This window comes from Schistocerca serialis, unplaced genomic scaffold (genome assembly GCF_023864345.2).
Source record: "Schistocerca serialis cubense isolate TAMUIC-IGC-003099 unplaced genomic scaffold, iqSchSeri2.2 HiC_scaffold_1370, whole genome shotgun sequence".
In the NCBI taxonomy this organism is placed as follows: domain Eukaryota; kingdom Metazoa; phylum Arthropoda; class Insecta; order Orthoptera; family Acrididae; genus Schistocerca; species Schistocerca serialis.
In genome coordinates, this window is record NW_026047592.1 from 4,896,127 (window position 1) to 4,968,215 (window position 72,089).

Below are 72,089 nucleotides of genomic sequence, written 5' to 3' on the forward strand. Positions count from 1 at the left end.
GTTTACTGTATGCCTTGGATCTTCTTATTGACGATGAAACACAGAAATTGCATCGGAATTAAATACAAAAGGCACAATGCCGACTTAAGAACAAGAAGACTGACACTTCGTACTGACTATGTTTTGAACCATTCCTGTGACACTAGTTACAGATTCCGATGCTTCATTTCAGGTTTACTGTATCCCTCTGACTTACTTAGTGACGATGAAACACAGAAATTGCATCGGAATTAAATAGAAAAGCCACAATGCCGACATAAGTACAAGAAGACTGACTCTTCTTACTGTTTATGATTTGAACCAATCCTGTGACACTAGTTGTAGATTCCGATGCTTCACTTCAGGTTTACTGTATCACTTGGACCTTCTTATTGACGATGAAACACAGAAATTGCATCGGAATTAAATACAAAATACAAAATGTCGACTTAAGTACAAGTACACTGACTCTTCCTACTGGCTATGTTTTGTACCATTCCTGTGATACTAGTTATAGATTCCGATGCTTCACTTCAGGTTTACTGTATCCCTTGGACATTCTTATTGACGATGAAACACAGAAATTGCATCGGAATTAAATACAAAAGAAACAATGCCGACTTAAGTACAAGAAGACTGAATCTTCTTACTGACTATAGTTTGAACCATTCCTGTGACACCAGTTATAGATTCCGATGCTTTACGTCAGGTTTACTGTATACCTTGGACCTTCTTATTGACGATGAAACACAGAAATTGCATCGGAATTAAATACAAAAGGCACAATGCCGACTGAAGTACAAGAAGACTGCCTCTTCCTACTTTCTATGTTTTGAACCGTTCCTGTTACTCTAGTTGTGGATTCCGATGCTTCACTTCAGGTTTACTGTATCCCTTGGACCTTCTTATTGACGATGAAACACAGAAATTGCAACGGAATTAAATACAAAAGGCAAAATGCCGACTTAAGTACACGAAGACTGACGATTCCTACTGTCTATGTTTTGAACCATTCCTGTGACACTAGTTATAGATTCCGATGCTTCACTTCAGGTTTACTGTATCCCTTCGACCTTATTGCCGATGAAACTCAGAAATTGCATCGGAATTAAATACAAAAGGCACAATACCGACTTAAGGACAAGAAGACTGACTCTTTTTACTGATTATGTTTGAACCATTCCTGTGACACTAGTTATACATTCCGATGCTTCACTTCAGGTTTACTGTATCCCTTTGACCTTCTTATTGACGATGAAACACAGAAATTGCATCGGAATTAAATACAAAAGCCACAATGCCGACTTAAGTACAAGAAGACTGACTCTTCGAACTGTCTATGTGTGAGACCATTCCTGTGACACTAGTTATAGATTCCGATGCTTCACTTCAGGTTTACTGTTTCCCTTGGACCTTCTTATTGAGGATGAAACACAGAAATTGAATCGGAATTAAATACAAAAGGCACAATGCCGACTTAAGTATGATATGACTGACTCTTCGTACTGTCTATGTTCTGAACCATTTCTGTGACCCTAGTTATAGAGTCCGATGCTTCACTTCAGGTTTACTGTATCCCTTGGACCTTCTTATTGACGATGAATCACAGAAATTGCATCGGAATTTAATACAAAAGGCACAATGCCGACTTACGTACAAGAAAACTGACTCTTCTTACTGTCTATGTTTTGAACCATTCTTGTGACACTAGTTTTGGATTCCGATGCTTCACTTCAGGTTTACTGTATCCCTCTGACCTTATTGCCGATGAAACACAGAAATTGCATCGGAATTAAATACAAACGGCACAATGCCGACTTAAGGACAAGAAGACTGACTCTTTTTACTGATTATGTTTGAACCATTCCTGTGACACTAGTTATACATTCCGATGCTTCACTTGAGGTTTACTGTATCCCTTTGACCTTCTTATTGACGATGAAACACAGAAATTGCATCGGAATTAAATACAAAAGCCACAATGCCGACTTAAGTACAAGAAGACTGACTCTTCGTACTGTCTACGTGTGGGACCATTCCTGTGACACTAGTTATAGATTCCGATGCTTCACTTCAGGTTTACTGTTTCCCTTGGACCTTCGTATTGACGATGAAACACAGAAATTGAATCGGAATTAAATACAAAAGGCACAATACCGACTTAAGAATGAGATGACTGATTCTTCGTACTGTCTATGTTTTGAACCATTTCTGTGACACTAGTTATAGAGTCCGATGCTTCACTTCAGGTTTACTGTATCCCTTGGACCTTCTTATTGACGATGAAACACAGAAATAGCATCGGAATTAAATACAAAAGCCACAATGGCGACTTAAGTAACAGAGAACTGACTCTTCGTACTGTCTATGATTTGAACCATTCCTGTGACACTAGTTATAGATTCCGATGCTTCACATCAGATTTACTGTTTCCCTTGGACCTTCTTATTGACGATGAATCACAGAAATTGCATGGGAATTAAATACAAAAGGCAAAATGCCGACTTAAGTACAAGAAGACCGACCCTTCTTACTGTCTATATTTTGAACCATTACTGTGACTCTAGTTATAGATTCCGGTGCTTCACTCCAGGTTTACTGTATCCCTTGGACCTACTTATTGACGATGAAACACAGAAATTGCATCGGAATAAAATACAAAAGGCTCAAAGCCGACTTAAGGACAAGAAGACTGAATCTTCTTACTGACTATGTTTTGAACCATTCCTGTGACACTAGTTATAGGTTCCGATGCTTCACTTCATTTTTACTGTAACCCTCTGAACCTCTTATTGACGATGAAACACAGAAATTGCATCGGAATGAAATACAAAAGGCACAATGCCGACTTAAGTACAAGAAGACTGACTCTTCTTACTGTATATGTTTGAACCATTCCTGTGACACTAGTTATAAATTCCGATGTTTCACTTCAGGTTTACTGTATCCCTCTGACTTTTTTATTGACGGTGAAACACAGAAATTGCATCGGAATTAAATACGAAAGGCACAACGCCGACTTAAGTACAAGAAGATGGTTTCTTCTTACTGACTATGTTTTGATTCATTCCTGTGACACTAGTTATAGATTCCGATGCTTCACTTCAGGTTTACTGTATCCCTCTGACCGTCTTATTGATGATGAAACACAGTAATTGCATCGGAATAAAATAGAAAAGGCACAATGCCGAATTAAGTACAAGAAGACTGACTCTTCTTACTGTCTATGTTTGAAACAATCCTGTGACACTAGTTGTAGATTCCAATGCTTCACTTCAGGTTTACTGTATCCCTTGGAACTTCTTATTGACGATGAAACACAGATATTGCATCGGAATTAAATAGAAAATGCACAATGCCGACTTAAGTACAAGACGACTGACTCTTCTTGCTGACTATGTTATGAACCATTCCTGTGACACTAGTTATAGATTCCGATGCTTCACTTCAGGTTTACTGTATACTTTGGACCTTCTTATTGACGATGAGACACAGAAATTGCATCGGAATTAAATACAAAAGGCACAATGCCGACTTACGTACAAGAAAACTGACTCTTCTTACTGTCTATGTTTTGAACCATTCCTGTGACACTAGTTTTGGATTCCGATGCTTCACTTCAGGTTTACTGTATCCCTCTGACCTTATTGCCGATGAAACACAGAAATTGCATCGGAATTAAATACAAAAGGCACAATGCCGACTTAAGGACAAGAAGACTGACTCTTCTTACTGACTATGTTTTGAACCATTCCTGTGACACTAGTTATACATTCCGATGCTTCTCTTCAGCTTTACTGTATCCCATTGACCCTCTTATTGACGATGAAACACAGAAATAGCATCGGAATTAAATACAAAAGCCACAATGGCGACTTAAGTACCAGAAAACTGACTCTTCGTACTGTCTGTGTTTTGAACCATTCCTGTGACACTAGTTATAGATTCCGATGCTTCACATCAGGTTTACTGTTTCCCTTGGACCTTCTTATTGACGATTAAACACAGAAATTGCATCAGAATTAAATACAAAAGGCACAATGCCGACTTAAGTACATGAAGACTGACTCTTCTTACTGTCTATGCTTTGAACCATTACTGTGACTCTAGTTATTGATTCCGATGCTTCACTCCAGGTTTACTGTATCCCTCTGACCGTCTAATTGACGATGAAACACAGAAATTGCATCGCATTTAAATACAAAAGTCACAATGCCGAGTTAAGTACAAGGAGACTGACTCTTCTTACTGTCTATGTTTGAACCATTACTGTGACACTAGTTATCGATTCCGATGCTTCAATTCAGATTTACTGTTTCCCTTGGACCTTCTTATTGACGATGAAACACAGAAATTGAATCGGAATTAAATACAAAAGGCACAATGCCGACTTAAGTATGATTTGACTGACTCTTCGTACTGCCTATGTTTTGAACCATTTCTGTGACACTAGTTATAGAGTCCGATGCTTCACTTCAGGTTTACTGTATCCCTTGGACCATCTTATTGACGATGACACACAGAAATTGCATCGGAATTAAATACAAAAGGCACAATGCCGACTTACGTACAAGAAAACTGACTCTTCTTACTGTCTATGTTTTGAACCATTCCTGTGACACTAGTTTTGGATTCCGATGCTTCACTTCAGGTTTACTGTATCCCTCTGACCTTATTGCCGATGAAACACAGAAATTGCATCGGAATTAAATACAAAAGGCACAATGCCGACTTAAGGACAAGAAGACTGACTCTTTTTACTGATTATGTTTGAATATTCCTGTGACACTAGTTATACATTCCGATGCTTCACTTGAGGTTTACTGTATCCCTTTGACCTTCTTATTGACGATGAAACACAGAAATTGCATCGGAATTAAATACAAAAGCCACAATGCCGACTTAAGTACAAGAAGACTGACTCTTCGTACTGTCTATGTGTGGGACCATTCCTGTGACACTAGTTATAGATTCCGATGCTTCACTTCAGGTTTACTGTTTCCCTTGGACCTTCTTATTGACGATGAAACACAGAAATTGAATCGGAATTAAATACAAAAGGCACAATGCCGACTTAAGAATGAGATGACTTCCTCTTCGTACTGTCTATGTTTTGAACCACTTCTGTGACACTAGTTATAGAGTCCGATGTTTCACTTCAGGTTTACTGTATCCCTTGGACCTTCTTATTGACGATGAAACACAGAAATAGCAACGGAATCAAATACAAAAGCCACAATGGCGACTTAAGTAACAGAAAACTGACTCTTCGTACTGTCTATGATTTGAACCATTCCTGTGACACTAGTTATAGATTCCGATGCTTCACATCAGGTTTACTGTTTCCCTTGGACCTTCATATTGACGATGAAACACAGAAAGTGCATCGGAATTAAATACAAAAGGCACAATGCCGACTTAAGTACAAGAAGACTGACTCTTCTTACTGACTATGTTTTGAACCATTCCTGTGACACTAGTTATAGATTCCGATGCTTCACTTCAGGTTTACTGTATCCCTTGGACCTTCTTATTGACGATGAAACAATGAAATTGCATCGGAATTAAATACAAAAGGCAAAATGACGATTTAAGAACACGAAGACTGACTCTTCTTACTGTCTATGTTTTGAACCATTCCTGTGACACTAGTTATAGATTCCGATGCTACACTCCAGGTTTACTGTATCCCTTGGACCTTCTTATTGACGATGAAACACAGAAATTGCATCGGAATTAAATACAAAAGACACAATGCCAGCTTAAGGACAAGAAGACTGACTCTTCTTAGTGACTTTGTTTTGAACCATTAGTGTGACACTAGTTATAGATTCCGATGCTTCACTCCAGGTTTACTGTATCCCTTGGACCTTGTTATTGATGATGAAACACAGAAATTGCATCGGAATTAAATAGAAAAGGCACAATGTCGACTTAAGTACAAGAAGACTGACTCTTCTTACTGTCTATGTTTTGAACCATTCCTGTGACACTAGTGATGGATTCCGATGTTTCACTCCAGGTTTACTGTATCCCTCGGACCTTCTTATTGACGATGAAACACAGAAATTGCATCGGAATTAAATAGAAAAGGCTTAATGCCGACTTAAGTACAAGAAGACTGACTCTTCTTACTGACTATGCTTTGAACCATTCCTGTGACACTAGTTATAGATTCCGATGCTTCACTTCAGGTTTTCCGTGTACCTTGGACCTTCTTATTGACGATGAAACATAGAAACTGCATGGGCATTAAATACAAAAGGCACAATGCCGACTTAAGTAAAAGAAGACTGACCCTTCGTACTGACTATGTTTTGAACCATTCCTGTGACACTAGTTTTGGATTCCGATGCTTCACTTCAGGTTTACTGTATCCCTCTGACCTTCTTATTGACGATGAAACACAGAAATTGCATCGGAATTAAATACAAAAGGCACAATGCCGACTTAAGTACAAGAAGATTGACTCTTCCTACTGTCTATGTTTTGAACCATTCCTGTGACACTAGTTATAGATTCCGATGCTTCACTTCAGGTTTACTGTATCCCTTGGACATTCTTATTGACGATGAAACACAGAAATTGCATCGGAATTAAATACAAGAGGCACAATGCCGACTTAAGTACAAGAAGACTGAATCTTCGTACTGTCTATGTGTGGGACCATTCCTGTGACAGTAGTTATAGATTCCGATGCTTCGCTTCAGGTTTACTGATTCCCTTGACCTTCTTATTGACGATGAAACACAGAAATTGCATCGGAATTAAATACAAAAGGCAAAATGCCGACTTAAGTACACGAAGACTGACTCTTCCTACTGTCTATGTTTAGAACCATTCCTGTGACACTAGTTATAGATTCCGATGCTTCACTTCAGGTTTACTGTATCCCTTCGACCTTATTGCCGATGAAACTCAGAAATTGCATCGGAATTAAATACAAAAGGCTCAATGCCGACTTAAGGACAAGAAGACTGACTCTTTTTACTGATTACGTTTGAACCATTCCTGTGACACTAGTTATACATTCCGATGCTTCACTTCAGGTTTACTGTATCCCTTTGACCTTCTTATTGACGATGAAACACAGAAATTGCATCGGAATTAAATACAAAAGCCACAATGCCGACTTAAGTACAAGAAGACTGACTCTTCGTACTGTCTATGTGTGGGACCATTCCTGTGACACTAGTTATAGATTCCGATGCTTCCCTTCAGGTTTACTGATTCCCTTGGACCTTCTTATTGACGATGAAACACAGAATTTGAATCGGAATTAAATACAAAAGGCACAATGCCGAGTTAAGTACAAGGAGACTGACTCTTCGTACTGTCTATGTTTTGAACCATTTCTGTGACACTAGTTATAGAGTCCGATGCTTCACTTCAGGTTTACTGTATCCCTTGGACCTTCTTATTGACGATGAATCACAGAAATTGCATCGGAATTAAATGCAAAAGGCACAATGCCGACTTAAGTACAAGAAGACTGACTCTTCTAACTGTCTATATTTTGAACCATTCCAGTGACACTAGTAATTTATTCCGATGCTTCACTTCAGGATTACTGTATCCCTTGGACCTTCTTATTGACGATGAAACACAGAAATTGCATCGGAATTAAATACAAAAGGCACAATGCCGACTTAAGTACATGAAGACTGACTCTTCTTACTGTCTATGCTTTGTACCATTACTGTGACTCTAGTTATAGATTCCTATGCTTCACTCCAGGTTTACTGTATCCCTCTGACCGTCTAATTGACGATGAAACACAGAAATTGCATCGGATTTAAATACAAAAGTCACAATGCCGAGTTAAGTACAAGGAGACTGACTCTTCTTACTGTCTATGTTTGAACCATTACTGTGACACTAGTTATCGATTCCGATGCTACAATTCAGATTTACTGTATCCCTCCGACCTTATTGCCGATGAAACACAGAAATTGCATCGGAATTAAATACAAAAGGCACAATGCCGACTTAAGGACAAGAAGACTGATTCTTTTTACTGATTATGTTTGAATCATTCCTGTGACACTAATTATACATTCCGATGCTTCACTTGAGGTTTACTGTATCCCTTTGACCTTCTTATTGACGATGAAACACAGAAATTGCATCGGAATTAAATACAAAAGCCACAATGCGGACTTAAGTACAAGAAGACTGACTCTTCGTACTGTCTATGTGTGGGACCATTCCTGTGACACTAGTTATAGATTCCGATGCTTCACTTCAGGTTTACTGTTTCCCTTGGACCTTCTTATTGACGATGAAACACAGAAATTGATTCGGAATTAAATACAAAAGGCACAATGCCGACTTAAGTATGATATGACTGACTCTTCGTACTGCCTATGTTTTGAACCATTTCTGTGACATTAGTTATAGAGTCCGATGCTTCACTTCAGGTTTACTGTATCCCTTGGACCTTCTTATTGACGATGACACACAGAAATTGCATCGGAATTAAATACAAAAGGCACAATGCCGACTTACGTACAAGAAAACTGACTCTTCTTACTGTCTATGTTTTGAACCATTCCTGTGACACTAGTTTTGGATTCCGATGCTTCACTTCAGGTTTACTGTATCCCTCTGACCTTATTGCCGATGAAACACAGAAATTGCATCGGAATTAAATACAAAAGGCACAATGCCGACTTAAGGACAAGAAGACTGACTCTTTTTACTGATTATGTTTGAATCATTCCTGTGACACTAGTTATACATTCCGATGCTTCACTTGAGGTTTACTGTATCCCTTTGACCTTCTTATTGACGATGAAACACAGAAATTGCATCGGAATTAAATACAAAAGCCACAATGCCGACTTATGTACAAGAAGACTGACTCTTCGTACTGTCTATGTGTGGGACCATTCCTGTGACACTAGTTATAGATTCCGATGCTTCACTTCAGGTTTCCTGTTTCCCTTGGACCTTCTTATTGACGATGAAACACAGAAATTGAATCGGAATTTAATACAAAAGGCACAATGCCGACTTAAGAATGAGATGACTTCCTCTTCGTACTGTCTATGTTTTGAACCATTTCTGTGACACTAGTTATAGAGTCCGATGTTTCACTTCAGGTTTACTGTATCCCTTGGACCTTCTTATTGACGATGAAACTCAGAAATAGCAACGGAATTAAATACAAAAGCCACAATGGCGACTTAAGTAACAGAAAACTGACTCTTCGTACTGTCTATGATTTGAACCATTCCTGTGACACTAGTTATAGATTCCGATGGTTCACATCAGGTTTACTGTTTCCCTTGGACCGTCTTATTGACGATTAAACACAGAAATTGCATCGGAATTAAATACAAAAGGCACAATGCCGACTTAAGTACATGAAGACTGACTCTTCTTACTGTCTATGTTTGAACCATTACTGTGACTCTAGTTATAGATTCCGATGCTTCACTCCAGGTTTACTGTATCCCTCTGACCGTCAAATTGACGATGAAACACAGAAAATGCATCGGATTTAAATACAAAAGCCACAATGCCGAGTTAAGTACAAGGAGACTGACTCTCCTCACTGTCTATGTTTGAACCATTACTGTGACACTAGTTATAGATTCCGATGCTTCACTTCAGGTTTACTATATCCCTCTGACCTTTTTATTGACGGTGAAACACAGAAATTGCATCGGAATTAAATACGAAAGGCAGAATGCAGACTTAAGTACAGGAAGACTGACACTTCGTACTGACTATGTTTTCAACCATTCCTGTGACACTAGTTATAGATTCCGATGCTTCACTTTAGGTTTACTGTATCCCTTGGACATTCTTATTGACGATGAAACACAGAAATTGCATCGGAATTAAATACAAAAGGCAAAATGACGACTTAAGAAAACGAAGACTGACTCTTCTTACTGTCTATGTTTTGAACAATTCCTGTGACACTAGTTATAGATTCCGATGCTACACTCCAGGTTTACTGTATCCCTTGGACCTTCTTATTGACGATGAAACACAGAAATTGCATCGGAATTAAATACAAAAGACACAATGCCGGCTTAAGGACAAGAAGACAGACTCTTCTTAGTGACTTTGTTTTGAACCATTAGTGTGACACTAGTTATAGATTCCGATGCTTCACTCCAGGTTTACTGTATCCCTTGGACCTTGTTATTGATGATGAAAGACAGAAATTGCATCGGAATTAAATAGAAAAGGCAAAATGTCGACTTAAGTACAAGAAGACTGACTCTTCTTACTGTCTATGTTTTGAACCATTCCTGTGACACTAGTGATGGATTCCGATGCTTCACTCCAGGTTTACTGTATCCCTTGGACCTTCTTATTGACGATGAAACACAGAAATTGCATCGGAATTAAATAGAAAAGGCTTAATGCCGACTTAAGTACAAGAAGACTGACTCTTCTTACTGACTATGCTTTGAACCATTCCTGTGACACTAGTTATAGATTCCGATGCTTCACTTCAGGTTTTCTGTATACCTTGGACCTTCTTATTGACGATGAAACATAGAAACTGCATGGGCATTAAATACAAAAGGCACAATGCCGACTTAAGTAAAAGAAGACTGACACTTCGTACTGACTATGTTTTGAACCATTCCTGTGACACTAGTTTTGGATTCCGATGCTTCACTTCAGGTTTACTGTATCCCTCTGACCTTCTTATTGACGATGAAACACAGAAATTGCATCGGAATTAAATACAAAAGGCACAATGCCGACTTAAGTACAAGAAGATTGACTCTTCCTACTGTCTATGTTTTGAACCATTCCTGTGACACTAGTTATAGATTCCGATGCTTCACTTCAGGTTTACTGTATCCCTTGGACCTTCTTATTGACAATGAAACACAGAAATTGCATCGGAATTAAATACAAAAGGCACAATGCCGACTTATGTACAAGAAGACTGAATCTTCTTACTGACTATAGTTTGAATCATTCCTGTGGCACTAGTTATAGATTCCGATGCTTTACGTCAGGTTTACTGTATACCTTGGACCTTCTTATTGACGATGAAACACAAAAATTGCATCGGAATTAAATACAAAAGGCACAATGCCGACTGAAGTACAAGAAGACTGCCTCTTCCTACTTTCTATATTTTGAACCGTTCCTGTGACTCTAGTTGTGGATTCCGATGCTTCACTTCAGGTTTACTGTATCCCTTGAACCTTCTTATTGACAATGAAACACAGAAATTGCATCGGAATTAAATACAAAAGGCAAAATGCCGACTTAAGTACACGAAGACTGACTCTTCCTACTGTCTATGTTTAGAACCATTCCTGTGACACTAGTTATAGATTCCGATGCTTCACTTCAGGTTTACTGTATCCCTTCGACCTTATTGCCGATGAAACTCAGAAATTGCATCGGAATTAAATACAAAAGGCACAATGCCGACTTAAGGACAAGAAGACTGACTCTTTTTACTGATTACGTTTGAACCATTCCTGTGACACTAGTTATACATTCCGATGCTTCACTTCAGGTTTACTGTATCCCTTTGACCTTCTTATTGACGATGAAACACAGAAATTGCATCGGAATTAAATACAAAAGCCACAATGCCGACTTAAGTACAAGAAGACTGACTCTTCGTACTGTCTATGTGTGGGACCATTCCTGTGACACTAGTTATAGATTCCGATGCTTCACTTCAGGTTTACTGTTTCCCTTGGACCTTCTTATTGACGATGAAACACAGAAATTGAATCGGAATTAAATACAAAAGGCACAATGCCGACTTAAGTATGAGATGACTGACTCTTCGTACTGTCTATGTTTTGAACCATTTCTGTGACACTAGTTATAGAGTCTGATGCTTCACTTCAGGTTTACTGTATCCCTTGGACCTTCTTATTGACGATGAATCACAGAAATTGCATCGGAATTAAATGCAAAAGGCACAATGCCGACTTAAGTACAAGAAGACTGACTCTTCTAACTGTCTATATTTTGAACCATTCCAGTGACACTAGTTATATATTCCGATGCTTCACTTCAGGATTACTGTATCCCTTGGACCTTCTTATTGACGATGAAACACAGAAATTCCATCGGAATTAAATATAAAAATCACAATGCCGACTTAAGTACAAGAGGACTGACTCTTCTTTCTGTATATGTTTGAACCATTAGTGTGACACTTGTTATAGGTTCCGATGCTTCACTTCAGGTTTACTGTATCCCTCTGACCTTCTTATTGACGGTGAAACACAGTAATTGCATCGGAATTAAATACAAAAGGCACAATGCCGACTTACGTACAAGAAGACTGACTCTTCGTACTGTCTATGTTTTGAACCATTCCTGTGACACTAGTTATAGCTTCCGATGCTTCACATCAGGTTTACTGTTTCCCTTGGACCTTCTTATTGACGATTAAACACAGAAATTGCATCGGAAATAAATACAAAAGGCACAATGCCGACTTAAGTACAAGAAGACTGACTCTTCTTACTGTCTATGTTTTGAACCATTACTGTGACTCTAGTTATAGATTCCGATGCTTCACTCCAGGTTTACTGTATCCCTCTGACCGTCTTATTGACGATGAATCACAGAAATTGAATCGGATTTAAATACAAAAGTCACAATGCCGAGTTAAGTTCAAGGAGACTGACTCTTCTAACTGTCTATGTTTGAACCATTACTGTGACACTAGTTATAGATTCCGATGCTTCACTTCAGGTTTACTGTATCCCTTGGACCTTCTTATTGACGACGAAACACAGAAATTGCATCGGAATTATATACAAAAGGCAAAATGACGACTTAAGTACACGAAGACAGACTCTTCTTACTGTCTATATTTTGAACCAATCCTGTGACACTAGTTATAGTTTCCGATGCTACACTCCAGGTTTACTGTATACCTTGGACGTTCTTATTGACGATGAAACACAGAAATTGCATCGGAATTAAATACAAAAGGCACAATGCCGACTTAAGGACAAGAAGACTGACTCTTCTTATTGACTTTGTTTTGAACCATTAGTGTGACACTAGTTATAGATTCCGATGCTTCACTCCAGGTTTACTGTATCCCTTGGACCTTGTTATTGATGATGAAACACAGAAATTGCATCGGAATGAAATAGAAAAGGCACAATGTCGACTTAAGTACAACAAGACTGACTCTTCTTACTGTCTATGATTTGAACCATTCCTGTGACACTAGTGATGGATTCCGATGCTTCACTCCAGGTTTACTGTATCCCTTGGACCTTCTTATTGACGATGAAACACAGAAATTGCATCGGAATTAAATAGAAAAGGCACAATGCCGACTTAAGTACAAGAAGACTGACTCTTCTTACTGACTATGCTTTGAACCATTCCTGTGTCACTAGTTATAGATTCCGATGCTTCATTTCAGGTTTTCTGTATACCTTGGACCTTCTTATTGACGATGAAAGATAGAAACCTCATGGGCATTAAATACAAAAGGCACAATGCCGACTTAAGTACAAGAAGACTGACACTTCGTACTGACTATGTTTTGAACCATTCCTGTGACACTAGTTATAGATTCCGATGCTTCACTTCAGGTTTACTGTATCCCTCTGACCTTCTTAGTGACGATGAAACACAGAAATTGCATCGGAATTAAATACAAAGAGCACAATGCCGACTTAAGTACAAGAAGACTGACTCTTCCTACTACATATGTTTTGAACCATTCCTGTGACACTAGTTGTGGATTCCGATGCTTCACTTCCGGTTTACTGTATCCCTCTGAACTTCATATTGACGAAGAAACACATAAATTGCATCGGAATTAAATACAAAAGGCACAATGCCAACTTAAGGACAAGAAGACTGACTCTTCTTACTGACTATGATTTGAACCATTCCTGTGACACTAGTTATAGATTCCGATGATTCACTTCAGGTTTACTGTATCCCTTGGACCCTCGTAATTACGATGAAACACAGAAATTGCATCGGAATTAAATACAAAGGCACAATGCCGACTTAAGTACACGAAGACTGACTCTTCTTACTGTCTATGTTTTGAACCATTCCTGTGACTCTAGTGATAGATTCCGATGCTTCACTCCAGGTTTACTGTATCCCTTGGAGCTTCTTATTGACGATGAAACACAGAAATTGCATCGGAATTAAATAGAAAAGGCACAATGCCGGCTTAAGTACAAAAAGACTGACTCTTCTGACTGATTATAGTTTGAACCAATCCTGTGAGACTAGTTATAGATTTCGATGCTTTACGTCAGGTTTACTGTATACCTTGGACCTTCTAATTGACGATGAAACACCGAAATTGCATCGGAATTAAATACAAAAGGCACAATGCCAACTTAAGGATAAGAAGACTGACTCTTCTTACTGACTATGCTTTGATCCATTCCTGTGACACTAGTTATAGATTCCGATGCTTCACTTCAGGTTTACTGTATCCCTTGGACGTTCGTATTGACGATGAAACACAGAAATTGCATCGGATTTAAATACAAAAGGCAAAATGCCGACTTAAGTACACGAAGACTGACTCCTCTTACTGTCTATGTTTTGAACCATTCCTGTGACACTAGTTATAGATTCCGATGCTTCACTTCAGGTTTATTGTATCCCTCTGACCTTCTTATTGACGATGAAACACAGAAATTGCATCGGAAATAAATAGAAAAGGCACAATGTCGACTTAAGTTCATGAAGACCGACATTTCCTACAAAAGGCAAAATGCCGACTTAAGTACACGAAGACTGACTCTTCTTACTGTCTATGTTTTGAACCATTCCTGTGACACTAGTTATAGATTCCGATGCTTCACTTCAGGTTTGCTGTATACCTTGGACCTTCTTATTGACGATGAAACACAGAAATTGCATCGGAATTAAACACAAAAGCACAATGCCGACTTACGTACAAGAAGACTGACACTTCCTACTGTCTATGTTTTGAACCATTCCTGTGATACTAGTGATGGATTCCGATGCTTCACTCCAGGTTTACTGTATCCCTTGGACGTTCTTATTGACGATGAAACACAGAAATTGCATCGGAATTAAATACAAAAGGCACAATGCCAACTTAAGGACAAGAAGACTGACTCTTCTTAGTGACTTTGTTTTGAACCATTAGTGTGACACTAGTTATAGATTACGATGCTTCACTGCAGGTTTACTGTATCCCTTTGGACCTTGTTATTGATGATGAAACACAGAAATTGCATCGGAATTAAATAGAAAAGGCACAATGTCGACTTAAGTACAACAAGACTGACTCTTCTTACTGTCTATGTTTTGAACCATTCCTGTGACACTAGTGATGGATTCCGATGCTTCACTCCAGGTTTACTGTATCCCTAGGACCTTCTTATTGACGATGAAACACAGAAATTGCATCGGAATTAAATAGAAAAGGCACAATGCCGACTTAAGTACAAGAAGACTGACTCTTCTTACTGACTATGCTTTGAACCATTCCTGTGTCACTAGTTATAGATTCCGATGCTTCACTTCAGGTTTTCTGAATACCTTGGACCTTCTTATTGACGATGAAACATAGAAACTGCATGGGCATTAAATACAAAAGGCACAATGGCGACTTAAGTACAAGAAGACTGACACTTCGTACTGACTATGCTTTGAACCATTCCTGTGACACTAGTTTTGGATTCCGATGCTTCACTTCAGGTTTACTGTATCCCTCTGACCTTCTTATTGACGATGAAACACAGAAATTGCATCGGAAATAAATACAAAATGCACAATGCCGACTTAAGTACAAGAAGATTGACTCTTCCTACTGTCTATGTTTTGAACCATTCCTGTGACACTAGTTATAGATTCCGATGCTTCACTTCAGGTTTACTGTATCCCTCTGACCTTCTTAGTGACGATGAAACACAGAAATTGCATCGGAATTAAATAGAAAAGGCACAATGCCGACATAAGTACAAGATGACTGACTCTTCTTACTGTCTATGTTTTGAATCAATCCTGTGACACTAGTTGGAGATTCCGATGCTTCACTTCAGGTTTACTGTATCCCTTGGACCTTCTTATTGACGATGAAACACAGAAATTGCATCGGAATAAATACAACGGGCACAATGCCGACTTAAGTACAAGAAGACTGACTCTTCTTCCTGACTGTGTTTTGAACCATTCCTGTGACACTAGTTATGGATTCCGATGCTTCACCTTAGGTTTACTGTATCCCTCTGACCTTCTTATTGACGATGAAACACAGATATTGCATCGGAATTAAATACAAAAGGCACAATGCCGACTTAAGTACACGAAGACTGACTCCTCTTACTGTCTATGTTTTGAACCATTCCTGTGACACTAGTTATAGATTCCGATGCTTCACTTCAGGTTTATTGTATCCCTCTGACCTTCTTATTGACGATGAAACACAGAAATTGCATCGGAAATAAATAGAAAAAGCACAATGTCGACTTAAGTACAAGAGGACTGACTCTCCTTACTGTCTATGTTTTGAACCATTCCTGTGACTCTACTGATAGATTCCGATGCTTCACTCCAGGTTTACTGTATCCCTTGGAGCTTCTTATTGACGATGAAACACAGAAATTGCATCGGAATTAAATAGAAAAAGCACAATGCCAGCTTAACTACAAGAAGACTGACTCTTCTTACTGACTATGATTTGAACCATTCCTGTGACACTAGTTATGGATTCCGATGCATCACTTCAGGTTTGCTTTATACCTTGGACTTTCTTATTGACGATGATACACAGAAATTGCATCGGAATTAAATACAAAAGGCACAATGCCGACTTACGTACAAGAAGACTGACTCTTCTTACTGACTATGTTTTGAGCCATTCCTGTGACACTAGTTATAGATTCCGATGCTTCACCTCAGGTTTACTGTATCCCTCTGACCTTCTTATTGACGATGAAACACAGAAATTGCATCGGAATTAAATAGAAAAGGCACAATGCCGACATAAGTACAAGAAAACTGACTCTTCTTAACTGTCTATGTTTTGAACGTTTCCTGTGACACTTGTTATAGATTCCGATGCTTCACTCCAGGTTTACTGTATCCCTTGGACCTTCTTATTGACGATGAAACACAGAAATTGCATCGGAATTAAATACAAAAGGCACAATGCTGACTTAAGTACAAAAAGACTGACTCTTCTGACTGATTATAGTTTGAACCAATCCTGTGACACTAGGTATAGATTCCGATGCTTTTCGTCAGGTTTACTGTATACCTTGGACCTTCTAATTGACGATGAAACACCGAAATTGCATCGGAATTAAATACAAAAGGCACAATGCCAACTAAAGGATAAGAAGACTGACTCTTCTTACTGACTATGTTTTGAACCATTCCTGTGACACTAGTTATAGATACCGATGCTTCACTTCAGGTTCACTGTATCCTTGGACCTTCGTATTGACGATGAAACACAGAAATTGCATCGGATTTAAATACAAAAGGCAAAATGCCGACTTAAGTACACGAAGACTGACTCCTCTTACTGTCTATGTTTTGAACCATTCCTGTGAAACTAGTTATAGATTCCGATGCTTCACTTCAGGTTTATTGTATCCCTCTGACCTTCTTATTGACGATGAAACACAGAAATTGCATCGGAAATAAATAGAAAAGGCACAATGTCGACTTAAGTTCATGAAGACCGACACTTCCTACAAAAGGCAAAATGCCAACTTAAGTACACGAAGACTGACTCTTCTTTCTGTCTATGTTTTGAACCATTCCTGTGACACTAGTTATAGATTCCGATGATTCACTTCAGGTTTGCTGTTTACCTTGGACCTTCTTATTGACGATGAAACACAGAAATTGCATCGGAATTAAACACAAAAGGCACAATGCCGGCTTACGTACATGAAGACTGACACTTACTACTGTCTATGTTTGAACCATTCCTGTGACACTAGTTTTGGATTACGATGCTTCACTTCAGGTTTACTGTATCCCTTGGACATTCTTATTGACGATGAAACACAGAAAATGCATCGGAATTAAATACAAAAGGCACAATGCCGTCTTAAGTAAAAGAAGACTGACTTTTCTTACTGTCTATGTTTGAACCATTCCTGTGACACTAGTTATAGATTGCGATGTTTCACTCCAGGTTTACTGTATCCCGTGGACCTTCTTATTGTTGATGAAACACAGAAATTGCATCGGAATTAAATACAAAAGGCACAATGCCGACTTAAGGACAAGAACACTGACTCTTCTTACTGACTATGTTTGAACCATTCCTGTGACACTAGTTATAGAATCCGATGCTGCACTTCAGGTTTACTGTATCCCTCTGACTTTCGTATTGACGATGAAACTCAGAAATTGCATCGGAATTAAATACAAAAGGCAAATTGCCGACTTAAGTATACGGAGACTGACTCTTCTTACTGTCTATGTTTTGAACCATTCCTGTGACACTTGTTATAGATTCCTATGCTACACTCCAGGTTTGCTGTATCCCTTGGACCGTCTTATTGACGATGAAACACAGAAATTGCATCGGAATTAAGTACAAAGGGCACAATGCCGACTTAAGTACAAGAAGACTGACTCTACTTCCAGACTGAGTTTTGAACCAATCCTGTGATACTAGTTATAAATTCCGATGCTTCACCTCAGGTTTACTGTATCCCTCTGACCTTCTTATTGACGATGAAAGACAGAAATTGCATCGGAATTAAATAGAAAAGGCACAATGCCGACTTAAGTACAAAAAGACTGACTCTTCTTACTGATTATAGTTTGAACCAATCCTGTGACACTAGTTATAGAATCCGATGCTTCACTTCAAGTTTACTGTATCCCTCTGACCTTCGTATTGACGATGAAACTCAAAAATAGCATCGGAATTAAACACAAAAGGCACAATGCCGACATACGTACAAGAAGACTGACACTTCCTACTGTCTATGTTTTGAACCATTCCTGTGACACTAGTGATGGATTCCGATGCTTCACTCCAGGTTTACTGTATCCCTTGGACGTTCTTATTGACGATGAAACACAGAAATTGCATCGGAATTAAATACAAAAGGCACAATGCCGACTTAAGGACAAGAAGACTGACTCTTCTTAGTGACTTTGTTTTGAACCATTAGTGTGACACTAGTTATAGATTACGATGCTTCACTGCAGGTTTACTGTATCCCTTTGGACCTTGTTATTGATGATGAAACACAGAAATTGCATCGGAATTAAATAGAAAAGGCACAATGTCGACTTAAGTACAACAAGACTGACTCTTCTTACTGTCTATGTTTTGAACCATTCCTGTGACACTAGTGATGGATTCCGATGCTTCACTCCAGGTTTACTGTATCCCTAGGACCTTCTTATTGACGATGAAACACAGAAATTGCATCGGAATTAAATAGAAAAGGCACAATGCCGACTTAAGTACAAGAAGACTGACTCTTCTTACTGACTATGCTTTGAACCATTCCTGTGTCACTAGTTATAGATTCCGATGCTTCACTTCAGGTTTTCTGTATACCTTGGACCTTCTTATTGACGATGAAACATAGAAACTGCATGGGCATTAAATACAAAAGGCACAATGGCGACTTAAGTACAAGAAGACTGACACTTCGTACTGACTATGTTTTGAACCATTCCTGTGACACTAGTTTTGGATTCCGATGCTTCACTTCAGGTTTACTGTATCCCTCTGACCTTCTTATTGACGATGAAACACAGAAATTGCATCGGAATTAAATACAAAAGGCACAATGCCGACTTAAGTACAAGAAGATTGACTCTTCCTACTGTCTATGTTTTCAACCATTCCTGTGACACTAGTTATAGATTCCGATGCTTCTCTTCAGGTTTACTGTATCCCTCTGACCTTCTTAGTGACGATGAAACACAGAAATTGCATCGGAATTAAATAGAAAAGGCACAATGCCGACTTAAGTACAAAAAGACTGACTCTTCTGACTGATTATAGTTTGAACCAATCCTGTGACACTAGGTATAGATTCCGATGCTTTACGTCAGGTTTACTGTATACCTTGGACCTTCTAATTGACGATGAAACACCGAAATTGCATCGGAATTAAATACAAAAGGCACAATGCCAACTAAAGGATAAGAAGACTGACTCTTCCTACTGTCTATGTTTTCAACCATTCCTGTGACACTAGTTATAGATTCCGATGCTTCACTTCAGGTTTACTGTATCCCTCTGACCTTCTTAGTGACGATGAAACACAGAAATTGCATCGGCTTTAAATACAAAAGGCAAAATGCCGACTTAATTACACGAAGACTGACTCCTCTTACTGTCTATGTTTTGAACCATTCCTGTGAAACTAGTTATAGATTCCGATGCATCACTTCAGGTTTATTGTATCCCTCTGACCTTCTTATTGACGATGAAACACAGAAATTGCATCGGAATTAAACACAAAAGGCACAATGACGGCTTACGTACAAGAAGACTGACACTTACTACTGTCTATGTTTGAACCATTCCTGTGACACTAGTTTTGGATTACGATGCTTCACTTCAGGTTTACTGTATCCCTTGGACATTCTTATTGACGATGAAACACAGAAAATGCATCGGAATTAAATACAAAAGGCACAATGCCGTCTTAAGTAAAAGAAGACTGACTTTTCTTACTGTCTATGTTTGAACCATTCCTGTGACACTAGTTATAGATTGCGATGTTTCACTCCAGGTTTACTGTATCCCGTGGACCTTCTTATTGTTGATGAAACACAGAAATTGCATCGGAATTAAATACAAAAGGCACAATGCCGACTTAAGGACAAGAACACTGACTCTTCTTACTGACTATGTTTGAACCATTCCTGTGACACTAGTTATAGAATCCGATGCTGCACTTCAGGTTTACTGTATCCCTCTGACTTTCGTATTGACGATGAAACTCAGAAATTGCATCGGAATTAAATACAAAAGGCAAAATGCCGACTTAAGTATACGGAGACTGACTCTTCGTACTGTCTATGTTTTGAACCATTCCTGTGACACTTGTTATAGATTCCTATGCTACACTCCAGGTTTGCTGTATCCCTTGGACCGTCTTATTGACGATGAAACACAGAAATTGCATCGGAATTAAGTACAAAGGGCACAATGCCGACTTAAGTACAAGAAGACTGACTCTACTTCCTGACTGAGTTTTGAACCAATCCTGTGACACTAGTTATAAATTCCGATGCTTCACCTCAGGTCTACTGTATCCCTCTGACCTTCTTATTGACGATGAAAGACAGAAATTGCATCGGAATTAAATAGAAAAGGCACAATGCCGACTTAAGTACAAAAAGACTGACTCTTCTTACTGATTATAGTTTGAACCAATCCTGTGACACTAGTTATAGAATCCGATGCTTCACTTCAAGTTTACTGTATCCCTCTGACCTTCGTATTGACGATGAAACTCAAAAATAGCATCGGAATTAAATACAAAAGGCACAATGCCAACTAAAGGATAAGAAGACTGACTCTTCCTACTGTCTATGTTTTCAACCATTCCTGTGACACTAGTTATAGATTCCGATGCTTCACTTCAGGTTTACTGTATCCCTCTGACCTTCTTAGTGACGATGAAACACAGAAATTGCATCGGCTTTAAATACAAAAGGCAAAATGCCGACTTAAGTACACGAAGACTGACTCCTCTTACTGTCTATGTTTTGAACCATTCCTGTGAAACTAGTTATAGATTCCGATGCTTCACTTCAGGTTTATTGTATCCCTCTGACCTTCTTATTGACGATGAAACACAGAAATTGCATCGGAATTAAACACAAAAGGCACAATGACGGCTTACGTACAAGAAGACTGACACTTACTACTGTCTATGTTTGAACCATTCCTGTGACACTAGTTTTGGATTACGATGCTTCACTTCAGGTTTACTGTATCCCTTGGACATTCTTATTGACGATGAAACACAGAAAATGCATCGGAATTAAATACAAAAGGCACAATGCCGTCTTAAGTAAAAGAAGACTGACTTTTCTTACTGTCTATGTTTGAACCATTCCTGTGACACTAGTTATAGATTGCGATGTTTCACTCCAGGTTTACTGTATCCCGTGGACCTTCTTATTGTTGATGAAACACAGAAATTGCATCGGAATTAAATACAAAAGGCACAATGCCGACTTAAGGACAAGAACACTGACTCTTCTTACTGACTATGTTTGAACCATTCCTGTGACACTAGTTATAGAATCCGATGCTGCACTTCAGGTTTACTGTATCCCTCTGACTTTCGTATTGACGATGAAACTCAGAAATTGCATCGGAATTAAATACAAAAGGCAAAATGCCGACTTAAGTATACGGAGACTGACTCTTCGTACTGTCTATGTTTTGAACCATTCCTGTGACACTTGTTATAGATTCCTATGCTACACTCCAGGTTTGCTGTATCCCTTGGACCGTCTTATTGACGATGAAACACAGAAATTGCATCGGAATTAAGTACAAAGGGCACAATGCCGACTTAAGTACAAGAAGACTGACTCTACTTCCTGACTGAGTTTTGAACCAATCCTGTGACACTAGTTATAAATTCCGATGCTTCACCTCAGGTCTACTGTATCCCTCTGACCTTCTTATTGACGATGAAAGACAGAAATTGCATCGGAATTAAATAGAAAAGGCACAATGCCGACTTAAGTACAAAAAGACTGACTCTTCTTACTGATTATAGTTTGAACCAATCCTGTGACACTAGTTATAGAATCCGATGCTTCACTTCAAGTTTACTGTATCCCTCTGACCTTCGTATTGACGATGAAACTCAAAAATAGCATCGGAATTAAATACAAAAGGCAGAATGCCGACTTAAGTACAAGAAGACCGACTCTTCTTGCTGTCTATGTTTTGAACCATTCCATTGACACTAGTTACAGATTCCGATGCTTCACTCCAGGTTTACTGTATCCCTTGGACCTTCTTGTTGACGATGAAACTCAGAAATAGCATCGGAATTAAATACCAAAGGCACAATGCCGACTTAAGTACAAGAAGACTGACTCTTCTTGCTGTCTATGTTTTGAACCATTCCATTGACACTAGTTACAGATTCCGATGCTTCACTCCAGGTTTACAGTATCCCTTGGACCTTCTTGTTGACGATGAAACACAGAAATTGCATCGGAATTGAATAGAAAAGGCACAATGCCGACGTAAGTAAAAGAAGACTGACTCTTCTTACTGATTATAGTTTGAACCAATCCTGTGACACTAGTTATAGATTCCGATGTTTTACGTCAGGTTTACTGTATACCTTGGACCTTCTTATTGACGATGAATCACAGAAATTGCATCGGAATTAGATACAAAAGGCACAATAACAACTTAAGAATAAGAAGACTGACCTTTCTTACTGACTATATTTTGAACCATTCCTGTGACACTAGTTATAGATACCGATGCTTCACTTCAGGTTTACTGTATCCCTTGGACCTTCGTATTGACGATGAAACACAGAAATTGCATCGGATTAAAATACAAAAGGCAAAATGCCGACTTAAGTACACGAAGACTGACTCTTCTTACTGTCTATGTTTTGAACCATTCCTGTGAGACTAGTTATAGATTCCGATGCTTCACTTCAGGGTTATTGTATCCCTCTGACCTTATTATTGACGATGAAACACAGAAATTGCATCGGAAATAAATAGAAAAGGCACAATGTCGACTTCAGTACATGAAGACCGACTCTTCCTACATAAGGCAAAATGCCGACTTAAGTACACGAAGAATGACTCTTCTTACTGTCTATGTTTTGAACCATTCCTGTGACCCTAGTGATAGATTCCGATGCTTCACTCCAGGTTTACTGTATCCCTTGGACCTTCTTATTGACGATGAAACACAGAAATTGCATCGGAATTAAATACAAAAGGCACAATGCTGACTTAAGTACAAGGAGACGGACTCTTCTTACTGACTATGTTTTGAACCATTGCTGTGACACTAGTTATAGAATCCGATGCTTCACTTCAGGTTTACTGTATCCCTCTGACCTTCTTATTGACGATGAAACTCAGAAATAGCATCGGAATTAAATACAAAAGGCACAATGCCGACTTAAGTACAAGAAGACTGACTCTTCTTGCTGTCTATGTTTTGAACCATTCCATTGACACTAGTTACAGATTCCGATGCTTCACTCCAGGTTTACTGTATCCCTTGGACCTTCTTGTTGACGATGAAACACAGAAATTGCATCGGAATTAAATAGAAAAGGCACAATGCCGACGTAAGTACAAGAAGACTGACTCTTCTTACTGACTATGTTTTGAACCATTCCTGTCACACTAGTTATAGATTCCTATGCTCACTCCAGGTTTACTGTATCCCTTGGACCTTCTTATTGACGATGAAACACAGAAATTGCATCGGAATTAAATACAAAGGGCACAATGCCGACTTAAGTACAAGAAGACTGACTCTTCTTTATGACTGTGTTTTCAAACATTCCTGTGACACTAGTTATAGATTCCGATGCTTCACCTCAGGTTTACTGTATCCCTCTGACCTTCTTTTTGACGATGAAACACAGAAATTGCTTCGGAATTAAATAGAAAAGGCACAATGCAGACTAAAGTACAAGAAGACTGACTCTTCTTACTGTCTATGTTGTGAACCATTCCTGTGACACTAGTTATAGATTCCGATGCTTCACTCCAGGTTTACTGTATCCCTTGGACCTTCTTATTGACGATGAATCACAGAAATTGCATCGGAATTAAATACAAAGGGCACAATGCCGACTTAAGTACAAGAAGACTGACACTTCTTCCTGACTGTGTTTTCAAACATTCCTGTGACACTAGTTATAGATTCCGATGCTTCACCTCAGGTTTACTGTATCCCTCTGACCTTCTTTTTGACGATGAAACACAGAAATTGCTTCGGAATTAAATAGAAAAGGCACAATGCAGACTTAAGTACAAGAAGACTGACTCTTCTTACTGTCTATTGTTTGAACCTTTCCTGTGACACTTGTTATAGATTCCAATGCTTCACTCCAGGTTTACTGTATCCCTTGGACCTTCTTATTGACGATGAAACACAGAAATTGCATCGGAATTAAATAGAAAAGGCACAATGCCGACTTAAGTACAAAAAGACTGACTCATCTTACTGATTATAGTTTGAACAATTCCTGTGACACTAGTTATAGATACCGAAGCTTTACGTCAGGTTTACTGTATACCTTGGACCTTCTTATTGACGATGAAACACAGAAATTGCATCGGAATTAAATACAAAGGGCACAATGCCGACTTAAGTACAAGATGACTGACTCTTCTTCCTGACTGTGATTTGAACCATTCCTGTGACACTAGTTATAGATTCCGATGCTTCACCTCAGGTTTACTGTATCCCTCTGACCTTCTTATTGACGATGAAACACAGAAATTACATCCGAATTCAATACAAATGGCACAATGCCGACTTAAGTACAAGAAGACTGACTCGTCCTACTGCATATGTTTTGAACCATTCCTGTGACACTAGTTGTGGATTCCGATGTTCACTTCCGGTTTACTGTATCCCTCTGAACTTCATATTGACGAAGAAACACAGAAATTGCATCGGAATTAAATACAAAAGGCACAATGCCAACTTAAGGACAAGAAGACTGACTCTTCTTACTGACTATGATTTGAACCATTCCTGTGACACTAGTTATAGATTCCGATGCTTCACTTCAGGTTTACTGTATCCCTTGGACCTTCGTATTGACGATGAAACACAGAAATTGCATCGGAATTAAATGCAATAGGCACAATGCCGACTTCAGTACACGAAGACTGACTCTTCTTAATGTCTATATTTTTAACCATTCCTGTAACACTAGTTATAGATTCCGATGCTTCACTTCAGGTTTATTGTATCCCTCTGACCTTCTTATTGACGATGAAACACAGAAATTGCATCGGAAATAAATAGAAAAGGCACAATGTCGACCTAAGTACAAGAGGACTGACTCTTCTTACTGTCTATGTTTTTAACCATTCCTGTGACTCTAGTTATAGATTCCGATGCTTCACTTCAGGTTTACTGTATCCGTTGGACCTTCTTATTGACGATGAAACACAGAAATTGCATCGGAATTAAATAGAAAAGGCACAATGCCGACTTAACTACAAGAAGACTGACTCTTCTTACTGACTATGTTTGAACCATTCCTGTGACACTAGTTATAGATTCCGATGCTTCACCTCAGGTTTACTGTATCCCTCTGACGTTCTTATTGACGATGAAACACAGAAATTGCATCGGAATTAATTACAAAAGCCACAATGCCGAGTTAAGTACAAGAAGACTGACTCTTCGTACTGTGTATGTGTGGAACCATTCCTGTGACACTAGTTTCAGATTCCGATGCTTCACTCCAGGTTTACCGTATCCCTTGGACCTTCTTAATGACGATGAAACACAGAAATTGCATCGGAATTAAATAGAAAAGGCACAATGCCGACGTAAGCACAAGATGATGACTCTTCTTGCTGACTATGTTTTAACCATTCCTGTGACACTAGTTATAGATTCCGATGCATCACTTCAGGTTTGCTGAATACCTTGGACCTTCTTATTGACGATGAAACACAGAAATTGCATCGGAATTAAATACAAAATGCACAATGCAGACTTACTTACAAGAAGACTGACACTTCCTTCTGTCTATGTTTTGTACCATTCCTGTGACACTAGTTTTGGATTACGATGCTTCACTTCAGGTTTACTCTATCCCTTTGACCTTCTTATTGACGATGAAACACAGAAATTGCCTCGGAATTAAATAGAAAAGACACAATGCCGACTTAAGGACAAGAAGACTGAATCTTCTTACTGACTATGTTTTGAACCATTCCTGTGACACTAGTTATAGATTCCGATGTTTCACCTCAGGTTTACTGTATCCCTCTGCCGTTCTTATTGACGATGAACACAGAAGTTGCATCGGAATTACATACAAAAGCCACAATGCCGACTTAAGTACATGAAGACTGACTCTTCGTACTGTCTATGTGTGGAACCATTCCTGTGACACTAGTTACAGATTCCGATGCTTCACTCCAGGTTTACTGTATCCCTTGGACCTTCTTGATGACGATGAAACACAGAAATTGCATCGGAATTAAATACAAAAGGTACAATGAGGACTTAAGTATGAGATGACTGACTCTTCCTACTGTCTATGATTTGAACCATTCCTATGACACTAGTCATAGATTCCTATGCTACACTCCAGGTTTTCTGTATCCCTTGGACCGTCTTATTGACAATGAAACACAGAAATTGCTTCGGAATTAAATACAAAGGGCACAATGCCGACTTAAGTACAAGAAGACTGATTCTTCTTCCTGACTGTGTTTTGAACCATTCCTGTGACACTAGTTATAGATGCCGATGCTTCACTTCAGGTTTACTGTATCCCTCTGACCTTCTTATTGACGATGAAACACAGAAATTGCATCGGAATTAAATAGAAAAGGCACAATGCCGACTCAAGTACCAAAAGACTGACTCTTCTTACTGTCTATGTTTTGTACCTTTCCTGTGACACTTGTTATAGATTCCGATGCTTCACTCCAGGTTTACTGTATCCCTTGGACCTTCTTATTGACGATGAAACACAGAAATTGCATCGGAATTAAATAGAAAAGGTACAATGCCGACTTAAGTACAAAAAGACTGACTCTTCTTACTGATTATAGTTTGAACCAATCCTGTGACACTAGTTATAGATTCCGATGCTTTACGTCAGGTTTACTGTATACCTTGGACCTTCTTATTTACGATGAAACATAGATAATGCATCGGAATTTAATACAAAAGTCCCAATGCCAACTTAAGGACAAGAAGTCTGACTCTTCTTACTGACTAAGTTTTGAACCATTCCTGTGACACTAGTTATAGATTCCGATGCTTCACTTCAGGTTTACTGTGTCCCTTGGACCTTCGTATTGACGATGAAACACAGAAATTGCATCGGATTTAAATACAAAAGGCAAAATGCCGACTTAAGTACACGAAGACTGACTCCTCTTACTGTCTATGTTTTGAACCTTTCCTGTGACACTTGTTATAGATTCCGATGCTTCACTTCAGGTTTACTGTATACCTCTGACGTTCTTATTGACGATGAAACACAGAAATTTCATCGGAATTAAATACAAAAGCCACAATGCCGACTTAAGTACAGGTAGACTGACTCTTCGTACTGTCTATGTGTGGAACCTTTCCTGTGACACTAGTTATGGATTCCGATGCTTCACTTCAGGTTTACTGTTTCCCTTGGATCTTCTTGTTGACGATGAAACACAGAAATTGCATCGGAATTAAATAGAAAAGGCACAATGTCGATTTAAGTACAAGACGACTGACTCTTCTTACTGTCTATGTTTTGAACCATTCCTGTGACTCTAGTGATAGATTCCGATGCTTCACTCCAGGTTTACTATATCCCTTGGACCTTCTTATTGACGATGAAACACAGAAATTGCATCGGAATTAAATAGAAAAGGCACAATGCCGACTTAAGTTCAAGATGACTGACTCTTCTTACTGACTATGTTTTGAACCATTCCTGTGACACTAGTTATAGATTCCGATGCTTCACTTCAGGTTTGCTGTATACTTTGGACCTTCTTATTGACGATGAGACACAGAAATTGCATCAGACTTAAATACAAAAGGCACAATGGCGACATACGTACAAGAAGACTGACTCTTCCTACTGTCTATGTTTTGAACCATTCCTGTGACACTAGTTTTGGATTCCGATGCTTCACTTCAGGTTTACTGTATCCCTCTGACCTTCTTATTAACGATGAAACACAGAAATTGCATCGGAATTAAATACAGAAGGCACAATGGCGACTTAAGTACAAGAAAACTGACTCTTCCTACTGTCTATATTTGAACCATTCCTGTGACACTAGTTATGGATTCCGATGCTTCACTTCAGGTTTACTGTATCCCTCTGACCTTATTGCCGATGAAACACAGAAATTGCATCGGAATTAAATACAAAAGGCACAATGCCGACTTAAGGACAAGAAGACCGACTCTTCTTACTGTCTATGTTTTGAACCATTCCTGTGACACTAGTTATAGATTCCGATGCGTCACTTCAGGTTTACTGTTTCCCTTGGACCTTCTTATTGACGATGAATCACAGAAATTGCATCGGAATTAAATAGAAAAGGCACAATGCCGACTTAAGTACAAGAAGACTGACTCTTCATACTGTCTATATTTTGAACCATTCCAGTGACACTAGTTATAGATTCCGATGCTTCACTTCAGATTTACTGTATCCCTTGGACCTTCTTATTGACGATGAAACACTGATATTGCATCGGAATTAAATACAAAAGGCACAATGCCGACTTCAGTACAAGAAGACCGACACTTCTTACTGTCTATGATTTGAACCATTACTGTGACTCTAGTTATAGATTCCGGTGCTTCACTCCAGGTTTACTGTATCCCTTAAACCTACTTATTGACGATGAAACACAGAAATTGCAACGGAATTAAATACAAAAGGCACAATGCCGACTTAAGGACAAGAAGACTGATTCTTCTTACTGACTATGTTATGAACCATTCCTGTGACACTAGTTATAGACTCCGATGCTTGACTTCGAGTTTACTGTATCCCTATGACCCTCTTATTGACGATGAAACACAGAAATTGCATCGGAATTAAATACAAAAGGCACAATGCCGACTTTAGTACAAGAAGACTGCCTCTCCTTACTGTATAAGTTTGAACCATTCCTGCTACACTGGTTATAGATTCCGATGCTTCACTTCAGGTTTACTGTATCCCTCGGACTTTCTTATTGACGGTGAAACACAGAAATTGCATCGGAATTAAATACGAAAGGCACAATGCCGACTTAAGTACAAGAAGACTCACTCTTCTTACTTACTATGTTTTGAACCATTCCTGTGACACTAGTTATAGATTCCGATGCTTCACTTCAGGTTTACTGTATCCCTCTGACCTTCTTAGTGACGATGAAACACAGAAATTGCATCGGAATTAAATAGAAAAGGCACGATGCCGACTTAAGTACAAGAAGACTGACTCTTCTTACTGTCTATGTTTTGAACCAATCCTGTGACACTAGTTGTAGATTCCGATGCTTCACTTCAGGTTTACTGTATCCCTTGGACCTTCTTATTGACGATGAAATACAGAAATTGCATCCGAATTAAATACAAAAGGCACAATGCCGACTTAAGTACAAGAAACCTGACTCTTCCTACTGGCTATGTTTTGAACCATTCCTGTGACACTAGTTATAGATTCCGACGCTTCACTTCAGGTTTACTGTATCCCTTGTACCTTCTTATTGACGATGAAACACAGCAATTGCATCGGAATTAAATACAAAAGGCAAAATGCCGATTTAAGTATACGAAGACTGACTCTTCTTACTATCTATGTTTTGAACCATTCTTGTGACACTAGTTATAGATTCCTATGCTACACTCCAGGTTTACTGTATCCCTTGGACCTTCTTATTGACGATGAAACTCAGAAATTGCATGGGAATTAAATACGAAGGGCACTATGCCGACTTAAGTACAAGAAGACTGACTCTTCTTCCTGACTATGTTTTGAACCATTCCTGTGACACTAGTTATAGATTCCGATGCTTCTCGTCAGGTTTACTGTATCCCTCTGACCTTCTTATTGACGATGAAACACAGAAATTGCATCGGAATTAAATAGAAAAGGCACAATGCCGACTTAAGTACAAGAAGACTGACTCTTCTTACTGTCTATGTATTGAACCTTTCCTGTGACACTTGTTATAGATTCCGAGGCTTCACTCCAGATTTACAGTTTCCCATGGATCTTGTTATTGACGATGAAACACAGAAATTGCGTCGGAATTAAATAGAAAATGCACAAAGCCGACTTAAGTACAAAAAGACTGACTCTTCTTACTGACTATGCTTTGAACCATTCCTGTGACACCAGTTATAGATTCCGATGCTTCACTTCAGGTTTGCTGTATACCTTGGACCTTCTTATTGACGATGAAACACAGAAATTGCATCGGAATTATATACAAAAGGCACAATGCCGACTTATGTACAAGAAGACTGACTCATCCTACTGTCTATGTTTTGAACCATTCCTGTGACACTACTTTTGGATTCCGATGCTTCACTTCAGGTTTACTGTATCCATCTGACCTTCATATTGACGATGAATCACAGAAATTGTATCGGAATTAAATACAGAATGCACAATGCCGACTTAAGTACAAGAAGACTGTCTCTTGCTACTGTCTATGTTTTGACCCATTCCTGTGTCACTAGTTATGGATTCCGATGCTTCACTTCAGGTTTACTGTATCCCTCTGACCTAATTGCCGATGAAACACATAAATTGCATCGGAATTAAATACAAAAGGCACAATGCCGACTTAAGGACAAGAAGACTGACTCTTCTTACTGACTATGTTTTAAAACTTTCCTGTGACACTAGTTATAGATTCCGATGCTTCACCTCAGGTTTACTGTATCCCTCTGACGTTCTTAATGACGATGAAACACAGAAATTGCATCGGAATTAAATACAAAAGATACAATGCCGACTTAAGTACAAGAAGACTGACTCTTCGTACTGTCTATGAGTGGAACCATTCCTGTGACACTAGTTATAGATTCCGATGCTTCACTTTCGGTTTACTGCTTCCCTTGGACCTTCTTAATGACGATGAAACACAGAAATGGCATCGGAATTAAATACAAAAGGCACAATGCCGACTTAAGTATGAGATGACTGACTCTTTCTACTTGCTATGTTTTGAACCATTTCTGTGACACTAGTTATAGCGTCCGATGCTTCACTTCAGGTTTACTGTATCCCTTGGACCTTCTTATTGACGATGAATCACAGAAATTGCATCGGAATTAAATACAAATGGACAATGCCGACTTAAGAAGACTGACTCTTCTTACTGCCAATGTTTTGAACCATACCTGTGACACTAGTTATAGAATCCGATGCTTCACTTCGGGTTTACTGTATACCTCTGACCTTCTTATTGACGATGAAACACCGAAATTGCATCGGAATTAAATACAAAAGCCACAATGCCGACGTAAGTAGAAGAAGACTGACTCTTCGTACTGTCTATGTTTGGAACCATTCCTGTGACACTAGTTATAGATTCCGATGCGTCACTTCAGGTTTACTGTTTCCCTTGGACCTACTTATTGACGATGAAACACAGAAATTGCATAGGAAATAAATAGAAAAGGCACAATGTCGACTTAAGTTCAAGAGGACTGACTCTTCTTACTGTCTATGTTTGAACCATTCCTGTGACTCTAGTGATAGAATCCGATACTTCACTCCAGGTTTACTGTATCCCTTGGACCTTCTTATTGACGATGAAACACAGAAATTGCATTGGAATTAAATAGAAAAGGCACAATGCCGACTTAAGTACAAGAAGACTGACTCTTCTTACTGACTATGTTTTTAACCATTCCTGTGACACTAGTTATAGATTCCGATGCTTCAGTTCAGGTTTGCTGTATACCTTGGACCTTCTTATTGACGATGAAACACAGAAGTTGCATCGGAATTAAATACAAAAGGCACAATGCCGACTTACGTACAAGAAGACTGACTCTACGTACTGTCTATGTTTTGAACCATTCCTGTGACACTAGTTGTGGATTCCGATGCTTCACTTCAGGTTTAATTTATCCTTTGGACCTTCTTATTGACGATGAAACACTGATATTGCTTTGGAATTAAATACAAAAGGCACAATGCCGACTTAAGTACAAGAAGACCTACTCTTCTTACTCTCTGTGTTTGAACCATTACTGTGACTCTAGTTATAGATTCCGGAGCTTCACTCGAGGTTTACTGTATCCCTTGAACCTACTTATTGACGATGAAACACAGAAATTGCATCGGAATTAAATACAATTGGCACAATGCCGACTTAAGGACAAGGATACTGATTCTTCTTACTGACTATGTTTTGAACCATTCCTGTGACACTAGTTATAGACTCCGATGCTTGACTTCATGTTTACTGTATCCCTATGACCCTCTTATTGACGATGAAACACAGAAATTGCATCGGAATTAAATACAAAAGGCACAATGCCGACTTTAGTACAAGAAGACTGACTCTTCTTACTGTATATGTTTGAACCTTTCCTGCTACACTGGTTATAGATTCCGATGCTTCACTTCAGGTTTACTGTATCCCTCTGACCTTCTTATTGACGGTGAAACACAGAAATTGCATCGGAATTAAATACGAATGGCACAATGCCGACTTAAGTACAAGAAGACTGACTCTTATTATTGACTATGTTTTGAACCATTCCTGTGACACTAGTTACAGTTTCCGATGCTTCACTTCAGGTTTTCTGTATCCCTCTGACCTTCATAGTGACGATGAAACACAGAAATTGTATCGGAATTAAATAGAAAAGGCACAATGCCGACTTAAGTACAAGAAGACTGACTCTTCTTGCTGTCTATGTTTTGAACCAATCCTGTGACACTAGTTGTAGATTCCGATGCTTCACTTCAGGTTTACTGTATCCCTTGGACCTTCTTATTGACGATGAAACACAGAAATTGCATCGGAATTAAATACAAAATGCACAATGCCGACTTAAGTACAAGAACACTGACTCCTCCTACTGGCATTGCTTTGAACCATTCCTGTGACACTAGTTATAGATTCCGACGCTTCACTTCAGGTTTACTGTATCCCTTGTACCTTCTTATTGACGACGAAACACTGAAATTGCATCGAAATTAAATACAAAAGGCTAAATGCCGACTTAAGTATACGAAGACAGACTCTTCTTACTGTCTATGTTTTGAACCATTCCTGTGACACTAGTTACAGATTCCTATGCTACACTCCAGGTTTACTGTATCCCTTGGACCTTCTTATTGACGATGAAACACAGAAATTGCATCGGAATTAAATACGAAGGGCACTATGCCGCCTTAAGTACAAGAAGACTGACTCTTCTTCCTGACTATGTTTGAACCATTCCTGTGACACTAGTTATAGATTCCGATGCTTCACTTCAGGTTTACTGTATCCCTCTGACCTTCTATTGACGATGAATCGCAGAAATTGCATCGGAATTAAATACAAAAGGCACAATGCCGACTTAAGGACAAGAAGACTGACTCTTCTTATTAACTATGTTTTGAACCATTCCTGTGACACTAGTTATAGATTCCGATGCTTCACTTCAGGTTTACTGTATACCTCTGACCTTCTTATTGACGATGAAACACAGAAATTGCATTGGAATTAAATACAAAAGCCACAATGCCGACTTAAGTACAAGAAGACTGACTCTTCGTACTGTCTATGTTTGGAACCGTTCCTGTGACACTAGTTATAGATTCCGATGCGTCACTTCAGGTTTACTGTTTCCCTTGGACCTTCTTATTCACGATGAATCACAGAAATTGCATTGGAATTAAATACAAAAGCCACAATGCCGAATTAAGTACAAGAAGACTGACTATTCGTACTGTCTATGTTTGGAAACATTCCTGTGACACTAGTTATAGATTCCGATGCTTCACTTCAGGTTTACTGTTTCCCTTGGACCTTCTTATTGACGATGAATCACAGAAATTGCATCGGAATTAAATACAAAAGGCACAATGCCGACATAAGTACAAGAAGACTGTCGCTTCCTACTGTCTATGTTTTGAACCAATCCTGTGACACTAGTTGTAGATTCCGATGCTTCACTTCAGGTTCACTGTATCCCTTGCACCTTCTTATTGACGATGAAACACAGAAACTGCATCGGAATTAAATACAAAAGCCACAATGCCGACTTAAGTACAAGAAGACTGACTCTTCGTACTGTCTATGTTTGGAACCATTCCTGTGACACTAGTTATAGATTCCGATGCGTCACTTCAAGTTTACTGTTTCCCTTGGACCTTCTTATTGACGATGAAACACAGAAATTGCGTCGGAATTAAATAGAAAAGGCACAAAGCCGACTTAAGTACAAAAAGACTGACTCTTCTTACTGATTATAGTTTGAACCATTCCTGTGACACTAGTTATAGATTCCGATGCTTTACGTCAAGTTTACTGTATACCTTGGACCTTCTTATTGACGATGAAACACAGAAATTGCATCGGAATTAATTACAAAAGAACAATGCCGACATAAGTACAAGAAGACTGACTCTTCCTACTGCCTATGTTTTGAACCATTCCTGTGACACTAGTTGTGGATTCCGATGCTTCACTTTAGGTTTACTGTATCCCTTGGACCTTCTTACTGACGATGAAACACAGAAGTTGCATCGGAATTAAATACATTAGGCACAATGCCAACTTAAGAACAAGAAGACTGACTCTTCTTACTGACTATGCTTTGAACCATTCCTGTGACACTAGTTATAGATTCCGATGCTTCACTTCAGGTTTAATGTATCCCTTGGGCCTTCGCATTGACGATGAAACACAGAAATTGCATCGGATTTAAATACAAATGGCAAAATGCCGACTTAAGTACACGAAGACTGTCTCTTCTTACTGTCTATGTTTTGAACCATTCCTGTGACACTAGTTATAGATTCCGATGCTTCACTTCAGGTTTATTGTATCCCTCTGACCTTCTTATTGACGATGAAACACAGAAATTGCATGGGATATAAATAGAAAAGGCACAATGCCGACTTAAGAACAAGAAGACTGACTCTTCTTACTGACTATGTTATGAACCATTCCTGTGACACTAGTTATAGATTCCGATGCTTCACCTCAGGTTTACTGTATCCCTCTGACGTTCTTATTGCCGATGAAACACAGAAATTGCATCGGAATTAAATACAAAAGGCACAATGCCGACTTAAGGACAAGAAGACTGACTCTTCTTACTGACTATGTTTTGAACCATTCCTGTGAGACTAGTTATAGATTCCGATGCTTCACCTTAGGTTTACTGTATCCCTCTGACGTTCTTATTGACGATGAAACACAGAAATTGCATCGGAATTAAATACAAATGCCACAATGCCGACTTAAGTACAAGAAGACTGACTCTTCGTACTGTCTATGTGTGGAACCATTCCTGTGACACTAGTTATAGATTCCGATGCTTCACTTCAGGTTTACTGTTTCCCTTGGACCTTCTTATTGCCGATGAAACACAGAAATTGCATCGGAATTAAATACAAAAGGCACAATGCCGACTTAAGTATGAGATGACTGACTCTTTCTACTGTCTATCTTTTGAACCATTTCTGTGACACTAGTTATAGAGTCCGATGCTTCACTTCAGGTTTACTGTATCCCCTGGACCTTCTTATTGACGATGAATCACAGAAATTGCATCGGAATTAAATACAAAAGACACAATGCCGACTTAAGGACAAGAAGACTGACTCTTCTTACTGACTATGTTTTGAACCATTCCTGTGACACTAGTTATAGATTCCGATGCTTCACTTCAGGTTTACTGTATACCTCTGACCTTCTTATTGACGATGAAACACAGAAATTGCATTGGAATTAAATACAAAAGCCACAATGCCGACTTAAGTACAAGAAGACAGACTCTTCGTACTGTCTATGTTTGGAACCATTCCTGTGACACTAGTTATAGACTCCGATGCGTCACTTCAGGTTTACTGATTCCCTTGGACCTTCTTATTGACGATGAATCACAGAAATTGCATTGGAATTAAATACAAAAGCCACAATGCCGACTTAACTACAAGAGGACTGACTCTTCGTACTGTCTATGTTTGGAACCATTCCTGTGACACTAGTTATAGATTCCGATGCTTCACTTCAGGTTTACTGTTTCCCTTGGACCTTCTCATTGACGATGAATCACAGAAATTGCATCGGAATTAAATACAAAAGGCACAATGCCGACTTAAGTACAAGAAGACTGTCTCTTCTTACTGTCTATGTTTTGAACCAATCCTGTGACACTAGTTGTAGATTCCGATGCTTCACTTCAGGTTCACTGTATCCCTTGGACCTTCTTATTGACGATGAAACACAGAAATTTCATCGGAATTAAATACACAAGGCACAATGCCCACTTAAGGACAAGAAGACTGACTCTTCTTACTGACTATGTTTTGAACCATTCGTGTGACACTAGTTATAGACTCAGATGCTTGACTTCATGTTTACTGTATCCCTATGACCCTCTTATTGACCATGAAACACAGAAATTGCATCGGAATTAAATACAAAAGGCACAATGCCGACTTTAGTACAAGAAGACTGACTCTTCTTACTGTATAAGTTTGAACCATTCCTGCTACACTGGTTATAGATTCCGATGCTTCACTTCAGGTTTACTGTATCCCTCTGACCTTCTTATTGACGGTGAAACACAGAAATTGCATCGGAATTAAATACGAAAGGCACAATGCCGACTTAAGTACAAGAACACTGACTCTTCTTACTGACTATGTTTGGAACCATTCCTGTGACACTAGTTATAGATTCCGATGCTTCACTTCAGGTTTACTGTATCCCTCTGACCTTCTTAGTGACGATGAAACACTGAAATGGCATCGGAATTAAATAGAAAAGGCACAATGCCGACTTAAGTACAAGAAGACTGACTCTTCTTACTGTCTATGTTTTGAACCAATCCTGTGACACTAGTTGTAGATTCCGATGCTTCACTTCAGGTTTACTGTAGCCCTTGGACATTCTTATTGACGATGAAACACAGAAATTGCATCGGAATTAAATACGAAGGGCACTATGCCGACTTAAGTACAAGATGACTGACGCTTCTTCCTGACTATGTTTTAAACCATTCCTATGACACTACTTATAGATTCCGATTGTTCACCTCAGGTTTACTGTATCCCTCTGACCTTCTTATTGACGATGAAACACAGAAATTGCATCGGAATTAAATAGAAAAGGCACAATGCCGACTTAAGTACAAGAAGAGTTACTCTTCTTACTGTCTATGTTTTGAACCTTTCCAGTGACACTTGTTATAAATTCCGATGCTTCACTCCAGGTTTACTGTATCCCTTGGAACTTCTTATTGACGATGAAACACAGAAATTGCGTCGGAATTAAATAGAAAAGGTCGACTTAAGGACAAGAAGACTGACTCTTCTTACTGACTATGTTTTGAACCATTCCTGTGACACTAGTTATAGACTCCGATGCTTGACTTCATGTTTACTGATTCCCTATGACCCTCATATTGACGATGAAACACGGAAATTGCATCGGAATTAAATACAAAAGCCACAATGCCGACTTAAGTACAAGAGGACTGACTCTTCTTACTGTCTATGTTTTGAACCATTCCTGTGACTCTAGTGATAGATTCCGATGCTTCACTCCAGGTTTACTGTATCCCTTGGACCTTCTTATTGACGATGAAACACAGAAATTGAATCGGAATTAAATGGAAAAGGCACAATGCCGATTTAAGGACAAGAAGACTGACTCTTCTTACTGACTTTGTTATGAACCATTCCTGTGACACTAGTTATAGATTCCGATGCTTCACCTCAGGTTTACTGTACCCCTAGGACCTACTTAATGACGATGAAACACAGAAATTAATCGGAAATAAATAGAAAAGGCACATGTCGACTTAAGTACAAGAGGACTGAATCTTCTTACTGTCTATGTTTTGAACCATACCTGTGACTCTAGTGATAGATTCCGATGCTTCACTCCAGGTTTACTGTATCCCTTGGACCTACTTATTGACGATGAAACACAGATATTGCAACGGAATTAAATACAAAAGGCACAATGCCGACTTAAGGACAAGAAGACTGACTCTTCTTACTGACTATGTTTTGAACCATTCCTGTGACACTAGTTATAGACTCCGATGCTTGACTTCATGTTTACTGAATCCCTATGAACCTCTTATTGACGATGAAACACAGAAATTGCATCGGAATTAAATACAAAAGGCACAATGCCGACTTTAGTACAAGAAGACTGACTCTTCTTACTGTATATGTTTGAACCATTCCTGCTACACTAGTTACAGATTCCGATGCTTCACTTCAGGTTTACTGTAACCGTCTGACCGTCTTATTGACGGTGAAACACAGAAATTGCATCGGAATTAAATACGAAAGGCACAATGCCGACTTTGTACAAGAAGACTGACTCTTCTTACTGTCTATGTTTTGAACCAATCCTGTGACACTAGTTGTAGATTCCGATGCTTCACTTCAGGTTTACTGTATCCCTTGGACCTTCTTATTGACGATGAAACACAGAAATTGCGTCGGAATTAAATAGAAAGGGCACAAAGCCGGGTTAAGTACAAAAAGGTTGACTCTTCTTACTGATTATAGTTTGAACCATTCCTGTGACACTAGTTATATATTCCGATTCTTTACGTCAGGTTTACTGTATACCTTGGACCTTCTTATTGACGATGAAACACAGAAATTGCATCGGAATTAAATACAAAAGGCACAATGCCGACTTTAGTACAAGAAGACTGACTCTTCTTACTGTATATGTTTGAACCATTCCTGCTACACTAGTCATAGATTCCGATGCTTCACTTCAGGTTTACTGTATCCCTCTGACCGTCTTATTGACGGTGAAACACAGAAATTGCATCGGAATTAAATACGAAAGGCACAATGCCGACTTAAGTACAAGAAGACTGACTCTTCTTACTGACTATGTTTTGAACCATTCCTGTGACACTAGTTATAGATTCCGATGCTTCACTTCAGGTTTACTGTATCCCTCTGACCTTCTTAGTGACGATGAAACACAGAAATTGCATCGGAATTAAATAGAAAAGGCACAATGCCGACTTAAGTACAAGAAGACTGTCTCTCCTTACTGTCTATGTTTGAACGAATCCTGTGACACTAGTTGAAGATTCCGATGCTCCACTTCAGGTTTACTGTATCCCTTGGACCTTCTTATTGACGATGAAACACAGAAATTGCATCGGAATTAAATACAAAAGGCACAATGCCGACTTAAGTACAAGAACACTGACTCTTCCTACTGGCTATGTTTTGAACCATTCCTGTGACACTAGTTATAGATTCCGACACTTCACTTCAGGTTTACTGTATCCCTTGTACCTTCTTATTGACGATGAAACACAGAAATTGCATCGGAATTAAATACAAAGGGCAAAATCCCGACTTCAGTATGAAGACTGACTCTTCTTACTGTCTATGTTTTGAACCATTCCTGTGACACTAGTAATAGATTCCTATGCTACACTTCAGGTTTACTGTATCCCTTGGACCTTCTTATTGACGATGAAACACAGAAATTGCATCGGAATTAAATACGAAGGGCACTATGCCGACTTAAGTACAAGAAGACTGACTCTTCTTCCTGACTATGTTTTGAACCATTCCTGTGACACTAGTTATAGATTCCGATGCTTCACCTCAGGTTTACTGTATCCCTCTGACCTTCTTATTGACGATGAAACGCAGAAGTTAATCGAAATTAAGTAGAAAAGGCACAATGCCGACTTAAGTACAAGAAGACTGACTCTTCTTACTGTCTACGTTTTGAACCATTCCTGTGACACTTGTTATGGATTCTGATGCTTCACTCCAGGTTTACTGTATCCCTTGGATCTTTTTATTGACGATGAAACACAGAAATTGCGTCGGAATTAAATAGAAAAGGCACAAAGCCGACTTAAGTACAAAAAGACTGACTCTTCTTACTGATTATAGTTTGAACCATTCCTGTGACACTAGTTATAGATTCCGATGCTTTACGTCAGGTTTACTGTATACCTTGGACCTTCTTATTGACGAAGAAACACAGAAATTGCATCGGAATTAAACACAAAAGGCACAATGCCGACATAAGTACAAGAAGACTGACTCTTCCTACTGCCTATGTTTATAACCATTCCTGTGACACTAGTTGTGGATTCCGATGCTTCACTTCAGGTTTACTGTATCCCACTGACCTTCTTATTGACGATGAAACACAGAAATTGCATCGGAATTAAATACGAAGGGCACTATGACGACTTAAGTACAAGAAGACTGACTCTTCTTCCTGACTATGATTTGAACCATTCCTGTGACACTAGTTATAGATTCCGATGCTTCACCTCAGGTTTACTGTATCCCTCTGACCTTCTTATTGACGATGAAACGCAGAAGTTAATCGAAATTAAGTAGAAAAGGCACAATGCCGACTTAAGTACAAGAAGACTGACTCTTCTTACTGTCTACGTTTTGAACCATTCCTGTGACACTAGTTATAGATTCCGATGCTTCACTTCTGGTTTAATGTATCCCTTGGGCCTTCGTATTGACGAAGAAACACAGAAGTTGCATCGGATTTAAATACAAAAGGCAAAATGACGACTTAAGTACACGAAGACTGACTCTTCTTACTGTCTATGTTTTGAACCATTCCTGTGACACTAGTTATAGATTCCGATGCTTCACTTCAGGTTTATTGTATCCCTCTGACCTTCTTATTGACGATGAAACACAGAAAATGCATCGGAAATAAATAGAAAAGGCACAATGTCGCCTTAAGTACAAGAGGACTGACTCTTCTTACTGTCTATGTTTTGAACAATTCCGGTGACTCTAGTAATAGATTCCGAAGCTTCACTCCAGGTTTACTGTATCCCTTGGACCTTCTTATTGACGATGAAACACATAAATTGAATCGGAATTAAATGGAAAAGGCACAATGCCGACTTAAGTACAAGAAGACTGACTCTTCCTACTGTCAATGTTTTGACCCATTCCTGTGTCACTAGTTATGGATTCCGATGCTTCACTTCAGGTTTGCTGTATCCCTCTGACCTTATTGCCGATGAAACACCGAAATTGCACCGGAATTAAATACAAAAGGCATAATGCCGATTTAAGTACAAGAACACTAACTCTTCTTACTGTATATGTTTGGAACCATTCGTGTAACACTAGTTATAGATTCCGATGCGTCACTTCAGGTTTACTGTTTCCCTTGGACCTTCTTATTGACGATGAATCACAGAAATTGCATCAGAATTAAATACAAATGCACAATGCCGACTTAAGGACAAGAATACTGACTCTTCTTACTGACTATGTTTTGAACCATTCCTGTGACACTCGTTATAGGTTCTGATGCTTCACTTCAGGTTTACTGTATACCTCTGACCTTCTTATTGCCGATGGAACACAGAAATTGCATCGGAATTAAATACAAAAGCCTCAATGCCGACTTAAGTTCAAGAAGACTGACTCTTCGCACTGTCTATGTTTGGAACCATTCGTGTAACACTAGTTATAGATTCCGAGGCGTCACTTCAGGTTTACTGTTTCCCTTGGACCTTCTTACTGACGATGAATCACAGAAATTGCATCGGAATTAAATAGAAAAGGCACAATGCCGACTTAAGCACAAGAAGACTGACTCTTCTTACTGTCTATATTTTGAGCCATTCCAGTGACACTAGTTATAGATTCCGATGCTTCACTTCAGGTTTACTGTATCCCTTGGACCTTCTTATTGACGATGAAACACTGATATTGCATGGGAATTAAATACAAAAGGCACAATGCCGACGTAAGTACAAGAAGACCGACTCTTCTTACTGTCTCTGTTGTGAACCATTACTGTGACTCTAGTTATAGATTCCGGTGCTTCACTCCAGGTTTACTGTATCCCTTGGACCTACTTATTGACGAAGAAACAAAGAAATTGCATCGCAATTAAATACAAAAGGCACAATGGCGACTTAAGGACAAGAAGATTGAGTCTTCTTACTGACTATGTCTTGAACCATTTCTGTGACACTAGTTATAGACTCCGATGCTTGACTTCATGTTTACTGTATCCCTCTGACCCTCTTATTGACGATGAAACACAGAAATTGCATCGGAATTAAATACAAAAGGCACTATGCCGACTTAAGTACAAGAAGACTGACTCTTCCTACTGTCTATGTTTTGAACCAATCCTGTGACACTAGTTGTAGATTCCGATTTTTCACTTCAGGTTCACTGTATCCCTAGGAGCTTCTTATTGACGATGAAACACAGATATTGCACCGGAATTAAATACAAAAGGCACAATGCCGATTTAAGTACAAGAACACTAACTCTTCTTACTGTATAAGTTTGAACCATTCCTCTGACACTGGTTATAGATTCCGATGCTTCACTTCAGGTTTACTGTATCCCTCTGACCTTCTTATTGACGGTGAAACACAGAAATTGCATCGGAATTAAATACGAAAGGCACAATGCCAACTTAAGTACAAAAAGACTGACTCTTCTTACTGACTATGTTTTGAACCATTCCTGTGACACTAGTTATAGATTCCGACGCATCACTTCAGGTTTACTGTATCCCTTGTACCTTCTTATTGACGATGAAACACAGAAATTGCATCGGAATTAAATACAAAAGGCACTATGCCGACTTAAGTACAAGAAGACTGACTCTTCTTACTGTCAATGTTTTGAACCAATCCTGTGACACTAGTTGTAGGTTCCGATGCTTCACTTCAGGTTTACTGTATCCCTTGGACCTTCTACTTGACGATGAAACACTGAAATTGCATCGGAATTAAATATAAAAGGCAAAATGCCGACTTAAGTACAAGAAGACGGACTCTTCTTACTGTCTATGTTTTGAACCATTCCGGTGACACTAGTTATAGATTCCGACGCATCACTTCAGGTTTACTGTATCGCTTGTACCTTCTTATTGACGATGAAACACAGAAATTGCATCGGAATTAAATACAAAAGGCAAAATGCCGACTTAAGTATACGAAGACTGACTCTTCTTACTGTCTATGTTTTGAAACATTCCTGTGACACTAGTTATAGATTCCTACGCTACACTCCAGGTTTATTGTATGCCTTGGACCTTCTTATTGACGGCGAAATACAGAAATTGCACCGGAATTAAATACGAAGGGCACTATGCCGACTTAAGTACAAGAAGACTGACTCTTCTTCCTGACTATGTTTCGAACCTTTCCTGTGACACTAGTTATAGATTCCGATGCTTCACCTCAGGGTTACTGTATCCCTCTGACCTTCTTATTGACGAAGAAACACAGAAATTGCATCTGAATTAAATAAAAAAGGCACAATGCCGACTTAAGTACAAGAAGACTGACTCTTCTTACTGTCTATGTTTTGAACTAATCCTGTGACACTAGTTGTAGATTCCGATGCTTCACTTCATGTTCACTGTATCCCTTGGACCTTCTTATTGACGATGAAACACAGAAATTGCATCGGAATTAAATACAAAAGCCACAATGCCGACTTAAGTACAAGAAGACTGACTCTTCGTACTGTCTATGTTTGGAACCATTCCTGTGACACTAGTTATAGATTCCGATGCGTCACTTCAGGTTTACTGTTTCCCTTGGACCTTCTTATTGACGATGAATCACAGAAATAGCATCGGAATTAAATAGAAAAGGCTCAATGCCGACTTAAGTACAAGAAGACTGACTCTTCTTACTGTCTATATTTTGAACCATTCCAGTGACACTAGTTATAGATTCCGATGCTTCACTTCAGGTTTACTGTATCCCTCTGACGTTATTGCCGGTGAAACACAGAAATAGCATCGGAATTAAATACAAAAGGCACAATGCAGACTTAAGGACAAGAAGACTGACTCTTCTTACAGACTATGTTTTGAACCATTCCTGTGACACTAGTTATAGATTCCGATGCTTCACTTCAGGTTTACTGTATCCCTCTGCCGTTCTTATTGACGATGAAAAACAGAAATTGCATCGGAATTAAATACAAAAGCCACAATGCCGACTTAAGTACAAGAAGACTGACTCTTCGTAATGTCTATGTGTGGAACCATTCCTGTGACACTAGTTATAGATTCCGATGCTTCACTTCGGGTTTACTGTTTCCCTTTCACCTTCTTATTGACGATGAAACACAGAAATTGCATCGGAATTAAATACAAAAGGCACAATGCCGGTTTAAGTATGAGATGACTGACTCTTCCTACTGTCTATGTTTTGAACCATTTCTGTGACACTAGTTATAGAGTCCGATGCTTCACTTCAGGTTTACTGTATCCCTTGGACCTTCTTATTGACGATGAATCACAGAAATTGCATCGGAATTAAATAGAAAAGGCACAATGCCGACTTAAGTACAAGAAGACTGACTCTTCTTACTGTCTATATTTTGAACTATTCCAGTGACACTAGTTATAGATTCCGATGCTTCACTACATGTTTACTGTATCCCTTGGACCTTCTTATTGACGATGAAACACAGAATTTGCATCGGAATTAAATACAAAAGGCACAATGCCAACTTAAGTTGATCGGAGGAAATCCTCTCTGGCTTGCGGCGGCTATCTGATTTGGTGAAGACTGCCAGTCTCGCTAGCGGGATGAAAGCAGAGCTCACCATCTGCAGCATCGTCGACAGGACTGACTGCGGACCTTTGGTACAGAGCCGAGTGGAGGGTCTGAATCAGAGGCTGAGACGGTTCTGCGACCGTGTGGGCTGCAGATTCCTCGACTTGCGCCATAGGGTGGTGGGGTTTAGGGTTCCGCTGGATAGGTCAGGAGTCCACTACACGCAACAAGCGGCTACACGGGTAGCAGGGGTTGTGTGGCTTGGGCTGCGCGGTTTTTTAGGTTAGATGGCCTTGGGCAAGTACAGAAAGGGCAACAGCCTCAACGGGTGCGGGGCAAAGTCAGGACATGCGGGGACCAAGCAGCAATCGGTATTGTAATTGTCAACTGTCGAAGCTGCGTTGGTAAAGTACCGGAACTTCAAGCGCTGATAGAAAGCACCGAAGCTGAAATCGTTATAGGTACAGAAAGCTGGCTTAAGCCAGAGATAAATTCTGCCGAAATTTTTACAAAGGTACAGACGGTGTTTAGAAAGGATAGATTGCATGCAACCGGTGGTGGAGTGTTCATCGCTGTTAGTAGTAGTTTATCCTGTAGTGAAGTAGAAGTGGATAGTTCCTGTGAATTATTATGGGTGGAGGTTACACTAAACAACCGAACTAGGTTGATAATTGGCTCCTTTTACCGACCTCCCGACTCAGCACCATTAGTGGCAGAACAACTGAGAGAAAATTTGGAATACATTTCACATAAATCTTCTCAGCATGTTATAGTCTTAGGTGGATATTTCAATTTACCAGATATAGACTGGGACACTCAGATGTTTTGGACGGGTGGTAGGGACAGAGCATCGAGTGACATTATACTGAGTGCACTATCCGAAAATTACCTCGAGCAATTAAACAGAGAACCGATTCGTGGAGATAACATATTGGACCTACTGATAACAAACAGACCCGAACTTTTCGACTCTGTATGTACAGAATAGGGAATCAGTGATCATAAGGCCGTTGCAGCATCCCTGAATATGGAAGTTAATAGGAATATAAAAAAAGAGAGGAAGGTTTATCTGTTTAGCAAGAGTAATAGAAGGCAGATTTCAGACTACCTAACAGATCAAAACGAAAATTTCTGTCCCGACACTGACAATGTTGAGTGTTTATGGAAAAAGTTCAAGGCAATCGTAAAATGCGTTTTAGACAGGTACGTGCCGAGTAAAACTGTGAGGGAGGGAAAAACCCACCGTGGTACAACAACAAAGTTAGGAAACTACTGCGAAAGCAAAGAGAGCTCCACTCCAAGTTTAAACGCAGCCAAAACCTCTCAGACAAACAGAAGCTAAACGATGTCAAAGTTAGCATAAGGAGGGCTATGCGTGAAGCGTTCATTGAATTCGAAAGTAAAATTCTATGTACCGACTTGACAGAAAATCCTAGGAAGTTCTGGTCTTGCGTTAAATCAGTAAGTGGCTCGAAACAGCATATCCAGACACTACGGGATGATGATGGCATTGAAACAGAGGATGACACGCGTAAAGCTGAAATACTAAACACCTTTTTCCAAAGCTGTTTCACAGAGGAAGACCGCACTGCAGTTCCTTCTCTAAATCCTCGCACAAACGAAAAAATGGCTGACATCGAAATAAGTGTCCAAGGAATAGAAAAGCAACTGGAATCACTCAATAGAGGAAAGTCCACTGGACCTGACGGGATACCAATTCGATTCTACACAAAGTACGCGAAAGAACTTGCCCCCCTTCTAACAGCCGTGTACCGCAAGTCTCTAGAGGAAAGGAGGGTTCCAAATGATTGGAAAAGAGCACAGATAGTCCCAGTCTTCAAGAAGGGTCGTCGAGCAGATGCGCAAAACTATAGACCTATATCTCTTACGTCGATCTCTTGTAGAATTTTAGAACATGTTTTTTGCTCGCGTATCATGTTATTTCTGGAAACCCAGAATCTACTATGTAGGAATCAACATGGATTCCGGAAACAGCGATCGTGTGAGACCCAACTCGCCTTATTTGTTCATGAGACCCAGAAAATATTAGATACAGGCTCCCAGGTAGATGCTATTTTTCTTGACTTCCGGAAGGCGTTCGATACAGTTCCGCACTGTCGCCTGATAAACAAAGTAAGAGCCTACGGAATATCAGACCAGCTGTATGGCTGGATTGAAGAGTTTTTAGCAAACAGAACACAGCATGTTGTTATCAATGGAGAGACGTCTACAGACGTTAAAGTAACCTCTGGCGTGCCACAGGGGAGTGTAATGGGACCATTGCTTTTCACAATATATATAAATGACTTAGTAGATAGTGTCGGAAGTTCCATGCGGCTTTTCGCGGATGATGCTGTAGTATACAGAGAAGTTGCTGCATTAGAAAATTGTAGCGAAATACAGGAAGATCTGCAGCGGATAGGCACTTGGTGCAGGGAGTGGCAACTGACCCTTAACATAGACAAATGAAATGTATTGCGAATACATAGAAAGAAGGATCCTTTATTGTATGATTATATGATAGCGGAACAAACACTGGTAGCAGTTACTTCTGTAAAATATCTGGGAGTATGCGTACGGAACGATTTGAAGTGGAATGATCATATAAAATTAATTGTTGGTAAGGCGGGTACCAGGTTGAGATTCATTGGGAGAGTGCTTAGAAAATGTAGTCCATCAACAAACGAGGTGGCTTACAAAACACTCGTTCGACCTATACTTGAGTATTGCTCATCAGTGTGGGATCCGTACCAGGTCGGGTTGACAGAGGAGATAGAGAAGATCCAAAGAAGAGCGGCGCGTTTCGTCACCGGGTTATTTGGTAACCGTGATAGCATTACGGAGATGTTTAATAAACTCAAGTGGCAGACTCTGCAAGAGAGGCGCTCTGCATCGCGGTGCAGCTTGCTCGCCAGGTTTCGAGAGGGTGCGTTTCTGGATCAGGTGTCGAATATATTGCTTCCCCCTACTTATACTTCCCGAGGAGATCACGAATGTAAAATTAGAGAGATTAGAGCGCGCACGGAGGCTTTCAGACAGTCGTTCTTCCCGCGAACCATATGCGACTTGAACAGGAAAGGGAGGTAATGACAGTGGCACGTAAAGTGCCCTCCGCCACACTCCGTTGGGTGGCTTGCGGAGTATCAATGTAGATGTAGATGTAGATGTAACTACAAGAAGACCTACTCTTCTTACTGTCTATGTTTTGATCCATTACTGTGACTCTAGTTATAGATTCCCGTGCTTCACTCCAGGTTTACTGTATCCCTTGGACCTACTTATTGACGATGAAACACAGAAATTGCATCGGAATTAAATACAAAGGGCACAATGGCGACATAAGGACAAGAAGACTGAATCTTCTTACTGACTATGTTTTGAACCATTCCTGTGACACTAGTTATAGATTCCGATGCTTCACTTCAGGTTTACTGTCTACCTCTGACCTTCTTATTGACGATGAAACACAGAAATTGCATCGGAATTAAATAGAAAAGGCACAATGCCGACTTAAGTACAAGAAGATTGACTCTTCTTACTATTTATGTTTTGAACCAATCCTGTGACACTAGTTGTAGCTTCCGATGCTTCACTTCAGGTTTACTGTATCCCTTGGACCTACTTATTGACGATGAAACACAGAAATTGCATCGGAATTAAATACAAAAGGCACAATGCCGACTTAAGTACAAGAACACTGACTCTCCCTACTGTCTATGTTTTGAACCATTCCTGTGGCACTAGTTATAGATTCCGACGCTTCACTTCAGGTTAACTGTATCCCATGTACCTTCTTATTGACGATGAAACACAGAAATTGCATTGGAATTAAATACAAAAAGCACAATGCCGACTTAAGTACAAGAAGACTGACTCTTCATACTGTCTATACTTTGAACCATTCCAGTGACACTAGTTATAGATTCCGATGCTTCACTTCTGGTTTACTGTATCTCTTGGACCTTCTTATTGACGATGAAACACAGAATTTGCATCGGAATTAAATACAAAAGGCACAATGCCAACTTAAGTACAAGAAGACATACTCTTCTTACTGTCTATGTTTTGATCCATTTCTGTGACTCTAGTTATAGATTCCCGTGCTTCACTCCAGGTTTACTGTATCCCTTGGACCTACTTATTGACGATGAAACACAGAAATTGCATCGGAATTAAATACAAAAGGCACAATGCCGACTTAAGTACAAGAAGACTGTCTCTTCTTACTGACTATGTTTTGAACCATTCCTGTGACACTAGTTACAGATTCCGATGCTTCACTTCAGGTTTACTGTATCCCTCTGACCTTCTTATTGACGATGAAACTCAGAAATAGCATCGGAATTAAATAAAAAAGGCTCAATGCCGACTTAAGTACAAGAAGACTGACTCTTCTTAATGACTATGTTTTTAACCATTCCATTGACACTAGTTACAGATTCCGATGCTTCACTCCAGGTTTACTGTATCCCTCTGACCTTCTTATTGACGGTGAAACACAGAAATTGCATCGGAATTAAATACGAAAGGCACAACGCCGACTTAAGTACAAGAAGACTGACACTTCTTACTGACTATGTTTTGAACCATTCCTGTGATACTAGTTATAGATTCCGATGCATCACTTGAGGTTTACTGTATCCCTCTGTCCCTCTTATTGTCGATGAAACACAGAAATTGCATCGGAATTAAATACGAAAGGCACAATGCCGACTTAAGTACAAGAAGACTGACTCTTCTTACTGTCTATGTTTTGAACCAATCCTGTGACACTAGTTGTAGATTCCGATGCTTCACTTCTGGTTTACTGTATCCCTTGGACCTTCTTATTGACGATGAAACACAGAATTTGCATCGGAATTAAATACAAAAGGCACAATGCCAACTTAAGTACAAGAAGACCTACTCTTCTTACTGTCTATGTTTTGATCCATTTCTGTGACTCTAGTTATAGATTCCCGTGCTTCACTCCAGGTTTACTGTATCCCTTGGACCTACTTATTGACGATGAAACACAGAAATTGCATCGGAATTAAATACAAAAGGCACAATGGCGACTTAAGGACAAGAAGACTGAATCTTCTTACTGACTATGTTTTGAACCATTCCTGTGACACTAGTCATAGATTCCGATGCCTCACTTCATGTTTACTGTGTCCGTCTGACCCTCTTATTGACGATGAAACACAGAAATTGCATCGGAATTAAATACAAAAGGCACAATGCCGACTTAAGTACAAGAAGACTGTCTCTTCTTACTGACTATGTTTTGAACCATTCCTGTGACACTAGTTACAGATTCCGATGCTTTACTTCAGGTTTACTGTATCCCTCTGACCTTCTTATTGACGATGAAACTCAGAAATAGCATCGGAATTAAATACAAAAGGCTCAATGCTGACTTAAGTACAAGAAGACTGACTCTTCTTAATGACTATGTTTTGAACCATTCCATTGACACTAGTTACAGATTCCGATGCTTCACTCCAGGTTTACTGTATCCCTCTGACCTTCTTGTTGACGGTGTAACACAGAAATTGCATCGGAATTAAATACGAAAGGCACAACGCCGACTTAAGTACAAGAAGACTGACTCTTCTTACTGACTATGTTTTGAACCATTCCTGTGATACTAGTTATAGATTCCGACGCTTCACTTGAGGTTTACTGCATCCCTCTGTCCCTCTTATTGTCGATGAAACACAGAAATTGCATCGGAATTAAATAGAAAAGGCACAATGACGACTTAAGTACAAGAAGACTGACTCTTCTTACTGTCTATGCTTTGAACCAATCCTGTGACACTAGTTGTAGATTCCGATGCTTCACTTCAGGCTTACTGTATCCCTTGGACCTTCTTATTGACGATGAAACACAGAAATTGCATCGAAATTAAATACAAAAGGCACTATGCCGACTTAAGGTCACGAAGACCGACCCTTCTTACTGTCTATGCTTTGAACCATTACTGTGACTCTAGTTATAGATTCCGATGCTTCACTCCAGGTTAACAGTATCCCTTAGACCTACTTATTGACGATGAAACACAGAAATTGCATCGCAATTAAATACAAAAGGCCCAAACCCGACTTTACGACCAGAAGACTGACTCTTCTTACCGACTATGTTTTGAACCATTCCTGTGACACTAGTTATAGATTCCGATGCTTCACTTCATGTTTACTGTATCCCTCTGACCCTCTTATCGACGATGAAACACAGACATTGCATCGGAATTAAATACAAAAGGCACAATGCCGACTTAAGTACAAGAAGACTGACTCTTCTTACTGTATATGTTTGAACCATTCCTGTGACACTAGTTATAGATTCCGATGCTTCACTTCAGGTTTACTGTATCCCTCTGACCTTCTTATTGACGGTGAAACACAGAAATTGCATCGGAATTAAATACGAAAGGCACAATGCCGACTTAAGTACAAGAAGACTGACTCTTCTTACTGACTATGGTTTGAACCATTCCTGTGATACTAGTTATAGATTCCGATGCTTCACTTGAGGTTTACTGTATCCCTCTGACCCTCTTATTGATGATGAAACACACAAATTGCATCGGAATTAAATAGAAAAGGCACAATGACAACTTAAGTACAAGAAGACTGGCTCTTCTTACTGTCTATGGTTTGAACCAATCCTGTGACACTAGTTGTAGATTCCGATGGATCACTTCAGGCTTACTGTATCCCTTGGACCTTCTTATTGACGATGAAACACAGAAATTGCATCGGAATTAAATACAAAAGGCACAATGCCGACTTAAGTACAAGAACACTGACTCTTGCTACTGTCTATGTTGTGAACCATTCCTGTGGCACTAGTTATAGATTCCGACGCTTCACTTCAGGTTAACTGTATCCCATGTACCTTCTTATTGACGATGGAACACAGAAATTGCATCGGAATTAAATACAAAAGGCACAATGCCGACTGAAGTACATGAAGACCGACTCTTCTTATTGACAATGATTTGAACCATTCCTGTGATACTAGTTATAGATTCCGATGCTTCACTTCAAGTTTACTGTATCCCTTGGACCTTCTTATTGACGATGAAACACAGAAATTGCATCGGAATTAAATACAAAAGGCACAATGCCGACTTAAGTACAAGAAGACTGACTCTTCTTACTGTCTATGATTTGAACCATTCCTGTGACACTAGTTATAGATTCCGATCCTTCACTCCAGGTTTACTATATCCCTTGGACCTCCTTATTGACGATGAAACATAGAAATTGCATCGGAATCAAATACAAAAGGCACAATGCCGACTTAAGGACAAGACGACTGTCTCTTCTTACTGACTATGTTTTGAACCATTCCTCTGACACTAGTTACAGATTCCGATGCTTCACTTCAGGTTTACTGTATCCCTCTGACCTTCTTATTGACGATGAAACCTAGAAATAGCATCGGAATTAAATAGAAAAGGCCGAATGCCGACTTAAGTACAAGAAGACTGACTCTTCTTACTGACTATGTTTTGAACCATTCCTGTGACACTAGTTATAGATTCCGATGCTTCACTTCAGGTTTACTGTATCCCTTGGACCTTCTTATTGACGATGAAACACAGAAATTGCATCGGAATTAAATACAAAAGGCAAAATGCCGACTTAAGTACACGAAGACTGACTCTTCTTATTGTCTATTCTTTTAACCATTCCTGTGACACTAGTTATAGATTCCGATGCTACACTCCAGGTTTACTGTATCCCTCTGACCTTCTTATTGACGATGAAACACAGAAATTGCATCGGAATTAAATAGAAAAGGCACAATGCCGACTTAAGTACAAGAAGGCTGACTCTTCTTACTGTCTATGATTTGAACCTTTCCTGTGACACTAGTTATAGATTCCGAAGCTTCACTCCAGGTTTACTGTATCTCCTGGACCTTCTTATTGACGATGAAACACAGAAACTGCATCGGAATTAAATAGAAAAGGCACACTGCCGACTTAAGTACAAGAAGAAAGAAACTTCTTACTGTCTATGTTTTGAACCATTATTGTGACTCTAGTTATAGATTCCGATGCTTCACTCCAGGTGTACTGTATCCCTGAGACCTACTTATTGACGATGAAACACAGAAATTGCATCGGAATTAAATACAAAAGGCACAAAGCCGACTTTACGACCAGAAGACTGACTCTTCTTACTGACTATGTTTGGAACCATTCCTGTGACACTAGTTATAGATTCCGATGCTTCACTTCATGTTTACTGTATCTCTCTGACCCTCTTATCGACGATGAAACACAGACATTGCATCGGAATTAAATACAAAAGGCACAATGCCGACTTAAGTACAAGAAGACTGACTCTTCTTACTGTCTATGATTTGAACCATTCCTGTGACACTAGTTATAGATTCCGATCCTTCAGTCCAGGTTTACTATATCCCTTGGACCTCCTTATTGACGATGAAACATAGAAATTGCATCGGAATCAAATACAAAAGGCACAATGCCGACTTAAGGACAAGACGACTGTCTCTTCTTACTGACTATGTTTTGAACCATTCCTGTGACACTAGTTATAGATTCCGATGCTTCACTTCAGGTTTACTGTATCCCTTGGACCTTCTTATTGACGATGAAACACCGAAATTGCATCGGAATTAAATACAAAAGGCAAAATGCCGACTTAAGTACACGAAGACTGACTCTTCTTATTGTCTATTCTTTTAACCATTCCTGTGACACTAGTTATAGATTCCGATGCTACACTCCAGGTTTACTGTATCCCTCTGACCTTCTTATTGACGATGAAACACAGAAATTGCATCGGAATTAAATAGAAAAGGCAAAATGCCGACTTAAGTACAAGAAGGCTGACTCTTCTTACTGTCTATGATTTGAACCTTTCCTGTGACACTAGTTATAGATTCCGAAGCTTCACTCCAGGTTTACTGTATCTCCTGGACCTTCTTATTGACGATGAAACACAGAAACTGCATCGGAATTAAATAGAAAAGGCACAATGCCGACTTAAGTACAAGAAGAAAGAAACTTCTTACTGTCTATGTTTTGAACCATTATTGTGACTCTAGTTATAGATTCCGATGCTTCACTCCAGGTGTACTGTATCCCTGAGACCTACTTATTGACGATGAAACACAGAAATTGCATCGGAATTAAATACAAAAGGCACAAAGCCGACTTTACGACCAGAAGACTGACTCTTCTTACTGACTATGTTTGGAACCATTCCTGTGACACTAGTTATAGATTCCGATGCTTCACTTCATGTTTACTGTATCTCTCTGACCCTCTTATCGACGATGAAACACAGACATTGCATCGGAATTAAATACAAAAGGCACAATGCCGACTTAAGTACAAGAAGACTGACTCTTCTTACTGTATATGTTTGAACCATTCCTGTGACACTAGTTATAGATTCCGATGCTTCACTTCAGGTTTACTGTATCCCTCTGACCTTCTTATTGACGGTGAAACACAGAAATTGCATCGGAATTAAATACGAAAGGCACAATGCCGACTTAAGTACAAGAAGACTGACTCTTCTTACTGACTATGTTTTGAAACATTCCTGTGATACTAGTTATAGATTCCGATGCTTCACTTGAGGTTTACTGTATCCCTCTGACCCTCTTATTGATGATGAAACACAGAAATTGCATCGGAATTAAATAGAAAAGGCACAATGACAACTTAAGTACAAGAAGACTGGCTCCTCTTACTGTCTATGGTTTGAACCAATCCTGTGACACTAGTTGTAGATTCCGATGGATCACTTCAGGCTTACTGTATCCCTTGGACCTTCTTATTGACGATGAAACACAGAAATTGCATCGGAATTAAATACAAAAGGCACAATGCCGACTTAAGTACAAGAACACTGACTCTTGCTACTGTCTATGTTGTGAACCATTCCTGTGGCACTAGTTATAGATTCCGACGCTTCACTTCAGGTTAACTGTATCCCATGTACCTTCTTATTGACGATGAAACACAGAAATTGCATCGGAATTAAATACAAAAGGCACAATGCCGACTGAAGTACATGAAGACCGACTCTTCTTATTGACAATGATTTGAACCATTCCTGTGATACTTGTTATAGATTCCGATGCTTCACTTCAAGTTTACTGTATCCCTTGGACCTTCTTATTGACGATGAAACACAGAAATTGCATCGGAATTAAATACAAAAGGCACAATGCCGACTTAAGTACAAGAAGACTGACTCTTCTTACTGTCTATGATTTGAACCATTCCTGTGACACTAGTTATAGACTCCGATCCTTCACTCCAGGTTTACTATATCCCTTGGACCTCCTTATTGACGATGAAACATAGAAATTGCATCGGAATCAAATACAAAAGGCACAATGCCGACTTAAGGACAAGACGACTGTCTCTTCTTACTGACTATGTTTTGAACCATTCCTCTGACACTAGTTACAGATTCCGATGCTTCACTTCAGGTTTACTGTATCCCTCTGACCTTCTTATTGACGATGAAACTCAGAAATAGCATCGGAATTAAATACAAAAGGCTCAATGCTGACTTAAGTACAAGAAGACTGACTCTTCTTAATGACTATGTTTTGAACCATTCCATTGACACTAGTTACAGATTCCGATGCTTCACTCCAGGTTTACTGTATCCCTTGGACCTTCTTATTGACGATGAAACACAGAAATTGCATCGGAATTAAATAGAAAAGGCCGAATGCCGACTTAAGTACAAGAAGACTGACTCTTCTTACTGACTATGTTTTGAACCATTCCTGTGACACTAGTTATAGATTCCGATGCTTCACTTCAGGTTTACTGTATCCCTTGGACCTTCTTATTGACGATGAAACACAGAAATTGCATCGGAATTAAATACAAAAGGCAAAATGCCGACTTAAGTACACGAAGACTGACTCTTCTTATTGTCTATTCTTTTAACCATTCCTGTGACACTAGTTATAGATTCCGATGCTACACTCCAGGTTTACTGTATCCCTCTGACCTTCTTATTGACGATGAAACACAGAAATTGCATCGGAATTAAATAGAAAAGGCACAATGCCGACTTAAGTACAAGAAGGCTGACTCTTCTTACTGTCTATGATTTGAACCTTTCCTGTGACACTAGTTATAGATTCCGAAGCTTCACTCCAGGTTTACTGTATCTCCTGGACCTTCTTATTGACGATGAAACACAGAAACTGCATCGGAATTAAATAGAAAAGGCACAATGCCGACTTAAGTACAAGAAGAAAGAAACTTCTTACTGTCTATGTTTTGAACCATTATTGTGACTCTAGTTATAGATTCCGATGCTTCACTCCAGGTGTACTGTATCCCTGAGACCTACTTATTGACGATGAAACACAGAAATTGCATCGGAATTAAATACAAAAGGCACAAAGCCGACTTTACCACCAGAAGACTGACTCTTCTTACTGACTATGTTTGGAACCATTCCTGTGACACTAGTTATAGATTCCGATGCTTCACTTCATGTTTACTGTATCTCTCTGACCCTCTTATTGACGATGAAACACAGAAATTGCATCGGAATTAAATACAAAAGGTACAATGCCGACTTAAGTACAAGAAGACTGACTCTTCTTACTGTATATGTTTGAACCATTCCTGTGACACTAGTTATAGATTCCGATGCTTCACTTCAGGTATACTGTATCCCTCTGACATTCTTATCGATGGTGAAACTCAGAAATTGCATCGGAATTAAATACGAAAGGCACAATGCCGACTTAAGTACAAGAAGACTGACTCTTCTTACTGACTATGTTTTGAACCATTCCTGTGACACTAGTTATAGATTCCGATGCTTCACTTGAGGTTTACTGTATCCCTCTGACCCTCTTATTGACGATGAAACACAGAAAATGCATCGGAATTAAATAGCAAAGGCACAATGCCGACTTAAGTACAAGAAGACTGACTCTTCTTACTGTCTATGTTTTGAACCAATCCTGTGACACTAGTTGTAGATTCCGATGCTTCACTTCAGGTTTACTGTATCCCTTGGACCTTCTTATTGACGATGAAACACAGAAATTGCATCGGAATTAAATACAAAAGGCACAATGCCGACCTAAGTACAAGAACACTGACTCATGCTACTGTCTATGTTTTGAACCATTCCTGTGTGACTAGTTATAGATTCCGACGCTTCACTTCACGTTAACTGTATCCCTTGTACCTTCTTATTGACAATGAAACACAGACATTGCATCGGAATTAAATACAAAAGGCTCAATGCCGACTTAAGTACAAGAAGAGTGACTCTTCTTAATGACTATGTTTTGAACCATTCCATTGACACTAGTTACAGATTCCGATGCTTCACTCCAGGTTTACTGTATCCCTTGGACCTTCTTATTGACGATGAAACACAGAAATTGCATCGGAATTGAATAGAATAGGCCGAATGCCGACTTAAGTACAAGAAGACTGACTCTTCTTACTGACTATGTTTTGAACCATTCCTGTGACACTAGTTATAGATTCCGATGCTACACTCCAGGTTTACTGTATCCCTCTGACCTTCTTATTGACGATGAAACACAGAAATTGCATCGGAATGAAATAGAAATGGCACAATGCCGACTTAGGTACAAGAAGGCTGACTCTTCTTACTGATTATAGTTTGAACCATTCCTGTGACACTAGTTATAGATTCCGATGCTTTACTTCAGGTTTACTGTATACCTTGGACCTTCTTATTGACGATGAAACACAGAAATTGCATCGGAATTAAATACAAAAGGCACAATGCCAACTTAAGGACAAGAAGACTGACTCTTCTTACTGACTTTGTTTTGAACCATTCCTGTGACACTAGTTATAGATTCCGATGCTTCACTCCAGGTTTACTGTATCCCTTGGACTATGTTATTGACGATGAAACACAGAAATTGAATCTGAATTAAATAGAAAAGGAACAATGCCGACTTAAGTACAAGAAGACTGACTCTTCGTACTGTCTATGGTTTGAACCATTCCTGTGACACTAGTTATAGATTCCGATGCTTCACTTCAGGTTTACTGTTTCCCTTGGACCTTCTTATTCACGATGAAACACAGAAATTGCATCGGAATTAAATACAAAAGGCACAATGCCGACCTAAGTACAAGAACAGTGACTCATGCTACTGTCTATGTTTTGAACCATTCCTGTGGCACTAGTTATAGATTCCGACGCTTCACTTCACGTTAACTGTATCCCTTGTACCTTCTTATTGACGATGAAACACAGACATTGCATCGGAATTAAATACAAAAGGCTCAATACCGACTTAAGTACATGAAGACTGACTCTTCTTAATGACTATGTTTTGAACCATTCCATTGACACTAGTTACAGATTCCGATGCTTCACTCCAGGTTTACTGTATCCCTTGGACCTTCTTATTGACGATGAAACACAGAAATTGCATCGGAATTAAATAGAAAAGGCCGAATGCCGACTTAAGTACAAGAAGACTGACCCTTCTTACTGACTATGTTTTGAACCATTCCTGTGACACTAGTTATAGATTCCGATGCTTCACTTCAGGTTTACTGTATCCCTTGGACCTTCTTATTGACGATGAAACACAGAAATTGCATCGGAATTAAATACAAAAGGCAAAATGCCGACTTAAGTACACGAAGACTGACTCTTCTTATTGTCTATGCTTTGAACCATTCCTGTGACACTAGTTATAGATTCCGATGCTACACTCCAGGTTTACTGTACCCCTCTGACCTTCTTATTGACGATGAAACACAGAAATTGCATCGGAATTAAATAGAAAATGCACAATGCCGACTTAAGTACAAGAAGGCTGACTCTTCTTACTGTCTATGATTTGAACCTTTCCTGTGACACTAGTTATAGATTCCGATGCTTCACTCCAGGTTTACTGTATCCCTTGGACCTTCTTATTGACGATGAAACACAGAAACTGCATCGGAATTAAATAGAAAAGGCACAATGCCGCCCTAAGTACAAGAAGACTGACTCTTCTTACTGATTATAGTTTGAACCATTCCTGTGACACTAGTTATAGATTCCGATGCTTTACTTCAGGTTTACTGTATACCTTGGACCTTCTTATTGACGATGAAACACAGAAATTGCATCGGAATTAAATACAAAAGGCACAATGCCGACTTAAGTACAAGAAGACTGACTCTTCCTACTGTCTATGTTTTGAACCATTCCTGTGACACTAGTTGTGGATTCCGATGCTTCACTTCAGGTTTACTGTATACCTCCGTCCTTCTTATTGACGATGAAACACAGAAATTGCATCGGAATTAAATACAAAAGGCACAATGCCAACTTAAGGACAAGAAGACTGACTCTTCTTACTGACATTGTTTTGAACCATTCCTGTGACACTAGTTATAGATTCCGATGCTTCACTCCAGATTTACTGTATCCCTTGGACCTTGTTATTGACGATGAAACACAGAAATTGAATCTGAATTAAATAGAAAAGGAACAATGCCGACTTAAGTACAAGAAGACTGACTCTTCGTACTGTCTATGTTTTGAACCATTCCTGTGCCACTAGTTATAGATTCCGATGCTTCACTTCAGGTTTTCTGTTTCCCTTGGACCTTCTTATTGACGATGAATCACTGAAATTGCATCGGAATTAAATACAAAAGCCACAATGCCGACTTGAGTACAGGAAGACTGACTCTTCTTACTGTCTATATTTAGAACCATTCCAGTGACACTAGTTATAGATTTTTAAGCTTCACTTCAGGTTTACTGTATACCTTGGACCTTCTTATTGACGATGAAACACAGAAATTGCTTCGGAATTAAATAGAAAAGGCACAATGCCGACTTAAGTACAAGAAGACTGACTCTTCTTACTGATTATAGTTTGTATCATTCCTGTGACACTAGTTATAGATTCCGATGCTTTACTTTAGGTTTTCAGTATACCTTGGACCTTCTGATTGACGATGAAACACAGAAATTGCATCGGAATTAAATACAAAAGGCCAATGCCAACTTAAGTACAAGAAGACCTACTCTTCTTACTGTCTATGTTTTGATCCATTACTGTGACTCTAGTTATAGATTCCCGTGCTTCACTCCAGGTTTACTGTATCCCTTGGACCTACTTATTGACGATGCAACACAGAAAATGCATCAGAATTAAATACGAAAGGCACAATGGCGACTTAAGGACAAGACGTCTGGCTCTTCTGACTGACTATGTTTTGAACCAATCCTGTGACACTAGTTGTAGATTCCGACGCTTCACTTCACGTTAACTGTATCCCTTGTACCTTCTTATTGACGATGAAACACAGACATTGCATCGGAATTAAATACAAAAGGCTCAATACCGACTTAAGTACAAGAAGACTGACTCTTCTTAATGACTATGTTTTGAACCATTCCATTGACACTAGTTACAGATTCCGATGCTTCACTCCAGGTTTACTGTTTCCCTTGGACCTTCTTATTCACGATGAAACACAGAAATTGCATCGGAATTAAATACAAAAGGCACAATGCCGACCTAAGTACAAGAACAGTGACTCATGCTACTGTCTATGTTTTGAACCATTCCTGTGGCACTAGTTATAGATTCCGACGCTTCACTTCACGTTAACTGTATCCCTTGTACCTTCTTATTGACGATGAAACACAGACATTGCATCGGAATTAAATACAAAAGGCTCAATACCGACTTAAGTACAAGAAGACTGACTCTTCTTAATGACTATGTTTTGAACCATTCCATTGACACTAGTTACAGATTCCGATGCTTCACTCCAGGTTTACTGTATCCCTTGGACCTTCTTATTGACGATGAAACACAGAAATTGCATCGGAATTAAATAGAAAAGGCCGAATGCCGACTTAAGTACAAGAAGACTGACCCTTCTTACTGACTATGTTTTGAACCATTCCTGTGACACTAGTTATAGATTCCGATGCTTCACTTCAGGTTTACTGTATCCCTTGGACCTTCTTATTGACGATGAAACACAGAAATTGAATCTGAATTAAATAGAAAAGGAACAATGCCGACTTAAGTACAAGAAGACTGACTCTTCGTACTGTCTATGGTTTGAACCATTCCTGTGACACTAGTTATAGATTCCGATGCTTCACTTCAGGTTTACTGTTTCCCTTGGACCTTCTTATTCACGATGAAACACAGAAATTGCATCGGAATTAAATACAAAAGGCACAATGCCGACCTAAGTACAAGAACACTGACTCATGCTACTGTCTATGTTTTGAACCATTCCTGTGGCACTAGTTATAGATTCCGACGCTTCACTTCACGTTAACTGTATCCCTTGTACCTTCTTATTGACGATGAAACACAGACATTGCATCGGAATTAAATACAAAAGGCTCAATACCGACTTAAGTACAAGAAGACTGACTCTTCTTAATGACTATGTTTTGAACCATTCCATTGACACTAGTTACTGATTCCGATGCTTCACTTCAGGTTTACTGTATCCCTTGGACCTTCTTATTGACGATGAAACACAGAAATTGCATCGGAATTAAATACAAAAGGCAAAATGCCGACTTAAGTACACGAAGACTGACTCTTCTTATTGTCTATGCTTTGAACCATTCCTGTGACACTAGTTATAGATTCCGATGCTACACTCCAGGTTTACTGTACCCCTCTGACCTTCTTATTGACGATGAAACACAGAAATTGCATCGGAATTAAATAGAAAATGCACAATGCCGACTTAAGTACAAGAAGGCTGACTCTTCTTACTGTCTATGATTTGAACCTTTCCTGTGACACTAGTTATAGATTCCGATGCTTCACTCCAGGTTTACTGTATCCCTTGGACCTTCTTATTGACGATGAAACACAGAAATTGCATCGGAATTAAATACAAAAGGCACAATGCCGACTTAAGTACAAGAAGACTGACTCTTCCTACTGTCTATGTTTTGAACCATTCCTGTGACACTAGTTGTGGATTCCGATGCTTCACTTCAGGTTTACTGTATACCTCCGTCCTTCTTATTGACGATGAAACACAGAAATTGCATCGGAATTAAATACAAAAGGCACAATGCCAACTTAAGGACAAGAAGACTGACTCTTCTTACTGACATTGTTTTGAACCATTCCTGTGACACTAGTTATAGATTCCGATGCTTCACTCCAGATTTACTGTATCCCTTGGACCTTGTTATTGACGATGAAACACAGAAATTGAATCTGAATTAAATAGAAAAGGAACAATGCCGACTTAAGTACAAGAAGACTGACTCTTCGTACTGTCTATGTTTTGAACCATTCCTGTGCCACTAGTTATAGATTCCGATGCTTCACTTCAGGTTTACTGTTTCCCTTGGACCTTCTTATTGACGATGAATCACTGAAATTGCATCGGAATTAAATACAAAAGCCACAATGCCGACTTGAGTACAGGAAGACTGACTCTTCTTACTGTCTATATTTAGAACCATTCCAGTGACACTAGTTATAGATTTTTAAGTTTCACTTCAGGTTTACTGTATACCTTGGACCTTCTTATTGACGATGAAACACAGAAATTGCTTCGGAATTAAATAGAAAAGGCACAATGCCGACTTAAGTACAAGAAGACTGACTCTTCTTACTGATTATAGTTTGTACCATTCCTGTGACACTAGTTATAGATTCCGATGCTTTACTTTAGGTTTACAGTATACCTTGGACCTTCTGATTGACGATGAAACACAGAAATTGCATCGGAATTAAATACAAAAGGCCAATGCCAACTTAAGTACAAGAAGACCTACTCTTCTTACTGTCTATGTTTTGATCCATTACTGTGACTCTAGTTATAGATTCCCGTGCTTCACTCCAGGTTTACTGTATCCCTTGGACCTACTTATTGACGATGCAACACAGAAAATGCATCAGAATTAAATACGAAAGGCACAATGGCGACTTAAGGACAAGACGTCTGGCTCTTCTGACTGACTATGTTTTGAACCAATCCTGTGACACTAGTTGTAGATTCCGATGCTTCACTTCAGGTTTACTGTATCCCTTGGACCTTCTTATTGACGATGAAACACAGAAATTGCATCGGAATTAAATACAAAAGGCACAATGCCGACTTAAGTACAAGAACACTGACTCATGCTACTGTCTATGCTTTGAACCATTCCTGTGGCACTAGTTATAAATTCCGACGCTTCACTTCACGTTAACTGTATCCCCAGTACCTTCTTATTGACGATGAAACACAGACATTGCATCGGAATTAAATACAAATGGCACAATGCCGACTTAAGTACAAGAATACTGACTCTTCTTACTGTTAACGATTTGAACCATTCCTGTGACACTAGTTATAGATTCCGATCCTTCACTCCAGGTTTACTATATCCCTTGGACCTTCTTATTGACGATGAAACATAGAAATTACAACGGAATTAAATACAAAAGACACAATGCCGACTTAAGGACAAGACGTCTGGCTCTTCTTACTGACTATGTTTTGAAACATTCCTGTGACACTAGTTATAGATTCCGATGTTTCACTTCAGGTTTACTGTATCCCTCTGACCTTTTTATTGACGATGAAACTCAGAAATTGCATCGGAATTAAATAGAAAAGGCCGAATGGCGACTTAAGTACAAGAAGACTGACTCTTCTTACTGACTATGTTTTGAACCATTCCTGTGACACTAGTTATAGATTCCGATGCTTCACTTCAGGTTTACTGTATCCCTTGGAACTTCTTATTGACGATGAAACACAGAAATTGCATCGGAATTAAATACAAAAGGCAAAATGTCGACTTAAGTACACGAAGACTGACTCTTCTTATTGTCTATGTTTTGAACCATTCCAGTGACACTAGTTGTGGATTCCGATGCTTCACTTCAGGTTTACTGTATACCTCTGTCCTTCTTATTGACGATGAAACACAGAAATTGCATCGGAATTAAATACAAAAGGCACAATGCCAACTTAAGGACAAGAAGACTGACTCTTCTTACTGACATTGTTTTGAACCATTCCTGTGACACTAGTTATAGATTCCGATGCTTCACTCCAGGTTTACTGTATCCCTTGGACCTTGTTATTGACGGTGAAACACAGAAATTGAATCTGAATTAAATAGAAAAGGAACAATGCCGACTTAAGTACAAGAAGACTGACTCTTCGTACTGTCTATGTTTTGAACCATTCCTGTGACACTAGTTATAGATTCCGATGCTTCACTTCAGGTTTACTGTTTCCCTTGGACCTTCTTATTGACGATGAATCACTGAAATTGCATCGGAATTAAATACAAAAGCCACAATGCCGACTTAAGTACAGGAAGACTGACTCTTCTTACTGTCTATATTTAGAACCATTCCAGTGGCACTAGTTATAGATTTTTAAGCTTCACTTCAGGTTTACTGTATACCTTGGACCTTCTTATTGACGATGAAACACAGAAATTGCTTCGGAATTAAATAGAAAAGGCACAATGCCGACTTAAGTACAAGAAGACTGACTCTTCTTACTGATTATAGTTTGTACCATTCCTGTGACACTAGTTATAGATTCCGATGCTTTACTTCAGGTTAACTGTATACCTTGGACCTTCTGATTGACGATGAAACACAGAAATTGCATCGGAATTAAATACAAAAGGCTCAATGCCAACTTAAGTACAAGAAGACCTACTCTTCTTACTGTCTATGTTTTGATCCATTACTGTGACTCTAGTTATAGATTCCCGTGCTTCACTCCAGGTTTACTGTATCCCTTGGACCTACTTATTGACGAGGAAACACAGAAAATGCATCAGAATTAAATACGAAAGGCACAATGCCGACTTAAGTACAAGAAGACTGATTCTTCTTACTGTCTATGTTTTGAACCATTCCTGTGACACTAGTTATAGATTCCGATGCTTCACTTCAGGTTTACTGTATCCCTTGGACCTTCTTATTAACGATGAAACACAGAAATTGCATCGGAATTAAATACAAAAGGCACAATGCCGACTTAAGTACAAGAACACTGACTCATGCTACTGTCTATGTTTTGAACCATTCCTGTGGCACTAGTTATAAATTCCGACGCTTCACTTCACGTTAACTGTATCCCTTGTACCTTCTTATTGACGATGAAACACAGACATTGCATCGGAATTAAATACAAAAGGCACAATGCCGACTTAAGTACAAGAATACTGACTCTTCTTACTGTCTATGATTTGAACCATTCGTGTGACACTAGTTATAGATTCCGATCCTTCACTCCAGGTTTACTATATCCCTTGGACCTTCTTATTGACGATGAAACATAGAAATTGCAACGGAATTAAATACAAAAGGCACAATGCCGACTTAAGGACAAGACGTCTGGCTCTTCTTACTGACTATTTTTTGAACCATTCCTGTGACACTAGTTATAGATTCCGATGCTTCACTTCAGGTTTACTGTATCCCTCTGACCTTTTTATTGACGATGAAACTCAGAAATTGCACCGGAATTAAATAGAAAAGGCCGAATGGCGACTTAAGTACAAGAAGACTGACTCTTCTTACTGACTATGTTTTGAACCATTCCTGTGACACTAGTTATAGATTCCGATGCTTCACTTCAGGTTTACTGTATCCCTTGGAACTTCTTTTCGACTATGGAACACAGAAATTGCATCGGAATTAAATACAAAAGGCACAATGCCAACTTATGTACAAGAAGACCTACTCTTCTTACTGTCTATGTTTTGATCCATTACTGTGACTCTAGTTATAGATTCCCGTGCTTCACTCCAGGTTTACTGTATCCCTTGGACCTACTTATTGACGATGAAACACAGAAATTACATCGGAATTAAATACAAAAGGCACAATGGCGACTTAAGGACAAGAAGACTGAATCTTCTTACTGTATACGTTTGAAAAATTCCTGTGGCACTAGTTATAGATTCCGATGCTTCACTTCAGGTTTACTGTATCCCTCTGATCTTCTTATTGACGGTGAAACACAGAAATTGCATCGGAATTAAATACGAAAGGCACAATGCCGACTTCAGTACAAGAGGACTGACTCTTCTTACTGACTACGTTTTGAACCATTCCTGTGACACTAGTTATAGATTCCGATGCTTCACTTCATGTTTACTGTATCCCTCTGACCCTCTTATTGACGATGAAACACAGAAATTGCATCGGAATTAAATACAAAAGGCACAATGCCGACTTAAGTACAAGAAGACTGACTCTTCTTACTGTATATGTTTGAACCATTCCTGTGACACTAGTTATAGATTCCGATGCTTCACTTCAGGTTTACTGTATCCCTCTGACCTTCTTATTGACGGTGAAACACAGAAATTGCATCGGAATTAAATACGAAATGCACAATGCCGACTGAAGTACAAGAAGACGGTCTCTTCTTACTGACTATGTTTTGAACCATTCCTGAGTCACTAGTTATAGATTCCGATGCTTCACTTCAGGTTTACTGTATCCCATGTACCTTCTTATTGACGATGAAACACAGAAATTGCATCGGAATTAAATAGAAAAGGCACAATGCCGACTTAAGTACAAGAAGATTGACTCTTCTTACTGTCTATACTTTCAACCATTCCAGTGACACTAGTTATAGATTCCGATGCTTCACTTCTGATTTACTGTATCCCTTGGACCTTCTTATTGACGATGAAACACAGAAATTGCATCGGAATTAAATATAAAAGGCACAATGCCGACTTAAGTACAAGAAGACCGACCCTTCTTACTGTCTATCTTTTGAACCATTATTGTGACTCTAGTTATAGATTCCGATGCTTCACTCCAGGTTTACTGTATCCCTTAGAGCTACTTATTGACGATGAAACACAGATATTGCATCGGAATTAAATACAAAAGGCACAAAGCCTTCTTTACGACCAGAAGACTGACTCTTCTCACTGACTATGTTTTGAACCATTCCTGTGACCCTAGTTATAGATTGCGATGCTTCACTTCATGTTTACTGTATCCCTCTGACCCTCTTATTGACGATGAAACACAGAAATGGCATCGGAATTAAATACAAAATGTACAATGCCGACTTAAGTACAAGAAGATTGACTCTTCTTACTGTCTATGTTTTGAACCAATCCTGTGACACTAGTTGTAGATTCCGATGCTTCACTTCAGGTTTACTGTATCACTTGGACCTTCTTATTGACGATGAAACACAAAAATTGCATCGGAATTAAATACAAAAGGCACAAAACCGACTTAAGTACAAGAACACTGACTCTTGCTACTGTCTATGTTTTGAACCATTCCTGTGGCACTAGTTATAGATTCTGACGCTTCACTTCACGTTAACTGTATCCCTTGGACCTTCTTATTTACGATGAAACACAGAAATTGCATCGGAATTAAATACAAAAGGCACAATGCCGACTTAAGTACAAGAACACTGACTCTTGCTACTGTCTATGTTTGAACCATTCCTGTGGCAGTAGTTATAGATTACGACGCTTCACTTCACGTTAACTGTAACCCTTCTACCTTCTTATTGACGATGAAACACAGAAATTGCATCGGAATTAAATACAAAAGGCACAATGCCGACTTAAGTACATGAAGACCGACTCTTCTTATTGACAATGATTTGAACCATTCCTGTGATACTAGTTATAGATTCCGATGCTTCACTTCAGGTTTACTGTATCCCTTGGACCTTCTTATTGACGATGAAACACAGAAATTGCATCGGAATTAAATACAAAAGGCACAATGCCGACTTAAGTACAAGAAGACTGATTGTTCTTACTGTTTATGATTTGAACCATTCCTGTGACACTAGTTATGGATTCCGATCCTTCACTCCAGGTTTACTATATCCCATGGACCATCTTATTGACGATGATGCATAGAAATTGCATCGGAATTAAATACAAAAGGCACATTGCCGACTTAAGGACAAGACGACTGATTCTTCTTACTGACCATGTTTTGAACCATTCCTGTGACACTAGTTATAGATTCCGATGCTTCACTTCAGGTTTACTGTATCCCTCTGACCTTCTTATTGACGATGAAACTCAGAAATAGAATCGGAATTAAATACACAAGGCTCAATGCCGACTAAAGTACAAGAAGACTGACTCTTCTTAATGTCTATGTTCTGAACCATTCCATTGACACTAGTTACAGATTCCGATGCTTCGCTCCAGGTTTACTGTGTCCCTTGGACCTTCTTATTGACGAAGATACACAGAAATTGCATCGGAATTAAATAGAAAAGGCCCAATGCCGACTTAAGTACACGAAGACTGACTCTTCTTACTGACTATGTTTTGAACCATTCCTGTGACACTAGTTATTGATTCCGATGCTTCACTTCAGGTTTACTATATCCCTTGGACCTTCTTGTTGACGATGAAACACAGAAATTGCATCGGAATTATATACAAAAGGCAAAATGCCGACTTAAGTACACGAAGACTGACTCTTCTTACTGTCTATGTTTTGAACCATTCCTGTGGCACTAGTTATAGATTCCGATGCTACACTCCAGTTTTACTGTATCCCTCTGACCTACTTATTGACGATGAAACACTGAAATTGCATCGGAATTAAATAGAAAAGGCACAATGCCGACTTTAGTACAAGAAGACTGACTCTTCTCACTGTCTATGATTTGAACCTTTCCTGTGACACTAGTTATAGATTCCGATGCTTCACTCCAGGTTTACTGTATCCCTTGGACCTTCTTATTGACGATGAAACACAGAAACTGCATCGGAATTAAATAGAAAAGGCACAATGCCGACTTAAGTACAAGAAGACTGACTCTTCCTACTGTCTATGTTTTGAACCATTCCTGTCACACTAGTTGATGATTCCGGTGCTTCACTTCAGGTTTACTGTATACCTCTGACCTTCTTATTGACGATGAAACACAGAAATTGCATCGGAATTAAATACAAAAGGCACAATGCCAACTTAAGGACAAGAAGACTGACTCTTCTTACTGACTATTTTTTGAACCAATCCTGTGACACTAGTTATAGATTCCGATGCATCACTCCAGGTTTACTGTACCCCTTGGACCTTGTTATTGACGATGAAACACAGAAATTGCATCTGACTTAAATAGAAAAGGCACAATGCCGACTTAAGTACAAGAAGACTGACTCTTCTTAATGACTATGTTTTGAACCATTCCTGTGACACTAGTTATAGATTCCGATGCTTCACTTCAGGTTTACTGTATCCCTTGGCCCTTCTTATTGACGATGAAACACAGAAATTGCTTCGGAATTCAATAATAAAGGCACAATGCCGACTTAAGTACAAGAACACTGACTCTTCTCACTGTCTATGTTTTGAACCTTTCCTGTGACTCTAGTTATAGGTTCCGATGCTTCACTCCAGGTTTACTGTATCCCTTTGGACCTTCTTATTGACGATGAAACACAGAAATTGCCTTGGAATTAAGTAGAAAAGGCACAATGCCGACTTAAGTACAAGAAGACTGACTCTTCTTACTGATTATAGTTTGAACCATTCCTGTGACACTAGTTATGGATTCCGATGCTTTACTTCAGGTTTACTGTATAACTTGGACCGTCTTATGGACGATGAATCACAGAAATTGCATCGGAATTAAATACAAAAGGCACAATGCCGACTTAAGTACAAGAAGACTGACTCTTCCTACTGTCTATGTTTTGAACCATTCCTGTGACACTAGTTGTGGATTCCGATGCTTCACTTCAGGTTTACTGTATACCTCTGACCTTCTTATTGACGATGAAATACAGAAATTGCATCGGAATTAAATACAAAAGGCACAAAGCCAACTTAAGGACAAGAAGACTGACTCTTCTTACTGACTATGCTTTGAACCATTCCTGTGACACTAATTATAGATTCCGATGCTTCACTCCAGGTTTACGGTATCCCTTGGACCTTGTTATTGACGATGAAACACAGAAATTGCATCGGAATTAAATACAAAAGGCACAATGCCAACTTAAGGACAAGAAGACTGACTCTTCTTACTGACTTTGTTTTGAACCATTCCTGTGACACTAGTTATAGATTCCGATGCTTCACTCCAGGTTTACTGTATCCCTTGGACCTTGTTATTGACAATGAAACACAGAAATTGAATCTGAATTAAATAGAAAAGGAACAATGCCGACTTAAGTACAAGAAGACTGACTCTTCTTACTGTCTATATTTAGAACCATTCCAGTGACACTAGTTATAGATTTCTAAGCTTCACTTCAGGTTTACTGTATCCCTTGGACCTTCTTATTGACGATGAAACACAGAAATTGCATCGGAATTAAATACAAAAGGCACAATGCCGACCTAAGTACAAGAACACTGACTCATGCTACTGTCTATGTTTTGAACCATTCCTGTGGCACTAGTTATAGATTTCGACGCTTCACTTCACGTTAACTGTATCCCTTGTACCTTCTTATTGACGATGAAACACAGACATGCATCTGAATTAAATAGAAAAGGAACAATGCCGACTTAAGTACAAGAAGACTGACTCTTCGTACTGTCTGTGTTTTGAACCATTCCTGTGACACTAGTTATAGATTCCGATGCTTCACTTCAGGTTTACTGTTTCCCTTGCACCTTCTTATTGACGATGAATCACCGAAATTGCATCGGAAATAAATACAAAAGTCACAATGCCGACTTCAGTACAGGAAGACTGACTCTTCTTACTGTCTATATTTAGAACCATCCCAGTGACACTTGTTATAGATTTTGATGCTTCACTTCAGGTTTACTGTATCCCTTGGACCTTCTTATTGACGATGAAACACAGAAACGGCATCGGAATTAAATAGAAAAGGCACAATGCCGACTAAAATACAAGAGACTGGCTCTTCTTACTGATTATAGTTTGAACCATTCCTGTGACACTAGTTATAGATGCCGATGCTTTATTTCAGGTTTATTGTATACCTTGGACCTTCTTATTGACGATGAAACACAGAAATTGCATCGGAATTAAATACAAAAGGCACAATGCCAACTTATGTACAAGAAGACCTACTCTTCTTACTGTCTATGTTTTGATCCATTACTGTGACCCTAGTTATAGATTCCCGTGCTTCACTCCAGGTTTACTGTATCCCTTGGACCTACTTATTGACGATGAAACACAGAAATTGCATCGGAATTTAATACAAACGGCACAATGGCGACTTAAGTACAAGAAGACTGACTCTTCTTACTGTATATGTTTGAACCATTCCTGTGACACTAGTTATAGATTCCGATGCTTCACTTCAGGTTTACTGTATCCCTCTGACCTTCTTATTGACGGTGAAACACAGAAATTGCATCGGAATTAAATACGAAATGCACAATGCCGACTGAAGTACAAGAAGACGGTCTCTTCTTACTGACTATGTTTTGAACCATTCCTGAGTCACTAGTTATAGATTCCGATGCTTCACTTCATGTTTACTGTATCCCTCTGACCCTCTTATTGACGATGAAACACAGAAATTGCATCGGAATTAAATACAAAAGGCACAATGCCGACTTAAGTACAAGAAGACTGACTCTTCTTACTGTATATATGTTTGAACCATTTCTGTGACACTAGTTATAGATTCCGATGCATCACTCCAGGTTTACTGTATCCCTTGGACCTTGTTATTGACGATGAAACACAGAAATT